Source organism: Gopherus flavomarginatus, chromosome 10 (assembly GCF_025201925.1).
Source record: "Gopherus flavomarginatus isolate rGopFla2 chromosome 10, rGopFla2.mat.asm, whole genome shotgun sequence".
Classification (NCBI taxonomy): domain Eukaryota; kingdom Metazoa; phylum Chordata; order Testudines; family Testudinidae; genus Gopherus; species Gopherus flavomarginatus.
This window is the reverse complement of record NC_066626.1, coordinates 80713766-80784054: the sequence shown is the minus strand read 5'-3', so window position 1 is coordinate 80784054 and position 70289 is coordinate 80713766. Positions and strand designations below refer to the sequence as shown.

The 70289-nt window shown below is 56.9% G+C and overlaps 1 protein-coding gene across 1 annotated transcript; it reads right to left on the bottom strand.

The window, feature by feature from the left end:
• Positions 1-32662: 32662 nt before the first annotated feature.
• WNT6 (Wnt family member 6) lies at positions 32663-61306 on the bottom strand. Its single transcript, XM_050917137.1, has 4 exons — positions 61230-61306; positions 39651-39871; positions 34597-34898; positions 32663-33124 (listed from the first exon to the last, which is right to left on the bottom strand). The coding sequence occupies exons 1-4, from the start codon at positions 61304-61306 to the stop codon at positions 32663-32665; spliced, it is 1062 nt and encodes a 353-aa protein (XP_050773094.1).
• Between the last annotated feature and the right edge of the window lie 8983 nt (positions 61307-70289).

Genomic DNA, 70289 nt, shown 5'->3' with positions numbered 1-70289 from the left:
CTCCACTAGGGGATAACAGCTTACTACTGCTGCTGGCTACGGGAGTTACTCCTTCAGCTCAAGTGGGAGAGGTCTGCTCTGCAGCACTGAAGGCACAGGCAACCCAGGCTGGGAAGGAGTCTCATCTGGCTGTTCAATCCCCACTGCTGGATTTGCATCCTGGCGCATTGCTCATGTGTGTGGTGAGTTCTGGGGGGGTTGCATTTACCGCTGGCTCCCTCACTGAATGGTGCATGTGCAAATTAGATCTGGGGTGTGAATGTGCAATGGTGAATCAAGCTGGCTCCTGCTCGGACCCCTTTCGGAGCGCACTGTGTCACCTGGGCTGCCAGGTCCGGGAAGGGAGCAATTCCCAGCATGGGGGGCGCATGGGAAAGGACACAGACCCTTGCCCTGTGGGCAACGTGCTGACTTCAGGTGAGTGCAAGTGATGCCGGGCCACTCCAAAGGCTCCACGCCACAGCCCCCTGCTCCCAAGCTGTTCCCTGCCACGAAAGCCACTCCGAAAGCCATGGGCGTAAATTGCAGCAAGAACAGTTTAGGTTGGACATTAGGAAACACTTCCTGTCAGGGTGGTTAAGCACTGGAATAAATTGCCCAGGGAGGCTGTGGAATCTCCATCACTGAGGATTGTTAAGAGCAGGTTGGACACACACCTGTCAGGGCTGGTCTAGATAACTCATAGATTCTAGGGTCAGAAGGGACCAATGTGATCATCTAGTCCGACCCCCTGCACAAAGCAGGCCACAGAACCCTATCCATCCACTTCTATAACAAACCCCTAACCTATGCCTGAGTTATTGAAGTCTTCAAATTGTGGTTTGAAGACCTCAAGCTGCAGAGAATCCACCAGCAAGTGACCCATGCCTCACGCTGCAGAGGAAGGCGAAAAACCTCCAGGGCCTCTACCAATCTGCCCCGGAGGAAAATTCCTTCCCGACCCCAAATATGGCGATCAGCTAAACCCTGAGCATGTGGGCAAGACTCACCAGCCAGAACTCAGGAAAGAATTCTCTGCAGTAACTCAGATCCCATCCCATCCAACATCCCATCATCGACCACTGGGTATACTTATCTGCTGATAATCAAAGATCGATTGCCAAAATTAGGCTATCCCATCATACCATCCCTTCCATAAACTTATCAAGCTTAATCTTAAAGCCAGATATGTCTTTTGCCCCCACTACTCCCCTTGGAAGGCTGTTCCAGAACTTCACTCCTCTAATGGTTAGAAACCTTGTCTAATTTCAAGTCTAAACTTCCTAGTGTCCAGTTTATACCCATTTGTTCTTGTGTCTACATTGGTACTCAGTTTAAATAATTCCTCTCCCTCCCTAATATTAATCCCTCTGATATATTTATAAAGAGCAAGCATATCCCCCCTCAGCCTTCTTTTGGCTAGACTAAACAAGCCAAGCTCTTTGAGTCTCCTTTCATAAGACAGGTTTTCCATTCCTCGGATCATCCTAGTAGCCCGTCTCTGAACCTGTTCCAGTTTGAATTCATCCTTCTTAAACATGGGAGACCAGAACTGCACACAGTATTCCAGGTGGGGTCTCACCAGTGCCCCATACAACGGTACTAACACCTCCCTATCCCCGCCAGAAACACCTCGCCCGACGCACCCCAAAACCGCACCAGCCCCTTCAACGGCCATACCACATTGGCGGCCCACTGCCCTGAGTGCAGGGGACTGGACTAGGGACCTCGCGAGGTCCCTTCCAGTCCTGTGATTCTGTGATTACAACAGCATAACTAAGACACTACAAACCAGGGAGGGACACTGAACTCCCCGAGCGCCAGGGCAATAACCAGTACCCGGTAACCCATGGCTGATCATTGTTGGGGGACAGCTGGCAATTAACTTGTGCCAACAGTTAACTGAGAACTACTTTTCTTTCCTTCAACCCCGTCACTCTCCCGCCCCGACCAAATTAAGCCACCCAAGGCCGCGGCTCACGCCGGGTTGTTTATTAAGAGCCGTCTGATGGTTGGTGAATGAGGCTGGAGAGCAGGCAATGATTCCCGGCAGGGAGGGATCTCCCATGCTGCAGAACAGCCTCTGCCACAAGGGGTAAACCATTCGCATCTTAGATCCTCAGCAATGGCCGACTGCAGGGACGGGTGTGCCAGACACATGCAAGGTTGGTCATTCATAGATGCCGTCATGGAGTCCCCAGGGGATGCTCTGGAAGTGCTCCCCACAAAGCCAGGCAGGACTTTGGGGAGCCTCCTCTCCCTTGGAGCAGACTTGTTCAGGGCAAGAAGCTCACAAGGCTTCACCTCCTGGGTCTCTCCTTGGAGCATTCAGCATCCTCTGCCCCTCCGTGCGCTTCCCACAGTGAGCCCGCCCCAGCGGGTTCCTGGGGAAGCCACAGGGTCCTGCACCCCCACTTTGCAGTCAGACATGACTCTCAGCCAGCCAGTAACACAGAGGTTTATTCGATGACAGGAACATGGTCTCAAACAGAGCTTGTAGGTACAGAGAACAGGACTCCTCAGCCAGGTCCATTTTGGGGGGAAGTGAGCCAGACATCTACGTCTGCACTCACTCCATGTCCCCAGCCAGCTCCCAAACAGACTCACTCCAGCCCCTCCTCTCTGGCCTTTGTCTCCTTCCCCGGCCAGGAGGTCACCTGATCTCTTTGTTCTCCAACACCTTCAGTTGGCATCTTTGCAGAGGGGCCCAGGCCTTTAGTTGCCAGGAGACAGAGTGCCAGCCCTTCTCTGTGCAGAGAGTATCACAGGGGCCTTCTTGGGCTCTGCAACAATCATATACTCTGATCCCCCCACCTAGATACTCAACAAATGCATAGGGGAAACCGAGGCACCCACACAGTATTGAGAGAGACCCTCAAGAACTTTCCCACTTCGTCATAGACGCCAAGGCCAGAAGGGACCATTGGGATCCTCTAGTCTGACCTCCTGTCAGAGGCGCTCATGCGAGATGCCTGCACCCAGCCCATATCTTGTGGTTGAGCTAGAGCAGATCTTTCTGAGGGGTTCCAGTCGTGACTGAAAGACTCCAAAGGATGGGTTGCAAGGAAGGCAATGGGTGGACACTCCATCGCTTGGGACGTGTGCAACTGGACAAGGCCAAGCATAGCATGGAGAGTCTAGTTGGGTGCTGTGGGAGCCACAGGGTGATGAAAAGAAGCTCCCACATGAACGGGCCCCTTCCTAACCCCCATGGTCCCCTAGGGAGGAGTTTTTCAGATTCTCAGCCTGCTCCGTCCCCTCTGGGGAGGCCAATGGCTCCCGCGCCCCACAGACCCCTGCTCCCATGGCTCCAAGGGAAAGAGCTGTCCGACTCATCCCTACTGGGTGGGGCTGCTCCCTCAGGGAGGGCGTGGGGTGGCCTGGCCTTTAACTGGGACATTAGTCATCGCAAAGGGATGTCCTAGCCCAGCAGTGCTTGGTCATCTCACTGCGTCACAGCCCCCCGGTGACTCAGGCAAACTCATCACCTCCTATGACTCGGCCCACTTTTGCTCCCTATCCCTTCCTGATCGGCTGGAGCCAGGGGCAACCCGCTCCCTTCACCCTCAGCCTGGCTCCCTCCAGGACGTCGCCAGCCCGTGCTCATGGCATCCTGAGGCTCCGGCGCTTTCAGAACCCCCCAAAGGCACCTTTAACCACGAGCACAGACCACAGCGCTCACACACACCCCTCCCAGCCCTGCAACTCCTGCCATAGGCAATGGCTGTTGATCAGCTGTCTGGCAGATACAGTCCATAATGACACAGGGTCCCCCCAGGAAGCTCTAATTGGCTCGGATGATCACCCCACGCAACATTTCATTGGTAATTTAAAGGGAAACTGGCCAGTTTGAGTTCAGGTGTTACTGTTAGAGGCAGGTGAGCACAGGACTCCTGGGTTCTTTTCCGTGCTCTACCATTCTCCTCCTGGCATCCACAAACAACAAGAAGAGGGGGGAACTGAACTCAGGATCTACAGCTTGAGCTAAAGGAGTATCTCCTTTAGCTGGCAGCAGTAGTAGACTCCTGTTCTCATAAGGTGACCAACCATTAAAGGGGGACAAAGACCTATGCTCCCCAATGTAGGTGACATGAATATCCGATCCAGAAGGGAGAGGAATTTAGTTAGGGGGCACACGCTGGGTTAATCAGGAAAGCAGAATTGTATCTGGGAAACTTTCAGGCAGGAAGATGTGTGGGACCAGGGAATCATACCCAGGGAGAGGCTGGGGGCCCATTGTTCTCTGACAGCGGGATGGATTCAGCTGGGAACTCATCCTGCAGGGAAAGGCCGGAAGCCACATCTCTCAGAACATTTAAAACTAGACTGCACAGAGCCCTAGACGATGTGCAGTGGAGCGTAACCCTGCCCTGGTCCCTGGGGATGGACTGCAGGACCTAACAGGTCTGTGTCTTCTCTAGCTTCTGTGCTGCCGATCCCCTGCTGACTCACCTACGTCGGACTTGTCAGCAGCCGGGATTCTCCCTGAAGGCTGCTCGCCCAGCCTGGCTTGAGAGCTCCGGTGGCCACATAGCGAGCGAGCGTCTCCTCCAGTTCTCCCGCCCCGCCGCTCTCCATCGCACCCACATTCCTTGGGAGGTTTCTCACCGCTTCTCGGCGGCACTCCCTCCTCGGTTTTCCTGCATGGGGGACTGGCTGCTAATGACGGCCTTCGGCCCGCACTTCAAATGCTTTGGCTGGGTTTGGGCAAGCTCCTGGAGCTGGCTGGGCCAGAGTGAAGGGCTCAGAGCCGAACAGCATCTGTCAGGAGAAGCATCGCCCCGGAGCAGCTTGGCCCTGCAGAGAGAGCAGGAAGGAGAGGACGCCGCCCCGAACCTCCAGGAGGACTCTGGTAGGTTCTCATTCCCCGGCACTGGCTCACCTCCTACTCACCCACTGGGACCTTCTCCTAGCAGGACCAGCGCTGGCCCAGAGTTTCAGAAGTGGCTAGAAAAGCCAAGGCACACTTCCCAGCCCCCTCCTCTGCAGGGTCATTACAGATATTAGCCAGCAACTGGACCAGTCTTCCTTGGGAGTGACACCAGACACTGGGGCTAACAGCTGGGGGGAGATGCTCTCTGCTAGAAGCCTCCATGCTCCGGGACCCATGGCTGGGTCACAGGCTGTGGGGCGGCCTGGGATGGCTGGGGATCATGGGGCTGGCCAGGAGAGAAGTTGGCCTTTTTGAGGCCTCTTCTTCATCCTGCTCCTTCATCACTAGGACACATCGTGAGATGCCTCTGTCCCCTGGGCCACCCAGTGACACAACCCTATGTCTCTCTGACAGGACTACAGGCCTAGTGGCAGGGGGGAGCATGGATGGGATGTGTCTTGTTGCCAGTAAGGCCTTTGGCACAGTTCCATGTGACAGTTTTGAAAACAAGCTGGGGAAATGGGGTGTAGATGGGGGTTCTCAATCTTTCCCTCTCCCTCCCCCACATGCAGTAAAAACTCCACGGCCCATCAGTGCCACAACAAAACCAGGGCCGGCATTAGGGGGTAGCAAGCAGGGCATTTGCCTGGGGCTCCATGCCACAGGGGTCCCCACAGAGCTGCATTGCTCAGGCTTTGGCTTCAGCCCCAGGTGGTGGGGCTCAGGGCCCTGGGCTTCAGCCCCAGGCAGGGGGGCTTTGGCTTTCTGCCCTGGGCCCCAGCAAGTCTAATGCTGGCCCTGGCCCCCCTGAAACCTGCTCGCAGCCCCCAGGTTGAGAGCCACTGATCAAGATAAACTCACTAGATGGTGGGTGCACAACTGGCCGAAAGACCATACTCAGGTAATATGCAGCGGGGTGGTCAGCCCGCTCCAGCCCTGATAGGGTTAAAGCAGCCCTGGGGAGGGCTGCAGAGGAAAGCTGGGCTGACGGGGAAGCAGCCACAGCTGCGGCCAGCTCAATCAGGGTGGGGGTGGGGGGGGCAGCTGGCCTTTATAAGAGGGCAATGAGCCAGGAGTTAGGGCAGACACAGTCTCTCTCTAGCTTCTGAGAGGGAAGGACCTGGTTGCCGAGCAGGGGATGTGGAGTGGGGCAGGGCTGGGGAAGGGCAGAGGGAGCTTCAGCCTAGCAAAGCCCCAGGCTGCAGGCCGAGTTAAAGGCCCACAAAAGGGTCCTAGGGCAGCCCAGATATAGGCAGAGGCAGCAGGTCCTAACCCCCTTGGCAGCGATGAGTAGTTCACAGGCTGCAGTTGGTCCCAGGAAGCGGGGGAGAGATGGTGACTGTCAGTAGCCACTGAGGCAAGGTGGGGCTAGAGGGTTGGGGGACCCCTGGGAGGGGAGACCCAGACAGAGGGGGCAGAACCCTGATGTAGAGGGGCACCGGGGTCTGGGAGGGACATGGACTAGTGGCAGGCGAGACTCTGGCCAGCAGAGGGTGGTCCAGGCTGGAAGAGCTAATTCCCAGGACAACCAGCAGGGGGCGCTGTGCCAGTGAGTCGTCACCCCGCCCCATAGTAGTTATCCATGGTTCATCGTCGAACTGGGAGTGTGTATCTGGTGAGCTCCTGCAGGGGTCAGTCCTGGGTCTGCCACTGGTCAATATTTTCAGTCATGATGTGGATAATGGAGCAGAGATGCTGCTTATGAAATGTGCTGGCGACCCCAAACTGGGAGAGGTCACAAGCACTTTGGAGGCAGGATTAGAATCCAAAACCACCTTGACTAATTGGAGGACTGGCCTGAAATCGACAAGGTGAAATTCAAGGTAAGTGTGCAGTACAGCCCACAGGGAGGAAAACTCGAATGCGCAGCTACCAATGGGAACAGCTGGCTGGTGGCGGCACTGCTGAAAGGGATCTGGGGGGACTAGTGGATCATGGGTTGAATACGAGTTGTCAACATGAGGCAGCTGCAAAAAGGCTAATCTCGTTCTGGGTGGATTAATAGGAGTGTTGTATGTAAGACCCGGGAGGTCACTGGCCCGCTCTGCTTGGCACTGGTGAGGCCTGTGTCCAGTTCTGGGCGCTGCACTTCAGGGATGAAGTGGACAAATCGGAGAGAGTCTGGAGGAGAGCAACAAACCTGATCAAAGGTTTAGAAAACCTGAGCTGTGAGGAAAGGCTGAAAAAGCAGTAATGGGCTTAACCTGCACCAGGCCTGCACAACTCGTAAAGCAGCGAGGGCCATATTACTTCAAAGAAAACAGCTGAGGGCCGAACCCCTCCTGGCCCCGCTGAACCCCACCCCCAAGCCACCTAGCCCCCCTGAAACACATCCCCCCCAGTGCCGCCCGGCCCGTGGAAACAACGCCCCCCCCCCCCCAGCGCCGCCCGCTCCACAGAACCAAATCCTCCTTCCCCAGTGCTGCCCCACCGAAACAGCGGTATTGAATCTTGGTAATATGTTATAGTGGGCCCCTAAGGTAGTAAAATTAAGGTAAAAGAAAAATGTCTTTTTGCTAGAAGTAGAATAAGATCGTCCCCCCACTTGGTAATCGGTTTCCCTGTTGAATGAATGAGGTGGGACTGAGGAAGGCGTGGAAGGCAGCACCTCCGGACAGCTGCAACCCTTGGCGAGGGGCTGGGAGCCAGACCAGATCAGTAGAACAGGTCAGCCACTGACTCCTTGCTCTCCGGCTTACCTGCCTCCCCTGCCCCCACCCCGCCGGCTCACCTGGCCCCCCCCTCACTGCTCACCTCCTCCGCCCTCCTCCCTCACCCGCTGCTTCCCTGCTCACCCCCCGTGGGCCGCATGTTGTGCAGGCCTGACCTACGCCAAGGGAGACTTAAATTAGATATTAGGTAAAACTTTCTAATTCTCAGGGCCATTCAGCTCTGGGACCTGGCTTCCCAGGGAGGTTGTGGGATCCCCGTCACTGGAGGTTTTTCAGCCCAGGCTGGACAAACTCCAGCCAGGGCTGGTCTAGGCTCCCGTGGCCTTGTCTCAGTTCAGGGGCTGTGATGACCTCTCCAGGTCCCTTCCAGCCCCACCTGGACCCAGCTAAGCCCTGTGATGCTTCCAAGCACTGGCTAATCCCAGTAGGGGGCATCTGTCCTCAGGGCATCAAGCCCATAGGCAGCTCTGGGGGGTCGTGGACTTGTTGGCTGGGAGTGGGTGCAGCCCTGCCTCAGCCATAGGGCTGGCCCTAGCAACGCTTGCATTCGTCGCCTGATGTCACTTTTGCCCAGCAGCCAGCCCGGCGGTGGGCAGCTGCAGGGCACCCGTTAAGCAATGCGGGCCAAGCCAGGCCACGTGGCCCTGAGGCATCTCTCCCTCACCCCGACGGGATTGAATCCGAGACCCTTGTCCCCAGCTGAACCCAGCCTGGGCCCCGTCAAGGACCCGCTCTCTCTGTGGGGATGATGATAGGTAAGGCTGAATGCGTCCCCCATGTGGGCAAGCTCTGGGAGACGGGACACAGCCTTCTTGGCAGCAGCAGCTCCACTGTCACGGCGCTGCCTGGACGTGTAGCCCCTCCTGCTGCTGGGCATAATGCAGAGCTAATGGGAGTGGGGCATTGTTATCTTCATTAAACAGAGGGGGGCGGGGAATTAGGCACCAGGACAGGAAGGGACTTGAGTAAGGTCACACAGGGAATCAGTAGCAGAGTCAAAAATAGACCCCCAGCACCCTGACTCCCCAACTCCCTTGCTTTAAACACTAGACCTCACTCCCTTCACAAAGCTGGTATTGACCTGAACGTATGGGCTCATTGTGACAAAGTGGGACTGTTCTTAATGTTTTCTCTGAATACTGTGTGGGTGTTTCCTCTATGCAGTTCTTAAGTATCTAGATGGTGGGAGAAGTGGGCGTGATTGTTGCAGAGCCCTAGAGAGCAGATGTGATGCTGTCTGGACAGAAAATAACAGTGTTTAAAAGAGAACTGGATAAATTCATGGAGGTTAAATCCCTAAATAATCCATAAATGGCTATTAGCCACGATGAGTAAGGAATGGTGTCCCTAGCCTCTGTGTGTCAGAGGATGGAGATAGATGGCAGGAGAAAGATCACTTGATCATTGCCAGTTAGGTGCACTCCCTCTGGGCACCTGGCATTGGCCATTGTCGGTAGACAGATACTGGGCTAGATGGACCTTTGGTCTGACCCGATATGGCCGTTCTTATGTTCTTATGTTAAATGGCTGACACTCTGTTTCCTGGCAACTAATGGCCTGGGCCCCTCCTCTACAGAGGTGCCAGTTGAAGGTGTTGGAGAACAAAGAGATTAGGTGACCTCCTGGCCTGGGAAAGGGACAAAGGCAGAGGAGCGCTTGGAGAGTTTCAGTTTTGAGTTGGCTGGGGACATGGAGGGGAGCCCAGGCAGGGCTCTGGTCTCCCTGGGGCCCCTCAAGATGGATCTAACTGAGGGGGTCCTGTTGTATGTACCTGCAAGACCTGTCTTGGACTGTGTTCCTGTCATCTAAATAAACCTTCTGTGTTACTGGCTGGCTGAGGGTCATGGTGCATTGCAGGAAGCCGGGGTGCAGGGCCTTGTCTCCCTCACACTCCATGACACTCGTTTATTACGACTCGCCACGGATCTGATCAGAAGATATTTTAGGTTCTTGTCCCAATTCAGGCTACAGGGATGGAGAACACAGTTCAGTATCGCGAGAGGACTCTCAGGGTGCATGGCAAGAACTCTGATACTGAAGACAATACCAGCTTGTTAAGATCTTTATTAAAATAAATGGAAGCAGCATAAATGCTACAAAACAGAGTCACAACGAAGTAGTTCAATTCTATGACCACTGGTAGTAACATCTCTATTAAGCTAGAACACTCACACCCTTCCCTGAAGACCTGGTAATAAGAGACCGAGGACCAGCCTCATCTCTGGCATGACTGAGGAACTGACGGTCCAGGCTTCCCAAGTTGGTAGGCATTAGGGCTGGTTGTTGAGGAGCTCGGCTGTATGGGGAAGATAGGAAAACACAACCATCTTGCATGTCTTTTTTGCCCTCTTATAGGGTCCCGGTACTACTCACTGCTGGAATCTAGGACCAACCTACCATGCCTGTGACGGAGTGGGGAGGGGGGTTCTTGGCTTTGGGGGGGGGACTTGTTTTTTCCCATTGTTTGCATGCAGAGGGGGTGGGACTCAGTTTCCCTGGGTGTTACTGGTTTAACCAGTAATGGTTAAATGGTGATGGGAGAAGGAGTTTATTACAGAGGACCTGCAACCCCCAGCCAATGGCCTGGAGGATGGAGACCTCAGCAATTGGTGACCTGGTGACCAGGAGGCTCAGCTTGGGAGTCACAGCCAGTTCTGGCCAGCGGGAGGACAATGGGCTGCAGAGAGAGGATCCCGGTGACCTGACCAGCCGGTTCCAGCCAGAGGGGTATCGAGGACGGCTGAGAGGAGAGGTGGCCCAGGCTTCCCTATTTACCTAGATAGAAGACAATGCACAGAGATGGGACTTTAAACTCTCCTAGTTTACGCTGGCTGAGAGTCACTCCAATCTAGAGAATGGGCTGCGAGGGGGAATTATTCCCTCTGGGAGTGGAGGCCCTGGGTCTCCAGAGCACATGGACTCCCTGAGGGGGCCCACGGCAGAGACAGACATGCTGAGGCTCAGAGAGGTGCGGCTCCAGGAGCTGGAGGGGCTTAATCTCTGGGAGAGAGTGGACCCCCGAGAAGGGCTGTCACACTGAAGGGGGTTCCCCCCCAGGGACTATATGGGCCAAGAGTGGGCACAACCTGTGAGTCTGTGACAATGCTCAGTTCTTGTTTCCTCACCCACATAAATCTTTGGGTGCAGTTATGTGACGAAGTGGGGATGTTCTGGCTGTGTTATGTGAATGCTGAGTGGGGAGAATTGACCTGGGAAGGTTGCAGGGGAGTTGGGACAGCCGGCATTGGGGAAGGGAGGATACCTGAGAACTCAGGAGGGGGGTTGGAGCCAGGTAACACCTCTGCCCCGGACACTGGACAAAGGACTCAAAGGCTGGGGAAGAGCCAGGTGGAGGCTGAGAGAGACAGGGAGTTTCAGTTTGGAGCTGGCAGGGAAATGGAGAGGAGCCCCGACGGGGCTTGGGCTTCCCGATGGGGCTGTGGCCTCCCTGGGGCCCCCAGATGGACCTAACTAAAGGGGGTCCTGTTGTCTGTACTGGCAAGCCCTGCTTGGGACTGTGTTCTTGTCGTCTAAATAAACCTTCTGTGTTGCTGGCTGGCTGAGTCCTAGTGAACTGCAGGAAGCCGGGGGTGCAGGGCCTGATCTCCCCCACACTCCATGACAACTTACTCAATAGGTTAACATATTATGACATAGACTCATACGTACTAATATTGAGTATCTCATTCCCAAAACGTTACCCTTCACTTAAGTCACAACTTCCATGTTCTGCAGGGTGCCCTTTGGTTACCGGTCTGCTCCAGACTCACGGTAAAGAGATTCAGTTCTTTGTTCGGTTCCCCATTCAGTTCCCCAAGGTTAAGGGGGTCGACCAGTAGGCCATTTATCTATGCCAAAGGTTACAAACCCTTATACTAACTTGCTCTAGCTGATCATACAGGATACAGCCTGTGGGTTACTTGCATTACAGCCAACTATTCCGAATAACAATGAATAACTCTTACGAATACCATAAACTGGTATTTCTCATAAACAAACCCTCAGAAAATATGATGATTCATTAATAATATGATAAAATAATATGAATCAAACCAAAAGAAAACCTATTATGCAATATAGCAAGCTAGCAAATTCCCCTTATGGGCTACAAATCCCCCCTTTGAGGGGTGCTTGCATAAAACCCCCCTCATCTAGAAGAGGGGGTGGATAGTGGATGTGTGGAAACAAGTTCCATTTTAGTTTCCACCTCTCGGGGTGGAGGCAGGATATCGTCATAGACTCATAGACTCTAGGACTGGAAGGGATCTCGAGAGGTCATCGAGTCCAGTCCCCTGCCCTCATGGCAGGACCAAATACTGTCTAGACCATCCCTAATAGACATTTATCTAACCTACTCTTAAATATCTCCAGAGATGGAGATTCCACAACTTCCCTAGGCAATCTATTCCAGTGTTTAACTACCCTGACAGTTAGGAACTTTTTCCTAATGTCCAACCTAAATCTCCCTTGCTGCAGTTTAAGCCCATTGCTTCTTGTTCTATCACTGGAGGCTAAGGTGAACAAGTTTTATCCCTCCTCCTGATGACACCCTTTTAGATACCTGAAAACTGCTATCATGTCCCCTCTCAGTCTTCTCTTTTCCAAACTAAACAAACCCAATTCCTTCAGCCTTCCTTCATAGGTCATGTTCTCAAGACCTTTAATCATTCTTGTTGCTCTTCTCTGGACCCTCTCCAATTTCTCCACATCTTTCTTGAAATGCAGTGCCCAGAACTGGACACAATACTCCAGTTGAGGCCTAACCAGCGCAGAGTAAAGCGGAAGAATGACTTCTCGTGTCTTGTTTACAACACACCTGTTAATGCATCCCAGAATCACGTTTGCTTTTTTTGCAACAGTATCACACTGTTGACTCATATTAAGCTTGTGGTCCACTATGACCCCTAGATCTCTTTCTGCCATACTCCTTCCTAGACAGTCTCTTCCCATTCTGTATGTGTGAAACTGATTGTTCCTTCCTAAGTGGAGCACTTTGAGTTTATCTTTATTGAACTTCATCTTGTTTACCTCAGACCATTTCTCCAGTTTGTCCAGATCGTTTTGAATTTTGATCCTGTCCTCCAAAGCAGTTGCAATCCCTCCCAGTTTGGTATCGTCTGCAAACTTAATAAGCGTACTTTCTATGCCAACATCTAAATTGTTGATGAAGATATTGAACAGAGCTGGTCCCAAAACAGACCCCTGTGGAACCCCACTGGTTATACCTTTCCAGCAGGATTGGGAGCCCTTAATAACTACTCTCTGAGTACGGTTATCCAGCCAGTTATGCACCCACCTTATAGTAGCCCCATCTAAATTGTACTTTCCTAGTTTATCTATAAGAATATCATGCGAGACTGTATCAAATGCCTTACTAAAGTCTAGGTATATCACATCCACTGCTTCTCCCTTATCCACAAGGCTCGTTATCCTATCAAAGAACGCTATCAGATTAGTTTGACACGATTTGTTCTTTACAAATCCATGCTGGCTATTCCCTATCACCTTACCACCTTCCAAGTGTTTGCAGATGATTTCTTTAATTACTTGCTCCATTATCTTCCCTGGCACAGCAGTTAAACTAACTGGTCTGTAGTTTCCTGGGTTGTTTTTATTTCCCTTTTTATAGATGGGCACTATATTTGCCCTCTTCCAGTCTTCTGGAATCTTCCCGTCTCCCATGATTTCCCAAACATAATAGCTAGAGGCTCAGATACCTCCTCTATTAACTCCTTGAGTATTCTAGGATGCATTTCATCAGGCCCTGGTGACTTGCAGGCATCTAACTTTTCTAAGTGATTTTTTACTTGCTCTTTTTTTATTTTATCTTCTAAACCTACCCTCTTCCCGTAAGCATTCACTATACTAGACATTCCTTCAGACTTCTCAGTGAAGACCGAAACAAAGAAGTCATTAAGCATCTCTGCCATTTCCAAGTCTCTCGTTACTGTTTCCCCCTCCTCACTGAGCAATGGACCTACCCTGTCCTTGGTGTTCCTCTTGCTTCTAATGTATTGATAAAAAGTCTTCTTGTTTCCCTTTATTCCCATAGCTAGTTTGAGCTCATTTTGTGCCTTTGCCTTTCTAATCTTGCCTCTGCATTCCTGTGTTATATGCCTATATTCTTCCTTTGTAATCTGACCTAGTTTCCATTTTTTATATGACGCCTTTTTATTTTGTAGGTCACGCAAGATCTCGTGGTTAAGCCATGGTGGTCTTTTGCCACATTTTCTATCTTTCCTAACCATCGGAATAGCTTGCTTTTGGGCCCTTAATAGCGTCCCTTTGAAAAACTGCCAACTCTCCTCAGTTGTTTTTCCCCTCAGTCTTGATTCCCATGGGACCTTACCTATCGGCTCCCTGAGCTTACCAAAATCCGCCTTCCTGAAATCCATTGTCTCTATTTTGCTGTACTCCCTTCAACCCTTCCTTAGAATTGCAAACTCTATGATTTCATGATCACTTTCACCCAAGCTTCCTTCTACTTTCAAATTCTCAATGAGTTCCTCCCTATTTGTTAAAATCAAGTCTAGAACAGCTTCCCCCCAGTAGCTTTTTCAACTTTCTGAAATAAAAAGTTGTCTGCAATGCAGTCCAGGAACTTATTAGATAGTCTGTGCCCCGCGGTGTTATTTTCCCAACATATATCTGGATAGTTGAAGTCCCCCATCACCACCAAATCTTGGGCTTTGGATGATTTTGTTAGTTGTTTGAAAAAAGCCTCATCCACCTCTTCCACCTGATTAGGTGGCCTGTAGTAGACTCCCAGCACGACATCACCCGTGTTTTTTACCCCTTTTAGCCTAACCCAGAGACTCTCAACACTTCCATCACCTATGTCCATCTCCACCTCAGTCCAAGTGTGTACATTTTTAATATATAAGGCAACACCTCCTCCCTTTTTCCCCTGTCTATCCTTCCTGAGCAAACTATACCCATCCACACCAACATTCCCGTCGTATGTATTATCCCACCAAGTTTCAGTAATGCCAACAATGTCATAGTTGTATTTATTTATTAGCACTTCCAATTCTTCCTGCTTATTACCCATACTTCTTGCATTTGTATATAGGCATCTAAGATACTGGTTTGATCCTGCCTCCCAGCTTTGCCCTGACCCTCCTTTCTCTCTGCCATTATAGCCCACGCTCCCTCCTGTTTCCGACCCATCTCCCAGGTCTTGTTCCCCACTTACCTGTGGGGTTTGCTCACCTGTCCCCGTCGAACCTAGTTTAAAGCCCTCCTTACTAGGTTAGCCAGTCTGTGCGCAAATAAGGCCTTTTCCCTCCTCGAAAGGTGAACGCCATCTGTGCCTAGCAGTCCTTCCTCGAATAGCATCCCGTGGTCGAGGAAGCCAAAGCCCTCCTGGCGACACCATCTTCGCAGCCAGGCATTCACCTCCACGATGCATCTGTCTCTGCCCGGGCCCCTACCTTCAACAGGAAGAATCGAAGAGAATACCACCTGCGCTCCAAACTCCTTAACCCGTACTCCCAGAGCCCTGTAGTCACTCTTAATCTGCTCAGTGTCACACCTCACAGTATCACTTGTGCCCACATGGATGAGTAGCATGGGGTAGTAGTCAGAAGGCCGGATAATCCTCGACAATGCCTCTGTAACATCTCGGATATGGGCCCCTGGCAGGCAGCATACCTCCCGGGATGAACGGTCAGGGCGACAGATGGGTGTCTCCATCCCCCTCAGCAGAGAGTCTCCAACCACCACTACCCTACGTTTCTTATTATCAGTGGTGGCAGCAGAATTCCCAGCCTTAGGGTTACGAGGCTTCCCCTCCTTAACTGTTGGGGGTGATTCCTGCTCTCCTGTATCAAGAAGAGCATAACGGTTATCTATTACCACAGCAGGAGGGTTCGCAGCAGGGGCGGAGCACTGCCTGCTGCCAGAAGTAACCAGCTGCCAGTGTCCACCCTGAGCCATCTCCTCCTCCACTGGTGTGTCAGTAGTTCTGTGAACTGGGACAGCTACGTCAGCTGTCTCCACATGGATACTGTCCAGGAATTGCTCATGGATACGGATGTTCCTCAGCCTAGCCACGTCCTCCTGTAGCTCTTCCACCTGTTGCCTGATCTACCTCCTGATGGAGCTCTACCATAGGCATCATGGAGACATATTCACCATCGATATCTGTCAGCTGTATGGGCAATTGCTCTTTTTCCTTTAACACGTTGATCTTCCACTGCATGTATCCTAGAGTGGTGAAAATAATCCCTGCTGCAATGCTGCAGACAATAATCCATCCATTTAACCCAATTTCTTCCCAGGGAGCGTCTATTGCCTGATCTCCCCCATCTAATCATTGGAATAGCTTGTTTCGCCTTAACCATGTCACTTGTCATTTGAATGAGGTGGGTTTCCTTTCAAAGTAACAATTGTTTTAGCTGTAATCTCAGAGCGGGAATATGGACTGAAAACTTTAGAGTGTTTTGAATAGTCAAGTCCTAATAAAAGGGATCGGATAAAATCAGGTGGTGTTTTCAAAGACAGGACTAGGGGAAATCACTTGGCTTCCAATTGAAGGAAACTGCTTTGGAGTAAAACAGAAATTCAGATCAGTGACCGGACACTCCAAGGAACCATATAGGAGCCTTTCCTGGTTAGTCACTATGCAAAATTGGCCTTATTTCTCCAATCCCTGTACAGGATTCGGTGTGTGAGGGGCATGGAATTGGTAGACGAGGAGATAGAGGTCTTACATCCTCCCTGCTTCGAATCTTCATCCAAGAGCTTAATCCTTTTCCAGCCACTTGATGGCAGAGGTGATATCAGCCCTGCCAACTGGTATTGAAAGGTCACCTCTTCCCCTCTAACTCCCTTAACAGATTGGATTGGATGGTGGATGAACTCAAGATTAGGACCTAAATTCACAATTTCTAAGAGATTGTCTGTGTTCTGTGGTTGAACAATTAACCTAATATGTTTCCACCAGATACAATTATCAGGGAATTGAAGGGAGGCTGTACAGACCCCTGCGCTATACCTGCCAGGCATATGTGGGGGTACATCACGTACTCTCAACGTTGTTTCATTAGTCCAGGCGGGTAATTTGATCCGATGTTTTAACGTTACCAATTTTCCCTGTCTCGGTGTATATCACCAACTCATAGTTACCTCAACCCTTCTAACCTTGGATCAAGTGCGGGAGAGGGGTTGGCTTTTGATTCTCCTTTCCAGCCCCAACAATATTCACCAAACACTTATGGTATTTGCAAGATACGAAAATGAGTCCACAGAACCATTTGCCAATGAGTTGGCATATCGTTCTAAAGTACGTTCACTGCCTAGATTGGTGGTGGTGATTCGCTCTGCTCCCTTTGGAGGCCCATTGCGTTTTAAAAGTTCGAACACCTGCGTGTGTAAGTGCAGCTGAGCATCATGGTCCTGTGCAGATTGGTGTATCCTTTGCAAAGTTCAAGTCCCAAACTCTTGATTTTTGGCTCAGTCCTACCCTCAGGGCAAAAAAGAGGGACTAGATCAGCAATCTCAATGGCCATTTCACAGTTGTGATTTGCCGGACTCCACCGGTAGCGATTCCCCAGAGGGCGGTTCACCTAGCGTCTGGGAAGCAAGCTGCTTCTGGGCCCTAGATGATTGATGCAGCTTTAACTGATTAGCAGGGTAGATTTTCTCTCTGTTACACTTGCCTCCTGTGTCTCTAATCTTGTACACTGCCAAACTGAGTTTATCGATGATTCGGAAGGGTCCGATCCATCGATTACATAACCCCTGCTCTGGTGCTTTGTAAGACAACATCTCTTGATCGCCAGCCTTCCAAGTATTCTCTCTTTGGGTTTTGTCAAAGAACGCCGTAGCCTTATGCCGGAATTCCCCCAATTTAGCGGCTACCTGCAGCTGGACCTGATTTAAATGTTCTTGCAGATTTTGCAGGTAAGTGTCCATTTTGATTCCCTCCAATTGCATGCCACTAGCGTGCCAGGTCAAGTGTTTCTGCCTGTCCTAACCTCAGCAGGAGTTGCCCTTACTAGCAGGAGTTGCCCTTAATGCCATAAAGATCAGAGGCCTGAGGGAATCCCAGTTGCATCCATCAGCATCAGCCAGTTTCCACCACATCACCTTTATGGTCCTATTGGATCGTTCCACCATCCCAGATGATTGGTCTATATGGGATCTGTAGTCTCTGCTGGACTCCCATCAATTTAAGACAGTCTTTGAAGAACTGTCCTGTAAAATGTGATCCCTGGTATGATTCCACTTTCTCAGGGATCCCCCAATGAGAGAAGACTTGTTCTACCAGGACCTTGGCTGTGGCTTTTGAAGTACTGGCCTTCCGGGGAAAGGCCTCCACAACAACCACCAAGAGGTATTGGTTGCCTCTTTGGGTCCTTGGTAGAAGGCCTATGAAATCAATCTGCAAAGCCATCCATGGTCCTTCATACACCTGAGATTGCAATGGTGCCTTCCTTTTGCATGGAGTTGGTGTTACCCGCACAAAATTCTCTATCATTCACACACTCTAGTGGCACCCACCTTTACCCTGTTCCTAGGGCTCAGATGTAACTCATTGTCATGGACTCACAGATCGTGCCCACTCATGGCCCCGTGCGGTCCATGGTGGGGGTGCCCCTCTCAGTGTGACAGCCCTTCTCAGGAGTCCACTCCCAGGGTCAGGCCCCTCCACCTCCTGGAGCTGCACCTCTCTGAGCTTTAGCACATCTGTCTGTGCTGTGGGCCCCCTCAGGGGGTCCCCTCGCTCTGGGGCCTCCACCCCCCAAAGGGGATGATGCCCCCTGTTCTCTAGCCCTGAGTGACTCTCAGCCAGCGTAAAACAGAAGGGTTTATTGAGCTTTGACCCAGCACAGGAAACTCTCAGGGCCTTGGGCCTATCCTCCCTCAGCACAGCTCTGCCTGCTCCCCCTCTCCAACCTTGAGCCCCCCTGCTTCCCAGTTGGGCATCTGAGATCCCTGGCCCCAAGCCTCCTCTGTCCATTATCTTCTCTCCAGGGACACAGGGTCGTAAACCAGGTCACCTGGGGCTCCTCTCCCCTCTCCTGTCCTGGCTGGAACTGGCTGGTCAGGCCACCGAGGTCCTCTCTTTGCAACCCATTGTCCTCCCACTGACCAGAACCGGCTGCGACTTCTGAGCTGGGCCTCTGGGTCACCAGGTCACCAGTCGCTGGGGTCTCCATTCTCCAGGCCATTGGGTGGGGTCCCAAGTTCCCTTTCCAGTCCCCTGTACCAACAAACTCCCTCTGCCTTCACCTCGTTAAACCAATAACCCCCAGGGACACTGAGTCCCACTTCCTCTGCATGCAAACCACTGGAAAAACAAGAAAATCCCCCACTTTGTCACACCCTGTCAATTTAAATACCCCCCTATGCCCCATTCCTAGGGCTCAGGGTGTAATTTTCAGCAGGTTTGCAGGACTTTTACCAGTGAAAGAGCCTTACACAGTAATATCCTGATGCTCTCTTTATTAACAATCACCAAGCAGAACACACACGCTAAGCATACAAGCTGTGCTCAGCAATCCTGGTGGCCAGGCAAGGTCCGTCTCGGCTGGATTCTGGTTGCTGCAGAGGATTCTTAGTGGCTCTGATCTTAGGCTGAGTCTTGGGGATGAGTTCTTCCTCTTCTGTTCCTTCGCTGCTGGTCTCCTTCTTGGGCCCCCATTTATATAGTGAAATTTGAGTCCTGCTTAGCTCGACCGTAACCAATCATTTTAGGAAAATTTTACCTAACAATCCTAACAATTCCCTAACCAATCCTACCCCACCCCCTTAGTTAATTGACACCCAGCACAATTAATTATGTAACAGACAGAAACAATCAAAGAACCAGACAGAAGAAACAATAGGGAAGTGGGGACCATAATGACAAAACAAGAAAGAAATGAGGATTTCACACCCACAGCTACTGATAAGTGGTTTCTTGCCAGAGTTTTCTTTAACTAGCTTAAGATCTGTGTCTTTATCAGGTGATCTAGTGGGGGCCATTAGGACGGGGTGTCCTACTTAACAGCCTGATGTGACATTGTTTGAATGTCATGTAGATGGAATGTGAGGCTGTGACTTCCTGCTTCTCAGCTCATGGCTGCTGCTCAGCTGCTTTTTTAAGCTGGCTGCAGATGAAGGCCTGATCCTTACATGGTGTTGGCTTGGGCACAAGCCACACAATCGTGACAGTTCTGCTGTACATCCAGTCTAAGGAGCAGCCACCATCCCACAGTTAAGAGACGTTGGACCATTTTGTCCACCCCGTAATGTCCCCCTGTTGGAGTGTCATGGACCATGGTTATCATTTCCCTTCTCCAGAGAGTTGGGACCCCACACTCAGGAGAAGGACTCTCCTGTGTACATGAGGATTCTGCCCACCACCTGTAGAGATGACCTATATCTCCCCTATAAATGGTTTAACAACGGGTGGCCATTCTCCTTCTGCTTTAGAAAGTTCTTGGGTTATTTCCACTCTGTCTTTGTCTCATGTTTGCATCTCCTTTACGTCAGGAACAGGGCCGGCTCCAGGCCCCAGCACGCCAAGTGTGTGCTTGGGGTGGCATGCCGCGGGGGGCACTCTGCTGGTTGTCAGGAGGGCAGCAGGTGGCTCTGGTGGATCTCCTGTAGGCGTGCCTGCGGATGCTCCACCGGAGCCGCGGGACCAGCGGACCCTCTGCAACCATGTCTGCGGGAGATGCACCGGAGCCGCGGGACTGGCGAGCGGCAGAGCGCCACCCACGGCATGCCACCATGCTTGGGGCGGCAAAATGGCTAGAGCCGGCCCTGGTCAGGAATGTCAGTTCTTACCACTCTGGTAGCAGAAACAGGGCACTTAGGACCAAGGGTTAGGATGACATGCTCTAGGACCTTCTCCCTCCAGAACTGCCCCAATCGGGCTCCCTCTCGGGCTAATCTATCAGCCTTTCCATTTCAACAGCACTGAGGGCTGATTTTGAGTGGGCCTTGACCTTTTTCATTGAAACTGGCCATCCTGGGAGAGTGATTTTTAACACCAGGTCATGGATGTATCTCAACAGTGACGCACAGGTGATCAGTGACCCATCAGAGGACATAAACCCATTGATTTCCCAACAGGGTAGGAACTCTGTGCACACCCATGCTGAGTCTGAAAACAGACCAGTGGTTTGGTACGAGGTCTTGATGGAGGCCTGGACACTGCTCCAATACACAAGCCACTGCTGCTAATTCAGTATATTGGGCTGAATGTGGGGTGCATGAATATGCCTTCTCCCACGTGTGACAAAGTTTCTCCTCTACCTTGGTGGGCAGGGCCGGCTTTAGGAAGTGCGGGGCCCAATTCAAACATTTTCGGCAGGGCCCTGGCAGGGATGACTAAAAAAAAAGAGTGTGTAAAAAAAAGCCTTTCATTTCTTTCATGTATTATTTACTTTCCATAACTATATAAATAATAAAATTATAAATTATGTACATTGCATCATATATGCTGTTGATTGGTTATTAATGACTGCCATTTCACATGTGTGGGTCCCAGCTGCTCCCTGCCCACCTCACTGAAGCAGGTGTGCAGGGTTACTGTCTTGGAACTGCAGGGCAGCAGTGGACATGGGACTGGCTGGAGGCAGGGCAAGGGATGCGGGGTTGGTTGGAGATAGGGGGTGTGGGGGGCGGGCTGGCTTCAGGCAGGGCCGCGGGGGGATGCAGCAGGGGTTGGCAGGGCTGGAGACAGAGGCAGAGACTGGCTGGCTTCAGGCAGGGGGGTGCAGCAGGGGTTGGCTGGAGACAGGGCAGAGTGTGCAGGGCTGGTGCGGGCAGCAGTGTGTGGGGGCTGGCTGGCTTTGGGTAGGGCACAGGGGTGTGTGGCAGGAGTTGACTGGAGACACGGCAGGGGGTTTGACAGGGACTGGCTGTGGGCACGGGGTGCAGAGCTGGCTGCAGGCAGGGGGAGCGGAGCTGGTGTGGGCAGGACAGGTGGTGCAGCAGAGGCAGCTGGAGCCCCAGCCCTTTAAATAGCCCCCAAGCTCCCTGCTATCCCAGGGCTTTGGGGGCTATTTAAAGGGCCCGGGGCTCCCCAGCTTCTGCCCTGCCCTAGACCTTTTAAATAGTCGCGGGAGCCCTGGGGAATGCATGGGGGTGGCGGAGCTTTGGCGGCTGTTTAAAGGACCGGGGTGGCAGAGGCAGGCAGCCGGAGCCCTGACCCTTTAAATAGTACCCAGAGGCCCTCACTACCCCAGGGCTCTGGAGGCTATTTAAAGGCCTGGAGCTCCAGCCGGGAGACCAGGGCCTCGGGGCTTGCTGCGCTCTGGCCGGGGCTCCAGCCGAGAGAGTGGGGCTTGCTGCGCTCCGGCCGGGGCTCCAGCCGGGACCGCGGGGCTTGCCGGGACTCCAGCCGGGAGAGCGGGGCCGCGGGGCTTGCCGGGGCTCCAGCCGGGACTCCAGCCGGGAGAGCGGGGCCGCGGGGCTTGCCGGGGCTCCAGCTGGGACTCCAGCCGGGACAGCGGGGCCGCGGGGCTTGCCGGGGCTCCAGCTGGGACTCCAGCCGGGACAGCGGGGCCGCGGGGCTTGCCGGGGCTCCAGCTGGGACTCCAGCCGGGACCGCGGGGCTTGCCGGGACTCCAGCTGGGACTCCAGCGGGGCCGCGGGGCTTGCCGGGACTCCAGCCGGGAGAGCGGGGCCGCGGGGCTTGCCGGGGCTCCAGCTGGGACTCCAGCCGGGACAGCGGGGCCACGGGGCTTGCCGGGACTCCAGCTGGGACTCCAGCGGGGCCGCGGGGCTTGCCGGGACTCCAGCCGGGAGAGCGGGGCCGCGGGGCTTGCCGGGGCTCCAGCCGGGACTCCGGCCGCGGGGCTTGCCGGGGCTCCAGCCGGGACTCCAGCCGGGACAGCGGGGCCGTGGGGCTTGCCGCGGCTCCAGCCGGGAGAGCGGGGCTTGCCGCGCTCCTGCCTGCGCTTCGCTCAAGGGAGCGGGACCACGGAAGACCCCTGAGCAGATCGCAGCCAGGGACCCGGGGTAAGTTTAAAAAAAATATATCTAAGGCGCTGAGCCCTCTTAGGCGCAGGGCCCGATTCCTGGGAATCGGGTGAATTGGCCTAAAGCCGGCCCTGTTGGTGGGTCTTGCACTTATTGGTGGCTTTGCTCACCTCAGAGATTCACCCTGTGGGTCGGGAAACATCCCAGAGACCTTCCCCTCTGGTAGAAGGCACAGTCCAGGTCAATTCCTCCTGTGTCTGATCAGGAGTTGGGAGCTTTGGGGGGAACCCGGGCCCACTCTCTACTCCAGGTTCCAGCCCAGGGCCCTGTGGATTGCAGCTGTCTATAGTGCCTCCTATAACAGCAGCATGACAGCTACAACTCCCTGGGCTACTTCCCCATGGCCTCCTCCAAACACCTTCTTTGTCCTCACCACAGGCCCTTCCTCCTGGTGTCTGATAATGCTTGTACTTCTCAGTCTTTCAGCAGGATGCCTACTCACTCTCAGCTTCTTGCACGCCTCTTGCTCCCAGTTCCTCCCTCGCACGCACTTCCTCTCCTCTGGCTCCCTTTGGCCTAACTGGAGTGAGCCCTTTTATAGCGTCAGAGGGGCCTTAATTAGAGTCAGGTGCTTAACAGCCTCACCTGACTCATAGCAGGTTAATTGGAGTGAGGTGTTCTCCCTGGAGCAGCCCCTGCTCTGGTCACTCAGGGAACAGAAAACTGTTAATCCAGTGGCCAGTATATCTCCCTTGTACTACTCTGCTATTCCCAACTGGCCTGGGTCTATCACACAAGGTATTCCTCCTTCCTTCGGGAGGAATGACATCGATTCTGAATCCTGTGCATGGTTTCCCTTGATCATAATAACTCGACTCATCCACACGGAAGTGGTATCCTTTGAAGGAATCTTTCTCCTGGAACAAAGGTAGGAAAAACTTTCTCTCTACCACCCCCCTTGGACTCTGTTCGTCCGTGTCTGGACAAACATGGGGGTCCCCTTGTTACAATAGGGCAGTTGGTAGCAGAGACGGTGTCCTGACAGGTGTCACTGCAATATCCTTCCCTTGTGGAAACAAAGCAAAAGCAAAATGTTGTACGGCCCAACTAGTGGCCAATAAGAACTCATGGTTGTGGTATTTGAGCTCCCCTGGAGACATTCAATGTGAGGCACAGGCCACGAGTCTGATCTTCCCATGCATCTCTTGGGAGGCAACAGCCGCTAACACATTGACACTCACCGCCACCTCCAGGTGATCTCATGATTTGGACCGATCAACACCGGAGCCTTGACGGTGGCCTGTTTCAGCTGGGCCACTGGGTCCGCGTGCTGCTCAGTCCATTCCCATTTAACACTCTTCTTGAGCAGTCGATACAAAGGACCTGCTGTGGAAGCAAAATGGGGAATGAAATCCTGGTGGAACCCAGTCAAACCCAAAAAGAATCTTCACGCAGCTGGGTCCTCCGGTAATTGCAACTTTGGGACTGCCTCCACCTTTGCTGTGATGGAGTTCGACCCAATTTTGTCAAGGTGAGACCCGAGAAAGAGACCCGGGGGTGCACGAACCGCACCGTGACAGGATTACACTTTAAACCTGCTGCTTTCAGAATTTGCAGGAGCTCATCCAGCTTCTCCGAATGCTCTTCCTTGGGGCAAGTTGCTAGACAAAGGTCACCTATGTCCTGGAACAAAACAGAGGGTTCAGAAAATTGTGCCAGTACCTGCCGCATCTGGGCGTGGACCAATGTGGGACTGGTTTTGTAGCTCTGGGGCAATCGAGTCCAGGAGTGTTGGGCCCCCTGGAAACGAAATGCAAATCCGTATTGTGAATCCCAGGCCATGGGCAGGGTCCAAACGCTGTTACTGATGTCTAGAACTGTGAACCATGCAGACTTCATGAGGTCTGGTGTCCTGGCCACCATAGGGGCACAAGAAGGTGTGACCTGATTTAGGCGTCTGTAATCAATTGTGAGACACCAAGAGCCATCTGGCTTCTTAACAAGCCAGAGCGGGGAATTGGCTGGGGAAGTACATTAATGTAGGACTCCCTGTGCCAGGAAAGACTTAATAGTCTTGGCTATGTGGGGTGAGGCTGATCGGGATAAGAGCACTGTTTCTGGGCTGGCACATCTCCTCCTTCCACAACAACAGTCACCACAATACACCCACAGTCAGCTTTCTGTTTGGCAAAGGCACCAGCATGTTTGTGGCTTGGGACTTGTAACTCTGAACAATGTGTATGTTCTGCTAGCAATGTGTCCAGGTTGTGTTAATCTGGTTCTGGCCCTTCCGGGACGGAGACCATCCCGCAGTCAGGCATGATCAGCAGCGGGGAATCTATTTCCTGCCCTGCAGTAAACCACACCAAGTGATTTGCCATATCAATAACACATCCCTGCCTGCACAAGGAATCAGATCCCAAGAAGTTATTCTTTGGGTCTGACCATTTCAGTAATGCGAAAGTAGGGGTCTTTTGCAGGAGACTGATTTGTACTTTAATGGGTTTAGAAAGCATGGCCATAACTCCTGGACAGAGCCCAGGGGTGGTGGCTCCCAGCGCCCCCCCTGCTCTAACCACTGGACCACACTGCCCTCCCAGAGCCAGGGCAGAGAACCCAGGAATCCTGGTGCCCAGTCCCCTGCTCTAACCGCTAGACCCCACTCCTTCCTAGAGCTGGGGATAGAACCAGGAGGCTGGGCTCCTAGCCCCCCACTGCTTTAACCACTAGAACCCACTCCCCTCCCAGAGCTGGGAGAAAAGCCCAGGAGACCTGACTCATGTTCTGATGTGGGTCGTATTCAGAACCTGGGGCAGAAGGGCCAGTTCCCAGGGAAATCTCTGGGTCGCACTCACTGGCAACCTGAACAGTGGGGTGAGACCCACACCTGGGGTTGGAAAGCTGGTGTGATGGACAAAGTGGTGCAAACAGCTGACGTTCCAACAGAGTGTAACAGAGATGCCAAGGGGATAAAGGGGTCACAGAGCATGAACTAACAGAGGGTCTGGGATAGAATGGGGGGCTGATTCCCCTTACCCCCAGTTTTCCTGCTGTACCCCCTTCTCCAGGTGTGTGAGTTACATTCACTTTGCACCCCCTGTTCAGTGCCAGATTGGTGCAAGGTACCCAACCACCCCTGCCCCTCCACCCCCGTTCAGGGCCCCGCTGATCTCAGGGTCTGATCTCAGGTACCCCAGGTAAATCCGGAGCAATCCCAGAGACTTCAAGGCAGCTGCTCTGAATTGATGCCTGGGGAGCCAAAATCAGCATCTGCCACCTTACATCGCCACTTTCCCCAGGGATGCTCAGCTAAGCCCCATCATCTGTGTTTTGGGGCACTCCTGCTTTGGGCTGTGGTGATCAGACCCCCGGGGGCTTTAGCCTGGCTCCCTGGCCCTCTGCGCTGGCCACCAGCCCACACAGCCTCCCTAAGTCATTCGCAAGGGGAAAGGCTCAGCAGCCCTGCGGTCATAGCTGGCGAGGCCAGGCCAGGCACCTGGCATCAGTTCCCAGTTCCAGATCTGGCCGGCGGGGAGCAGAACCGTGTCTGGAGTGAGCCCTGCTGGCTGGCTGAGGAAGTGTCTGGAGCTTCCCCCGGGGAACCCCACCCCCTCTAGCACATGCTTCTCCGAGAAGGAAAAATAACCTGGCGTTTTAAAAAAGGACTACGGTGGCTCCTCCCAGGCCGTTACTCAGCCCAGCCCGAGGGCCAGCGTGGGGGCACAGGGCCCAGCTGGCCCGGTCGAAGGATGGGGAACCAGGAGAGAACGAGAAGGGCAGCCCAGGGGACGAGACAGACGGCAGGCAGGCCCTGGGCTGCAGATGGCACGCGGGTACCAAGCAGGGCGCATTGCTGTGTTAATTCAGTGAAGGGCTGGGGATGTCCTGCCCCCCCCCAGGCCCTAGACTCCAACATCCAGCTGTATGTGGGCTGCACAGGGCAGGGACGGAGCCTCTTTCCGCAGGTCTGCAGCAGAAGTAACCCAGCCGCCCGGCTTTTGTACTGATAATCAATCATGTGACCTTGCCACCAGCCAATCACCGTGCCTGGTTCTCTGGCCTTCCTCGGGCTGAGGATGTCAGGAGGCCAGGCCAGGAGTCCTGATTGGCCAACACGAACCTCCGTTTCCATAGCGCCTTGCACGCCAAGCGCTACAAACTGTAGCTCGCGCCACCTAGCATGGAAATGCAGCCCCCTCTGGGGCGGGACACGGCAGCTGATTGACAGTCACACAGTTAGTGCATGGCCCGGTTACTACACACCAGGGCTCTTCTCGTTCCGTCCGACAGGCTTGTGGGGCTGAGCTGGGAGCGACACAGCACTTGTGCACTCAACGGGGTCAGGCCTGGTCACTGGGGAGTACTCAGAAAACTCTGGATGCTGCGTCAGGTGGTCTCCTAGGCAGCCATGAACTGCCCTGAGGGGCTGCCCCGTGGCCCCGGCTGGGCCATTTGCCCAGGGGGTTTTAACCCTGAGGTCCTGGCCAAATCTCGGCTGAACCTTGCCCTTGAGGTTTCTGTTCCTGCCCTGAACAGTTAGAACCGTTGCCGTGTGGCTGTCAAACAGCTGCTGCTCTGCCCTAGAGACGGCTGCATCTCAGCGCTGTGGGCATGTCGGCCGTCCGGCTCGAACACCCTCTGAGGTCCTTAGGAAAGACGCCATAGACCCAGCACATGATTATTCCCATACAGGGCCTGAAAGCTTCGCCTGGGGGCTTCTCCGGCAAACTCCCAATCCTGAGGGAGCAGCCAGATTTTACTGGGGGGATTGGGAGGGCTATTGCAATGACTCAACCTCTCTGCTCTGACCCTGGCCATAGTGACTAAGTGGGGACTGGGGCCAGGCCGGTCCCACAGTCTGATGCATTCCAAGGAGACACTTTCCCAGCTAGCAGGAGCTCTCCCCTGCGGCCGAGCTGGAAGACAACGAGGATCTGAGCCAGGCTTGGCTTCTGGGAGCTTAGCTGCGGTCCTGGTGTCCAGCTGCAGCGCTGCTGGGGGCTGGGCTGCCGGGAGACGTCTCCTTGTGCTAGGGAAATAGCTTTGCTGTTAATCGAAGCCATGCAGAGTGAGCCAGACACAGCGCTGCTGGCTGCCTTGCCGTAGGAACCAGCCACCTCACCAGTGCCGGCAGCAGCTGAGGTTTATCCCAGGGACCTTTAACCCCTCAGGCCGCAGAGGGACCGGACATGGGTTCCAAGCAGAGAATCCCAGGGATTGGAGATGGAAACCACCTCCATCTCTCCCCAGACCAGACCGTCAGAAGAACTCAGCACATTGAAAACCTGCCCCCCGAGGGTAAGATCAGCCCCCATTTCTAGCACCTCGCCCAGTCTAGTATCAGGTCCCAGGGGATGGGACACAGGGCGCAGCCTCGTGCATTTCATTCTCCAGCCCTTGCCCTGAGGCTCGGCCTCCAGGTTCCCTTTGCCAATCTCCTGCCACGTGTTGCTCCTAGCTAGGCCTCTGCACAGCGTCCGGCTTGCTGGTAACGCCCCCCAAACATCTGCTCTCTGGGCCAGCTCCCCCCAGCGCCAGCGCTCAGCCAACTCAGGCAGATTTTGCTCTTTTAGGGCCCAATTCAGCAAGGTACTTGAGCACGTGCCTAATCCTTTGCTGAGTCAGGGTTAAACCTGCCCTCCTAATACCATCTCCAGCCCCCTGATCATTTCTGAGGCTCTTCTCTGACCCCCTCTCCACTTTGTTCATTTCTTTGTTTGAGCCGGAAAGGCAGCGATTCCCCTTTAAGCGAATCGTCTATTGTACCCTTTCTGAGGGGGCTCTGCCAGCAGCTTCAGTTCCTGTCTCCTCGGAGGACAGATTAGGATCTCTATTTTTCAGACGCCTTTCCCGGCATCGGCCCCCTTTTTCATTTACTCCAAACTTTCTTAAAATGTCTCCTTTGTCTTCTTCTCAAATATCCCATCTCTGGTCTCAGGCCAAAGGGGAATTTTTTCCCTGAAAGTTTGATTAAAATAATCTGTCCAGTGGTTTTAGAGGCTGGGCAATTGAAAGGCGAGTGAAGATCCTCACGTTATAGATTTAAAAAAAAAATCATAATGCGAGTAGCTTCTCTGTTGTCCCCGGGGCTGATGCTGGAGGTTTCACAATGTGATCTGAGCCACGGAGCATTCCGCTAAAGAGCAACAACGACGCAAGCACACACACGCTCACAGACACACACAGATGCGGACGCACACACACGCACACACATGGCACGTGCGCACACACACACACACATACATGGACGCACATTCACACACACACAGATGCGGATGCGCGCACGCACACACACACAGATGTGCACACACACAGATGCACGCACACTCACACACACACACACGGACGCACGCACACACACACTCACACACACACAGTGACCGGGGGGAGCTATTTCACTGCCTGCAGGAGGGCACATACAACTTAACCGCAGGAAATGAGCTTCATTCGGAAGTAAGGATTTCGAAGCGTTGCTCACCTGCCCACGTAGCATCCGCTGTGTCAGATTCGTGGGGCCAGACTCTGATCTCAGTTACGCTGGTGTAAACCTGAAGTAAGGCCAGCTTTGGGCTAGCGTGAGATCACAACCTGGCCCACCACAGATCGTCAGCAGGGGCCGCATGCCCGACCCTCTGGACCAAAGCACTGGCCTTTCCCCCACGAGTGAACGGAGGAACTCTAATAGCCAGCAGCTCTAGGGAAGCTCCTGCCCGGAGGCGACTCAGCTGGTGGCACGAGCGAGCCCCCGACCCTGGGTGTTTGCTCTGGGCACCCGTCCCTCTGCCAGGCAGCACCACGGCACCATGCAGGCAGCTGGAGCGGGAGCAGTGGCACTTGGGTGCAACCCGCTCAGAGGCGGGTTCGCGGAGGGGCTGTGCGTCGAGGGGCCAGCCCTGGACAGGGAGCTCGGGCAGGGGCTGCAGCCGGTGGACACACCACGCTGGGGTGAATTACCCCACTTGGGGGGGAGAAGGAGGGAAAGTCCCTAGGGTGCCCCCCTCCCCTGCCTGCTGGCCTATTTCATCGGCCCAGGGCTCCCTCTGCTGGCCAGAAAGGGACGTGCATGGGCAGCTGGCTGAGCATCCCCCACCCCCACCACCCCAAAGCAGCTGGAATCGGGGGGGGGGGGGGGTTTACTATGGAGACCCCCAGGATGCTGCAGGGAGGACAAAAGAATGTGCAGCCACCCTGGGGACGCTCTGGCAGGTCGAGGGCACCCCGGCTTTGCTCTGGTGCCACGCTGGGCTCCAGCTCCCCCCGCCCCACCCTGAAGCTGGGCTCTGTCGGACTCCCCAAAGCAGCCACTATCTGGTGCTAGCTGGCCAGAGAGCGGACGGGCCACGGAGACTGAACCCCCAGGTGTAGCTGCCGCACCTCCAGAGGTGGCTGCATTTTAGCAGGGCCATGGCACAAGCCAAATATAGGGCAGGGCCCAGCCCCTCACTCCCTCCATCAGCCCCAGCTGGTGACCCTCAATCCTGACCCACAGGTCCTTTTGCTAGCCCAGCTCTGGGCTCCTCTTGAACACAGACAGGCCCGCTGGCTGAAGGACTTGTGGGTTAGTGAGTCAGTCAAACAGCCACTAGCAACAGGAGCCGGAGACCCGTCAAACCCATTCCACCCGTGCTCTGCAGTCAGCTTGCTCCCCTTGCCCTAGGGGACAGGGCAGCACACACAGGAATTCACAGTAATACACACACACACACACGGTTGCGCGAGCGCGCACACACACACACACACACGGTTGCGCGCGCGCGCACACACACACACGCATGCACATGCAGGAATATACAGGCGTGCACACACACATACAGAGACACACATAATTGTGTACACATGCAGGAATACACGTGTGTGCACACACATACAGAGGCACTTACACACGTGCACACACATGCAGGAATACACACGTGTGTGCACATGCATACAGAGCTACACATGTGCACATGCATGCAGGAATACATGTGTGTGCACACATACAGAGGCACTCACACACGTGCACACACATGCAGGAATACAAATGTGTGCACACACATACAGAGGCACATACACACATGTGCACACACATACAGAGGCACTCACACGTGCACACACATGTAGGAATACACACATGTGCACACACATACAGAGGCACTCACACATGTGCAAGCACATGCAGGAATACACGTGTGTGCGCACACATACAGAGGCACACACATGTACACACGCAGGAATACACACGTGTGTGCACACACACATACAGAGGCACTCACACACATGCAGGAACACACACATGTGCACACACACACAATACCAGGTGTTCACTCCAGTCGTCCATGGCTCTTCCTTTCCCACCTCGTTCCAAGCAGCGGCTCTGGGCAGACAGAGGCAGGCGCTGTCCGTTCTTCCCCGACAAGCTGTAGGGCCAGAGCTGGCACAGCTTGTGGCTCCCACGCCAGCCCTCTCCCGGCAGTGTTAACCATTCACCTGGGTGCTCCCCTCATGGGCAGGGGGCGAGTGTGACACGAAGAGCCTAGCAGAGCTGTGCGTTGCTGGCGGGAGGCAGCTCCAGTGCCCCTGCAGTGCCCCCCAAGAGACTACACCCTGACTAGCCGCCCCTGCTGGAAGGAAGCCCCTTTCTGCAGGGGTTTAATTAGCCTGCGGAACTCAGTGCCTCAGCCAGCTGGCCCATCTCTGCTCCACTGCCCAGTCCCTGCTGCCCCTCGAGCCCAGATCACTCCCCGTCAGGTGGGGCAGGAGCGTGACCCTCCCACGCGCGAGCCCGGAGCACATGGGACAGTACCAGCCACTGCCAGCTGGGTCCTGATGCCCAGGCAGAGCCAGGCGAATGGCTGAGTGGGGCAGGTGGGGGCAGGGCCAGCAAAAATCGTGACAAACCAGCGTTGGTTCACATCAAACCAAATCTGAAATTGGCCAGAATTTGGGGAAGGGTCAGAAAATCCCCCACGAGGGGGGAGGGTCCCGGAGCCTGGACATCTGTGCTGCAGCTTTACTGCCCTAAGGCCGAGCCCTGCCAGCCTGAGTCAGCTGGCACCGTCCAGTCATGGGCATCTCATTGTAACGTGGATGTACCCGGAGTGCCCTAGCGGCGGGGCTGGCAGTTATCAAGGGGGCGGGGGGAGGGGTGTGCCACTTCCGCTGGCTGTTTTTAGACAGTCTCGGATGACCAGAAAGAGCATTTTCTCCTTGAACGATCGATGGGTCTGAAAAATCTCACCCGGGTCCAGGCCTGGCTCCTCTCCTGGCTGTCGCAAACTCTCCGGGCTGCCTTCGAGCAAGTTGCTTTGCCTGGATTCCCACCTCAGTGCAGCAGAGCTCAAGGGAGCTCCTTGGCTGGAGGGGTACCGGCGATCACCCCCCATCGGAAATTAGCCAGGCCCCGGAGTGAGCAGCTTGGCACCTGGGAGCTGTGGCGTGGGCTCGTTAAAGAGAAAGGGCCTGAATTGTTTGCTGCGAGCGACAGATGCACCTTGAGCGGCGTGTCGGGTCCATGCCGCATCAGAGCAGAGAGCGCCCCCTACTGACTGTTCAGCGCTACTTCCTGCAGCATGGTACCCCCGCATGCCCCCCTGTGGCTTGGGGCTCAGCAAGGCCGCGGGGGGGGGGCAGAGCCCCCGGGACTAATCAGCTCGAGTGAGATGCAGGGGGGCAGCCATGCCCAGGAGCCTGGGCAGAAGTGGGCTGGATCAAGTGTATGTGGAGTTCATGAACCGGCGAGGCCCTGAACAAATCTCCTCTGTGGAGTGTGGTGATGTCTGGGTGCCCCCAGACAAGGTCCCCGTGTGGGCACGGCCGTGGCTGGCTGCTCCCCCGTCAGCATCCCCTTCTGGGGTGTGGCAAAAGCCCTGCTCCAGGAAAGGGGGCAGGACTGTGTTTAAATAGCTTTATTAATGTCACCCCCATGCCCACAGAGCCCCTGGCCCAGTGGCCGCGGGGGCTTGAGGAGGCAACGGGGCAGGGGCAGCCCGGGTGCCATCCTGGCCTGATTCAGGTTCACTAGTGAGGGAGTCCGGCCTCATCCCCACTGAGTCTGTGAGCATCACCCCATGGCCCAGCCTGGCCCCCAGGCCTCGGTGCCCCTGGCCGGCAGGGCAGGGCACAGCAAAGCTTCTCCCCAGGGGCTCTCCCCAGAGACCCTCCCCCAGCGCCTGCGTCCAGGAGAGAGGGAGCTGCCGGGCAGCCCGGGGCCGGGGCCGGGGGTGGCTCCCCGGCGGGCTCAGAGGCAGAGGCTGAGCTCCTGGTGCACGCGGCACTTCCGGCACTGCACCACGCAGCACCAGTGGAAGCGGCACAGGCAGTTCTCCTCCAGCACCACGGTCTCAGCCCGGTGCCCACGCCCACAGCACAGCAGGTCGCAGCCGCTCACGTCTGGGGCGGTGCTGTTGCACACCCGGCCCCGTGTGCCCGGCGAGCCCGTCTTGCGGTTGGCCATGCAGAAGTCGGGCGAGTCGGCCGAGTAGACGAGATCCTGACGGTCGGGGGGCTTGATGCTGCGGCCCACGGGGAGAAGCGTCTTCCCGTCATTGGCCCCCATCACCTTGAAGGCCCCGTTGAACCGCTCCAGCAGGCGGTCGCCCACCTCGCGGAAGTGGGGCATCTTCTTCCAGCAGGTGTGCAGAGTGCAGGAGCCCGACAGGCCGTGGCACTTGCACTCCGTCCGCATGTAGCCTCGCACCGCCTGGGGGAGACAGGGCTGCTCAGCGGGGCCAGGCCGCAGCCCCCCGCCCCACACTGGGGTCCTCTGCCCAGAGCCTCTTCTCCAACCCCACCGGATCCCAGCCCCCCGGAAGGAGACAGGAGTACACCGGATGCTGTCAGTGGGGGGGTTCAGGAGTGTCTGCGGGGGGCAGCCCCCCGTAAGGGGACTTGACCTCACCAGCCTCCGCCCAGCAGAGACTGGACCACTGCCCACCAAAGCTGGGCCGCGGCGTGGCTGGGAATAGGAAGCAGGCCAGGGAGAGCTCAGGAGTGGACAGTGCCCGGGCAGGAGCATGGGGCTTGGTGAGCTGGGCTCTGCAACAAGGGCCAGAGCAGATCTGGGGAGGTCAGAACTGGGGCGGGTGGCACGTTTTCCAGGCCGGAGCAGGAACCCTGCCGGGGGGCAAGGTGATGGGGGAGGGAATTGTCAGGGAAGGGGGTGAAGGTGGGTGTGTGCTGGCGAGTGTCAAGCAAAGGAGCACCTAGGTGTGGTATGTGACGAATGAGGAATGTTCTTAATGTTTGCTCTGAATACTGTGTTGGTGCCTCAGTGTCCCCATGGCAGTTCTTAAGTATCTGGCAGAGCAAAGGGCCAGTGCACCTAAATGCCTGGCACTCTGTCTCCTAGCAACTGATGGTCTGGGCCCCCCCTGCAAAGGTGCCAGCTGAAGGTGTTGGAGACAAAGAGATCAGGTGACCTCCTGGCCCGGGAAAGGAAGTAAGCAGAGAGGAGGGGCTGGAGGGGGTTGTTAGTCTGGAGCTGGCTGGGGTCGAGGAGTGAAGTGCAGACGTGGGGGGTCTGGTTCACTGCCCCCTAGAATGGACCCGGCCGAGGGGTCTGGTTCGCTGTATCTACAAGCTCTGTTTTAGACCCTGTTCCTGTCATTGAATAAACCTCTGTGTTACTGGCTGGCTGAGAGTCACGTCTGACTGCGAAGTGGGGGGGCAGGACCCTGTGGCCCCCCCAGGACCCCGCTGGGGCGGGCTCACTGTGGGAAGCGCACGGAGGGGCAGAGGATGCTGAATGCTCCAAGGAGAGACCAGGGAGGTGAAGCCGTGTGAGCTTCTTGCCCTGGAGACAGTCTGCTCCGAGGGAGAGGAGGCTCCCCAGAGTCCTGCCTGGCTTGGTGGGGAGCAGTTCCAGAGCAGCGCCCGGGGACTCCATGACATGATACATGGTGCAGGCTTGGCGGGCAGCATGTGGCTGTGCCTGAGGGGCAGCACTGGAGGACAGGGTGGGGAGGACGGGGGAGGGGGGCTGGGCCGGCCCAGAGGTGGCAGGGCAAGGGGGAGTGTGGTTGGCAGGTGCCCTGCCTGTCGGGTGGGGGTGGGGAGGATGGGGGATGGGGGCTGGGATGGCCCAGAGGTGGCAGGGCGGGGGGGAGTGTGGTTGGCAGGTGTCCTGCCCATTGGGTGGGGAGGACGGGGGTGGGGGGCTGGGATGGGCATTACCAGGCGCCCGGCCTCATTGTTGTGCAGGTCGATGAGGGTGCGGATGTCGCTCTTGCCCTTCTTCCGCTTGGCGTCCATGAACTGCCGGGACTTCTCGTAGCCGAAGTCCACATCATCCCCGCAGCCGCCCCACTCCCAGGAGGAGCCCTCGGCGCCTGGGCCAGCCGTGGGCAGCGGGGGCGCCCGGCTCCGCGTCACCTCACAGCTGCACTGCAGCAGCTCGCCCATGCTGCAGGCCTGGGTGACGGCGTGGCTCACGCCAGCTGCGGTGATGGCGTAGACGAAAGCCGTCTCCCGGATATCTGCAGGGGGGGAAGCAGCATCATCCAGTGACCCCCAGGGCTGTGGGGGCAACCTGCCGGCCAGCAACACTAGGGATTGCTGTGCTGCAGGGGGCACTGGCTGGGGGAGGACCACTGTGGGGGGATTTTCCCAGGGGCTGGGGTGTGACCACACCTCCCGTCTTGGGCAATGCCACTCTAACCCTCCCACCCCTGTCCTGGCATCTCCCCTTCCTGACCCAGGCTCCACGGGCTGTTCATCGGGTACCCTGTCCCACCCCAGAGGTGGCTGTTTGTCTCCTGTCACCGGGGGCGGGTCCCTGTGCCTGGGATGCAGAAGGTTCTGCTGGGAGAAAGGGGCTTGGAGAATTTAACACTCCCGCCATGTTCTGCACGGGGGCTCACTGGTCACACTCAGACCTCCGGGGGCGGGGGCCATGGGGCAGGCTGGGAGAGTGACTAAGGGCTGGGGCTGCAAGGCGGGTTGCACTAAGACAGGCTGGCAGCAGGGAGGACACTGCAGCTTGTCCAGCCTGGCCAGGTTCCCTTCAATCTCCCAGCACAGCCCCCCCCCCAAGTCCCTCCGAGGAGGGTTCACCTCATCCCCCACCCCAGGGGCACCTTCTGGAATCAACGAGAGGGGGCAGAGATCAGAGTCGCCAGAGGCCGTCCCCTTGCGCAGCACCTCAACCACAGGAATCGACGCATCTCTTGCTCTCCTGCCCCAACTCCCTGAGCCCCCGAAAGCATGGGCCCCCACCTGGAGCTAAAGGCGACTCCCCATGAGTTACGAGCAGTAAAGGGCCTTTGACCCACAGCTGAGCTGCTCTGACTGCAGCCAGTAGAGGGCAGAGGCAAGTAGCTCACCATGGTAACCTGTCTCCCTGTCAGCACCATGTCAGCGGCGCCTCTGAGCCCTCAGGGGGCGCCAGGAGATCCCCCCTGCCCCAGAGCTGCTAAGTCTGAGAGTCCAAGTGGGGGCTGGCTGGGAGGTGACGGAGCTGGGGAGGCCCCACTGGGGCCCATCTCCCCATCCTGAGGCACGTGCTAGGCTGCCCTGCCCAGTGCGTCCCCGTGGGGTGACGCTGGGGTGTTCACACCCCCCACCACGCTCCCGGCACCAGCCTCTGCCCTGCGAGATTCTTTATTATGAGTGTGTTCTCCCCGTCTCTGCTCCGGGACACGAATTCCAAGCATCCTTCCCCTGCCCGGACCTGCTGCAGCAGCCCCAGCGAGCGATTCGAGCAGCGTCAGCCCATCGGCCGCGGCTCCAGCGCTGCAGCACTTACCACAGGGTCTGGGGCCCATCCAGTGCTCAGGAGGGCCCCCAGCCCTCCCCCTGCCCCAGGGCTCCCTTGCAGTCCATGCTGGAACCCAACGCCTGGCCCCAGCGGGGCTGTGGGGCCTGGCAGAAGGGGGCACTGCAGGGGAGTCTGGGTCCTCGCTCAGGATAGCTGCCCCCGGCAGGCTGGGCGCTGCCCAGATGCCCAGGGAGAGACCAGCCCTGGGCTAAAGGTGATGTGCTCAGAGACAAGAGAGCGGGCAAGGAGGGTCACTGCTCTGGCGGGTGCAGGCTGGCGGTATGGGGTGGTGGGAGCCAGGGGAGAGGATGTGGCGATGGAGTTGACCTGCCTAGCGGATGCATTTGCAGTGGGCCTGTCACCGTGGCATCTGGGCACAGAGCACACAGCAGCAGTCGCCCAAGAAGATCAGACCCCCCAGACTCTGCTGTTCTCAAAGCAGGAGATTTCCCCTCACTGGTTTCCAGACACCAAGCTGCCTATGCTTGCGGCTTCATCTCTGCTGTGCCGTCTCATACGGCCAAAGCTCCGGGCCTGCGCCTGCTAATGCAGAACCTAGCTCCGGCGTGGGGCGGACCCCTCAGTGCAGCGACTCTGCACAGGACCAGGCGTCCTGGTGAGCTCCCCTCGGCGCGCTCTGCATCCAGAAGGGCAAGCATGAGCTTCGGCCATGCACGTAGGGAAGGCATCTCAGAGCCAGCATCACCTCCATGTGCGACCTCAGCCAGCCCAGGACCCACCTTGAGGCCCCACATCCAGGACGGCACCGCATGGGAAAGGGCTCGGAAAAGGGCACCCAGGAGGCCCGAGAGCGAGAGCTGCGCCGGCTCCACCTGGCGAGGTACCCAGGAGAAGGCTGAGCGGTGACTGATCAGCGTTCAGAAGGACTTGCCCGATCTCTGACAGCTGATGGTGCTTTGATCTAGCAGATGACGGGCTAAGGAGACCCAGTAGCTGATGCTAGAGTGACTCAGAGTAGACGTAAGGTACAAATGTTTAACGGGGACAGAAGTTACCCATTGGACCTCCTGGCCCCGGCCTGGGCTGGGTTCTCCATCGCTTGACGGCGTGCCATCAACACTGGCTGTGTCTCTAATGCTAGGCACTAGCTCCACCAGCCGCCCGGGACTGGATGAAGGAGTTGTGGGGAGCTCAGCCAAGCTGGTCCCACAGGGCCCCATCCAGGAGTCCTGAGCTGGCATTTCTCATCCTTCTGAGCTGGGACATTCCCCGTCCTCCAGGGTAGAGCCCTGGCATCACCACAGCCCCCAGAGCTGCAGATCCATGGTCCTACCAACAGGAGAACCCCATTCCAGGTGGGAAAGCTGGTGTGTGGGACTCGGCTCCCACCTCTCCCCTTGGGAGACCATGGCAGGGCAGGAGAGCAGGGCAGGTTCCTCCTTCTGTTCCCTGTCCTAAGGCAGATCCACGGCCCCCGCAGGGCTGGCGTGAGGGTCACAGCACAAGCTGCTGCCCCTCACTGCTTCCTAAAAGAGCCCATGGGAGGGGAGGGCTGCTGGCTTGGGGCTGTGGCCAGGTGAGGCCGTGTGGTGCAGACAGTGGCTGTCCAAGCCAAGCATTCATCACGTCAAGTCAGAACCAGAGCCGGCCTGGCCTTACAAAGTGGGGTCATTGGCACGTTTAGCGCCCTGACGCCTGTGGGCCGGGTCTTTCCTGTACCCTGGGACAGCGCACGCCTCCCTTGGAGAACGTACTGGCCGCAGGGCGGGTGGGAATGGGCATCACCTGAGAACCCTGGGCGCTGACCTTGCTCGGATAAGCGTCTCCAGGGCAGGGAGCCGCTCCAAACACATGCAGGATGCCCCAGCCCCTTTGCAGCAGCCAGAGCCCAAAAGGAAGGCAGGCGTCTCATTGGGCACACCAGGCTGTAGGGACAGGCTGGTTGTTTGCTAGGTGGGGTAGCCCAGACGTGCTGCTGCGGCTTATGAAGGTGACAGCTCCCAGCATGCAATGCTCCATGTTGATCCAGGCAGACCAGCTGCACTGTGTTCTGGGACATGGCGTCTCCATTGCGGCCCAGGGTGTCACTGTGGTGCCCCTAAGACCCTCGGGACATTCTCAGAGACAGCAGGGAACACCGCCCTGCCTGGGCCAGCACCCAGTCAAGTTAAAAAGAGTCTGTCCCTAAAACCCAGGTGACCCAAACTACTGCAACTAAAGGAGCATCCCCATTAGCTTGTAGCACTACAGGGCTTATGACACACAATGGAAGCACTGAGTCCCACCAGTAGAGGGCAGTGGCTGGACATGAACCTGCACATTCGCTAGTTCCTGGCAGTATGGCCAGTGTGGGTGACTGCTGAGCTGCAGCCAGGGGGCACTAAATCCCCTTGTGGCCCCCCCAGCTGGGCACAGGTTGGGGGTTCTGGTGTCACCTAGGATGGCATGGGGGGGAGTCCCACATGTGCTTGGACAAGCCTGACACACACCAGAAGGCCAACCAGGCCCTACTGGGCCAGGTCAGCACAGCATGGCAGGGGGCAAGCAACCCCCAGGTCCTGCCATCCGGTGCCTTCTGGGGATCACGGCCCATGTTGCGACCTACATGACACCAGGACTATGGGGGCGAAAGGCTGGTGGGACAGACTTGGCTACAGCTGGGCCAGGCACCAGCCAATGGCAGGAGTGAAACTATGTCCCTAACCCCCACTGCCCATCCCAGTCTCCCCTCCCCAGGGCAGATTCCCCCCGGCCCCCTGCCAGCCCCCTCTACCCCCGTGCCCCTCTCCCGTAGGCTGCGTGCCAGCTATTTGCAAGCCTCCCCCGCCCCCGGTGCCCTAGGCGCAGGCGCATGCAGGGAGTGGCGTCGGGGGGGGACACGTCTCCTCGGGGCGCAGTAAATCACTGCCAGACGCGGAGGCATTCTTGAGCTTTATTAAGCCCACGGTGGCTGGGAGCATGGGTAATTGGTTCATTACAACACGGGAAGACATGTCCCGGCAGTAAACCTTCGGCCCTGCTGCGCCCCCGGGGGCCTGTGCCGCGGCCTGGCTCTCACCCAGGGGAGCGGGCGCAGGGAGGTCGGTTAATCTCCCTCGGCCGGCCGAGAGGGGCAGTGCTGCGGGGATGGGCTTCGGCAGCTTCTTCCCGGCTCTGGCAGGGCTTTGAGCAGAAGGCAGGGGCCTCGCTGTCCTCCTGGGGGGCAGCAGCCTTAGCACCCGCCCACTGGAGGGGGTAGAAACACGGCAGCAACTGCTTGCACTCATCTCACCCACCAAGGAAAGGCAACCACCTCTGGGGTGGATTCCGGCAGCTGATCAGCTGTGCAGAGACACTCTGCCTGGCTGAGCAGGGACTGCCCTGACCCCGGGAGAGGAGGTGGACGGGAGCAGCCTAGGAGGCCAGGCTAGGGTCCTTATTGCTCCAAACCAGCCAGCCTCCCCCGCTTCGGGGAGCTCAGGGTTCCGGGGTGGAGCCTGGCCCCAGGGATTGCTTGGCCCCCCGGCCTTACCCTGCTGCAGGATCTTGCCGAAGGACTTGCTGTGGCTGGTGCAGTTCCAGCGGCGGAAGCGGAACTGGTACTGGCACTCCCGCACGCCCAGCCTGGCGCCCTTGGCCACCTCCTGGACGATGTCGGGTTCCGTCTGGCACAGCTCCGCCTGCTTCCCCGCCAGGCGCTTGGTTTTCCGGCAGATGCTGTTGGGGTCCATGACCAGGGGGCTGCCCACTGCCCTGGAGGAAGAAGAGAGTGGAGGAAGCCAGCGCTGGGGCGCTGGGGCACTGGGGCCCGCTGGGAACCCTGACCGCAGGTGGAGCACTGGGGACTGGCTCCCAGCTGGCTGGCGCAGGCCCTGTGCCCTGTGCCTGATGCCCTTGTGTGGGGCACGCCCTCCCCCCCAGCCTGCCCTCCCCTCCGAGAGCCTGCCCAGGGTGCCCGCTCGTGGCTTGTACCATGTCACCCGCCGGCCCAGCCGCCCCATCTACGTCGTCTCTGTGCCTCTTGCCGTGGGGCTGTCTGTGCTGGGTCCCCCCTCCCTGAGCCACCCCCTGAGCCCTCTTCTCCCACAGCACACGGCCAGGGCCTCATGGGACAGCGAGGAGAGCCACCTCCTCCCCCAGCGACGGCGGGCGCTACTGGTGCCATTTGGGTACCCGCGGGCAGCCAAGAGCCCAGAGGGACCCTGAGCCCCCTAGACTGAGGCGGGGAGGGGGTGGCGATGGCAAGGGAGGGCATGTCAGCCAGCTCCCGTCTTTCCCTTGGGGCAGCCTGGGCTGGTCGCAGTCGCTGCTCCCCTCCAGGCGCTGGGCTCACTGGAGAGAAGGGGAGGCGGAGCTGAGGGTCCGCCCGGTCTCTCCAGGGATCCTGGCACCCAGGTGCCCAAGATGGGATGGAGCCTCCAGGGCCCTGCCGGGGCAACTCTCGATGCACTGGGGGAGCTGCAGGACAGGGTGTGGGAGCCCGGCCCTGCAAGGTCCCTCAGCAGCCCCTCCCAGCCTGCTGTGCCAAAGGCAGGACTGGCCAAGCGCCCAGCCCCTGGCCCCTGAGCCCAGCTCAGCTCCGGAACGGGCCCCGAGAGACACAAGGGGCAAAGGAGGGCCCTGCCTCTGTGCAGCTTACTCCAGTGCCAGAACTAGGGGCGGGAGGCAGCTCCAGAGAGTGCAGGGCGTGAGGCAGTAGGAGGCACTTTCCTCTCTGGCTCATGCTGACGCCAGGGCCCCAGCATAGCACTAGGGGGCACCGGGCTGAGGGCAGAGCCCTGGGGTAAGCGAGATAAAAATCACTCACTGATTTCTAATCTGCCCCTGTCCTGCAGGGTCAGCTGGCCGCTGAATTCCTCTGCCACTCCTGCCCTATGCTCCTGTGTAGTGTCTCTGCACGCTGACCAGCTGCCGGACTCCACTCCAGAGGTGGTTGCCTTTCTTTGGTGGGTGAGGTGAGTGGAGGCAGATGCTGCTGTGTTTCTGCCTGTTAGTGGGTCGAGTAGATGTGGGGAGGAGTGACAGATACACTAGAAATATCAGCGACTATTGCATGGCCATTGTAACCCCGGGAGATAGGGCTCCCCCCTCTGATACTGCTCAGTTTGGGGGGGAAGAGGCATGGGAGGGCTGAGGAGGGGAGAGGGACTGTTGTGTGGCTGGTGTATTTTGTACACGTGAAAATACTTCCCAGCTCCGCCTTATCAGGACACCCTTGTGGTTTTGGGCTCTCCTGGCCCACCAGACATGGGCTCAGATGTTCCTGGATGCGATAGCTGATGGATTCCTTCACCAAGTAGTTGCTGAACCAACAAGAGGGGATGCCATTTTAGATTTGGTTTTGGTGAGTAGTGAGGACCTCATAGAAGAAAGGGTTGTAGGGGACACCTTGGTTCGGGCGATCATGAGCTAATTCAGTTCAAACTAGATGGAAGGATAAACAAAAACAGATCTGGGACTAGGGTTTTTGACTTCTCAAGGGCTAACTTTAAAGAATTAAGGAAATTAGTTAGGGAAGTGGATTGGACTGAAGAACTTGTGGATCTAAAGGTGGAGGAGGCCTGGAATTACTTCAAGTCAAAGTTGCAGAAACTATCAGAAGCCTGCATCCCAAAAAAGGGGGAAAAAATCATAGGCAGGAGTTGTAGACCAAGATGGATGAGCAAGCATCTCAGAGAGGTGATTAAGAAAAAGTAGAAAGCCTACAAGGAGTGGAAGATGGGAGGGATTAGGAAGGAAAGCTACCTTAGTGAGGTCAGAACATGTAGGGATAAAGTGAGAAAGGCCAAAAGCCGTGTAGAGTTGGACCTTGCAAAGGAATTAAAACCAATTGTAAAAGGTTCTATAGCCATATAAATAAGAAGAAAACAAAGAAAGAAGAAGTGGGACCGCTAAACACTGAGGATGGAAAGGAGGTTAAGGATAACCTAGGCATGGCCCAATATCTAAATAAATACTTTGCCTCAGTCTTTAATAAGGCTAATGGGGAGCTTAGGGGTAATGGAAGGATGACAAATGGGAATGAGGATATGGAGGTGGATATTACCACATCTGAGACAGAAGTCAAACTTGAACAGCTTAATGGGACAAAATCAGAGGGCCCAGATAATCTTCATCCAAGAATATTAAAGGAACTGGCACATGAAATTACAAGCCCATTAGCAAGAATTTTTAATGAATCCGTAAACTCCGGGGTTGTACCGTACGACTGGAGAATTGCTAACATAGTTCCTATCTTTAAGAAAGGGGAAGAAGGTGATCCAAGTAACCATAGGCCTGTTAGTTTGACATCTGTAGTATGTAAGGTCTTGGGAAAAATTTTGAAGGAGAAAGTAGTCAAGGACATTGAGGTCAATGGTAATTGGGACAAAATACAACATGGTTTTACAAAAGGTAGATCGTGCCAAACCAACCTGATCTCCTTCTTTGAGAAGGTGACAGACTATTTAGACAAAGGAAATGCAGTGGATCTAATTTACCTCGATTTCAGTAAGGCATTTGACACGGTCCCACATGGGGAATTATTAGTTAAATTGGAAAAGATGGGGATCAATATGAAAATTGAAAGGTGGACAAGGAACTGGTTAAAGGGAAGATGACAACGGGTCGTACTGAAACGTGAACTGTCAGGCTGGAAGGAGGTTACTAGTGAAGTTCCTCAGGGATCGGTTTTGGGACCAATCTTATTTAATCTTTTTATTACTGACCTTGGCACAAAAAGCAGGAATGTGCTAATAAAGTCTGCAGATGACACAAAGCTGGGAGGTATTGCTAACACAGAGAAGGACTGGGCTATCCTACAGGAAGATCTGGATGACCTTGTAAACTGGAGTAATAGTAATAGGATGAAATTTAATAGTGGAAAGGGCAAGGTCATGCATTTAGGGATTAATAACAAGAATTTTGGTTATAAATTGGGGACGCATCAGTTGGAAGTAACAGAGGAGGAGAAGGACCTCGGAGTATTGGTTGATCATAGAATGACTTTAAGCCGCCAATGTGATATGGCCGTGAAAAAAGCTAATGTGGTCTTGGGATGCATCAGGCGAGGTATTTCCAGTAGAGATAAGGAGGTGTTAGTACCATTATACAAGGCGCTGGTGAGACCTCATCTGGAATACTGTGTGCAGTTCTGGTCTTCCCATGTTTAAGAAGGATGAATTCAAACTGGAACAGGTTCAGAGACGGGCTACTAGGATGATCTGAGGAATGGAAAACCTGTCTTATGAAAGGAGACTCAAAGAGCTTGGCTTGTTTAGTCTAGCCAAAAGAAGGCTGAGGGGAGATATGATTGCTCTTTATAAATATATCAGAGGGATAAATACCAGGGAGGGAGAGGAATTATTTAAGCTTAGTACCAATGTGGACACAAAACCAAATGGGTATAAACTGACCATCAGGAAGTTTAGACTTGAAATTAGATGAAGGTTTCTAACCATTAGAGGAGTGAAGTTCTGGAACAGCCTTCCAAGGGGAGTAGTGGGGGCAAAAGACATATCTGGCTTCAAGACTAAGCTTGGTAAGTTTATGGAGGGGATGGTAGGATGGGACAGCCTAATTCTGGCGATTAATTCATCTTTGATTATCAGCAGGTAAATAAGCCCAATGATCTGTAATGGGATGTTAGATGGGATGGGATCTGAGCTACTACAGAGAATTCTTTCCTGAGTGCTGGCTGGTGAGTCTTGCCCACATGCTCAGGGTTTAGCTGATCGCCATATTTGGGGTCGGGAAAGAATTTTCCTCCAGGGCAGATTGGCAGAGGCCCTGGAAGTTTTTGACCTGCCTCTGCAGTATGGGGCACGGGTTACTTGCTGGAGGATTCTCTGCACCTTGAGGTCTTTAAACCACGATTTGAGGACTTCAGTGGCTCAGACACAGGTTAGGGGTTTGTTCCAGGAGTGGGTGGGTGAGATTCTGCGGCCTGCGTTGTGCAGCAGGTCAGACTGAGATGATCATAATGCTCCCTTCTGACCTTAAAGTCTATGAGTCTATGATTCAGTCCTCCCAGGTCACACCACTTTACACCAGGAATGACTCTGCCTCAGCTTCCCCCACGATCTCAAGAGGAAAGCAGCCTGCGAGGGCCTGATCCTGTTCTCACTGTGACACTCCAGAGTCACTGCAGTGCAGTTCTCCTTGTTCTGGGTCCAAACAGCACCTGGCACGCTGGTCTGTGACTGGATCACGGATCAAGACTCGCTCATAGCAGTGCCCTGGATTTACCCCAGCATTGCTGAGATCCACATCTGGCCCCGCCTCTCTTGGCAGAGCTGTGCCAGGCCACGTGCTCAGACACGCTGCCTGCCAGGCCCTTTGCCAGGGCAAAGCAGCAAGCAGGGCATGCTACATGGCAGCCTGGCTCAATGGCTACTGTACCAGGCTGAGTATCAGCAAAAGTCCCCGCTCTGCCTGTGGCAAGTCCTAGCCCCACTCTGTGCCTCAGTTTCCCCTCCCACTCTCTGCCTGTCTGGTTTTTTTTAGCTCATGAGCTCTTCGGGGCAGGGGCTGTGTCTCACCGGGTGTGCACGGGCACCAAGGTGCTAATACAATGTGCCAGGGGCGGGCACTTCTACCTCCCAGCAGAGCAGGCCCAGCTCTTGATTCCACGGCGTCTCAGCCCCAGCCCAGGGTGGCAGTGCCCGGGGCGGGCTGCAGCGTGCCGCACATTCTTGGAATGTCTCCTCCCTGGGGGAGGGAGGTGCTTTTGCAGCAGGGGCTGTTCTCTGTTTACCTTGTGGGAGAAGAGCTGAACGACCTTGCCCGACGATAAAGCCCCCCCCGGGAAGCCCTCTGGCTGCTCTCCAAGTTCCTCCCCACTCCCAGGCTAGCCTTCCTATACCCCAGCATCGCCTCCAGCGACAAGGTCAAGGGATGCTGCAGCCCGGGTGTGTGTGAGCGGGAGGGATCAGCCCGGCCTTCCGGCTCCTGGTACCAGGGCTGCCCAAGGGGGAGGGCTCAGGGACCATTTATTATTGATTCGCCTCCTCTGAGGGTCAGGACAGGAGGCTCTTCGGGATGGGGGTGGGTGGAGTAAGCCAGGTGTGGCAGCTTGGAATCATGGTGCCTGTTCCACACCAAGCAGCAGCCCGGGGTCCAACATGGAAACGGGCATGGGGGGACCCCCGACTGCCTGCCCCAGCCCTCTGCTCTCCGCTCCTTCCCAGGCCCTGAGCGCGGCCCCGCAAACCAGTCCAGGCCTTCCTGCTCTGTGTCCAGAGTGCAGAGCGGGAGACTCTGCCAACAGTATAACCGGGTTGGGAAGGATTCGATTTTTAGGGGTGAATGTCGATTAACGTCAATTTCACATGACCTGTCGGTAGCACTTGAAATTCACCAGAACAAGGCTTCACCATCTACTGCCATTAACTAATTCTGGTCTCCCCCACCCCCGCACCTCCGGCCGTGTCTGACCCTCCGTAACGTCCTGCAGCTGTGCCAGTTTGAATCAATTAAAAACAAAAATCGATATCACCCATTGAAATTACAGAAATAAAAACCAAGCTCTGCCCAGCCTGTATCTATCCCAGGAGAGCCGGGGGTCAGTGGGGAGGGGAGGGGTAACCCTCATTCATACCCCCACCCCATGGCTGGTCTGTGTTCCTGCTCTCGCTATCCTTTCAGTGCAGGCACTAGAAACTCCTGCTCTTAGCTGGAGAGGTCCCAGGTTCAATCCTCACTCATGACCCAGCCAGGTGAGAGGCTGCAGGGTGGAGAAGACTAGGACGCCTGGCTATAGACGACCCAGGATTCCACCTCCCATCTCTCTGCCTCCTCCAGGACTCTGTGCCCGCCTGTGGCCAAGCCAATGCCCCATAAGCATCACACTGTGGTCCGGTGGGCTCTGGCTTCACAGCCCCCACAGTTGCCCCCTTCTCTTCCCTCAGCAGGCTGGGCTTGGAGTCCTGAGCCGTCTCAGCCCCCGCCCTGCCGGCAGAGACCAGTGCAGGGAATGATCCCTCGGCCTGGGAGAGAGAAAAGGCCAGTGGGGGTCCCCAGAGCCAGGGCTGGGCTGGCCCTCCCCAGGGCTATGGCCAGTCCTAAGCTGACGGCTCCTGCCCCATCCCTGGGGAAGACAATGGCACAGGTTCGGACTCTCGCATTCTCAGGCTGCATTTGTCCCTGCATCTGCTCCTGCCCCTTAGCCCTCCCGCCGCCCCTCTACTGTCAGTTCGACCCCTCCAGCCAGGTCTATAGGTAGAGGCGGCTCTAGGTATTTTGCTGCCCCAAGCATGGCAGGCAGGCTGCCTTCAGCGGCTTGCCTGCGGGAGGTCCCCGGTCCCGCGGATTCGGCGGCACGCCTGCGGGAGGTCCACCAAAGCCGCAGGACTAGCGGACCCGTCGCAGGCATGCCGCCGAAGGCAACCTTCCTGCCGCCCTCGCGGCGACCAGCAGAGCGCCCCTCGTGGCTTGCTGCCCCTGGCACGCGCTTGGCATGCTGGTGCCTGGAGCCGCCCCGGTCTACAGGGCCCCTTTAAGGGAGCCCAGAGGCCAGGTCCCAGCAGGGCCTAGAACAAGGGCATTCTGGGGGATGTAGTCTGCAGGGACTGATGGGCGACAGGGTCCAGGGGAGCAGGTGACTGCAGAGCTCCCTAATGCAACTTCCTTGGTCTGCCCAGGCAAGAGCAGGCCCAAGCTGAGACTGGGAGTATGGCCTGGCCCAGGGCCAGCTTGGGTGGGTCAGGGAGCCCTGGAGCACCCCTGGGGCAGGGGGCAGGTTTAGACCTGCACTGGTGGGTAGCACTGGCTGTGGGGCAGCTGTGGCCGTGACATGGTGGGCGAGGGCTGGTGCAGAGGGAGGCCCCGGGCTCCTATACAAGTGCTGGGGATGGGGGCCAGGAGGGGATGTCTGCTTGATGCCTGCCTCAGTGAGGTGAATGCTGTGGGTGGGGACAGTCAAAGAGGGCTTGTGGCTGGGTCTCTCCTTGCCCTGGAAGGGGAGCAGTGGCCCTCTGGCTGGAGGACTCAGGCACAAACTTGCCCAACTCCGAGACTGCAGACCAGGGGCCCAGCAGGGAAACTGAGACATGGCCCCACCCAGCACCGGAGACGTAAGAACCTGCTGAGTCCCCCGGGGGGTCTGGCCAATGTATATACATCTCTAGCTCCTTTAACTCCCAAAGGCAGGGCTGCTCTTCCCTCGCTAGGGATCCAAAGACCCCCAACATGCTTCACAAACTAACCATCACTCCTGTGCTCAGTAAAATGCAGCCACCTCTGAGGTGGAGTGTGGCCGCTGCCTCTCACCAGTGCTGTACAGGCCTGTGGGAGGGCAACGTGGTTGACCCCGACTCCTCCACGGGATGCCCGGGCAGGAAGAGGGCTAGTGTCTTGTATGAGCATCTCTCCTGCATTAGCGACTCCCCGTGTGCAGGGCCCATGATCCGCGGCGGCGCCATTCTGATTCCAACCAGCAGAGGGCAGCAGTGTGCGGACAGACCCGCTTGTGGTACCCTGCCCTCTCCCAGCCTCTCTCACAGTGACCCACCTCCCCAATACGGAGCAAGGGTATCACAGCCCAGGGCTTCCAGATGGGGAAACTGAGGCACGCAGAGGGGGAGTGAGGCCCTCAAGCCTGCCCTATCGTGTACCACCCTCAGTCTGTGGCTTCTGAGCCCGGACTAGGACCCCGTCCCCTGACTCTGCACTAGACCCACAAGCTGCTCCTTCCCGTTCCTCTCTGGGCCGTGGTCTCTCTGGGCTTCACATCCCCAGAGCTGCACCGCTCCAGAGAGTACCAGGGGACGAGGTACTCTGGCAATTGGCAGGGTCTCTCTGAGGCGTGGCTGGCGGAGCCGGTGGGGCCCGGACTTTCATTAAGCGAGGACTCTTTGTACTCAGCGAAAAATGATGAACAAGCCTGAGGGCCGTTGGATCAAATGCCGAACTGCAGCTCACCCCGGCCTGCTGGGCCGGAGGGGCAGGAAACGCACAGCCCAGCAAGCACTGGGGGCTTCGGGCCCCTGGCGTGCCTATCCCCCAGCCCTTAGTGCAGAGCCCAGGACTGTCCCCCTTCTGCTCAGCTGCCCCACTGCCTGCCTTCTCCCCTCTCCTTAGGCCGTGCCCTCCCTCCCGCTGCCCAGACGGCCCCAGCATAAGCTGTGCTGCAGTATTCATTTCCGCTGGGCTCCTGCCTCTCGCAAGGGGACCTCGCTGGGCTCCAGTGAGTTGTTTTCCTTTTAAGGGGGGGGGGGCGTGCGGGAGGGCGAGAAAAATGCTGCCAAACTGCTACTGCTTTGGCGAGGGCTCCTCCGCTGCAGCCTGGTCTGCCTGAGCTTGCTCCCCTCCGAACCCGGGGGGGATCTGTAATTACCGCGTCCTGCCCCCGCCTCTCGGCCACTCCTCCCCCTGCCCCGGTGAGGGAACCCGCTCAGGAATGAGCAGGGTTGGGATGATGCCCCGGGAGCAGGGAAACAGCCCCACCAGGCCCTGCCGAGCCCCGCCGCTGCAGCTCCTGTTCTTGGCTTGGGCCCTGCCCGGCTGCTTCACTCACCAGAACCGCCAGCATTAGCTCGTATCGCTGTACACAGGCTGCCGAGCGATCTCTCGGTCCTGGGCGTTTACCGAGCACTGATCACCACTGGAGCCCCTCCGCTCACTGCGGAGATGCAGCTACCTCTGGGGCAGAAGGCAGCAGCTGCGTCACAGCTCACAGCAACGCAAACACAGGCTGGGACGTGAAAGTGGATCTCGTGCCCTGCAGGGGGCATTGAGGGGAACAAAATCCGGCAACTCTGCTGCTTTTTGCCTGGGGTTTTGGCTCCGCCAGGAAGCAGCTGGGGATGTTGGTGTTGCACCGCACATGGTCATCGGCCCGTTTTTCCCTTTTAAGGACTGACCCCACTGCCTGCCGTTCCTGGGCCCCGTCACTGGTTCAGCACAGAGCCCTAGATTCCCAGGCCAGAGGGACCCTGGTGATCATCTAGACTGACCAGCTGTACGACACCAGCCACAGAACTGCCCCAAAGTCATTCCTGGAGCAGATCCCTTGGACACGCATCCGGTCGGGGTTATAAAGGGTCAGAGAATCCCCCAGGCCTCCTGGTAACTTGTGCCAATGACCCAAGGCACTGAAAGCATCGTCATCCCTAGAACAGAGGGGGAAACTGAGGCACAGCTGTCTGCTCACCCAAGCAGCCTCCTGGTTCTTATCCTGCTGCTGAGGCAGCCCAGCGAGGGGCCCGCTGAAGCCAATGGGAAGCGTTCGGGCACTTGGGGAGTTCTGATGGGGTCGCCACTCCAGGCTGACCTGCAAAACACAGACTAATCCTTCCTGCTCCTAGGCCCCTGCTGTGCTCAGCACATGGGGATCTCGGCCATCAAGGGCTAAGGGGCTGCCGGAGGTTAGGGGGCTAGCTCTGCGGCTTGGGGGCTAGCCCCGTGACTCAGGAACTAGCCCTGCGGCTCGGATGCAGGCTTCCCACCGTGACTTTAGTCACAATTGGCGCCAGAGAGTCCCAGCCTCATCCCCAGCAGAAATCGCCCACCACCCAGGCACTATTTCCTCATATCTGCTCAGGGACTCCCGAGTGTTGGATGCTATTGCTGCTACAGGTCAGGAAGTTGGTACATTGTCAGGTGTGGGGAGGAGGGGGCTGGGCTAGCAGGGGCTGCAGGTCGGGATTGAGGGGCATTGGCAGAGCTGTGTGGGGAGCGGTACGGCTCTCGTGAATGCTAAATTCCCCCAATCCAGCAAGATCTCTGGGGGGCGGGGCAGACTCCTGACAAGCACACACAGAAATATTTATTCATTGCCCAGCAGCGCCGTAGGCGGCCTGGGAAGACACGGTCCCTGCCCCAGCCAGCTCACGAACCAGCAGAGAGAGTAGGAGAGGGGCCTGCAATCTGCTTAGCCAGGTTCACCGTACTGCACAACACAACCGACAGGAGAAGAATGGTGTCGAGGCTGCAAAGCCCAAAGCTAGGGCAGGGCAGGGCAGAGCAAAGGCTGCTGGTGCGTCTGAGGGAGGAGACAGGCCATGAGCTGGGAATTCTAGGCGACCGGCCCCAGGAACCTGCCTCAGCCAATGCCCCTGCCAGCTCAGCCCCATCACGCCCAGTTTCTCCCCAGTCCAGGCTACCTGGCCCAATCAACCCTATACCCCAGTCCCAGTCCCAGTCCCTGCTGCGTTTGAGTGGGGCTGCCTCCTTCTCCAGCATAGACTCATAGACTAGCAGGGTGGGAAAGGGACCGCAGGAGGTATCTAGTCCAACCCCCTGCTCAAAGCAGGATCAATCCCCAGACAGATTTTTGCTCCAGATCCCTAAATGGCCCCTCTCAGGGATTGAACTTATAACCCTAGGTTTAGCAGGCCAATGCTCGACCCTCTGAGCTATCTCTCCCCCATACCCCTGGGCCCCACCCAGCACCACACTGCAGCCTGTCTCTGCCCCTCACCGCTCTGCACAGCTGGCACCGCCTCTGAGACCCAGCGCCGAGAGGAGCAATTGCAGGGAAAGTCTTGCTCAGCCCTACAGCCTGGGCTGGAGCGTTCTCAGGCGCGCTGTGGGGAGGTTGCCTGGGCTCTCTGGTCTGGTGTAGGAGCCGTGGGGCTGGAGCATGCTCAGTGCAGACGGATGCTTCGGAGAATTTAGCTGTCAAATGCTAACAAGTCTCTACTGAGCATATGCAAACAGGTTTCTTTCCAAAGTCTGGACCAAATTTTAGTGGATTTTCACTACGATAACAAAAGGCAGATCTCTGACACCAAGGCACATTCTCTCCTCCCCCAACACCAAATTGCAAGCCCCTGCTCCAAAGCATGGAGGTGTTAGCGCATCTCCAACCAAACAGCTCCAAGAATTGTCTGTGAAACGGGGCAATCTTAGTCTAACCCTCTGATCTTGTGCTTGGCACCGGCTGAGTCATTTCTTGCTAAAACGTTCCCCAGAATTTCAGCCGGAAGCAGATGCCCAGCATGGAGAACTTCCAGCCAGACTTGGTAAAATCTGGCAGAGTGATAAGCAACTGATGGCAGGGTCTGAAAATGCTGCCAGGTCTGCGGACAATCGACCATGGCAAGAGCAGCTGGCTAACGGCTGGTGGACACGTGGCAGACGTGAGTCTAGGCGAGGTGAGAGGTGCCACGTTCAGGCAGGGCGTCTGGCGAGAGAGGCCACCGGGGACAAGGCCTGGGGTGGTGGTGGAGAAGCGGATGAATATCGGAGCGAGGCGGGGGGGTGGGAATACGTGACTGTGAGATGAGGGAGCTGGGGTAGGGGTTTGAAGGGGAAGGCTATGTGGCTGCAGTGCTGGGGGAGGGAGACGATCCGTGCCCCTACCAGGTGCAGTTCCTAGGGAGCCAAGGGAGACCCAAAGACGGCTGGGGCTGGAGTGCACAGTCTCATCTTGTGGAGAAGCAGCAGCGAGGCCTAGTCAGGCTGGGATGTGCCAAAGACAGGTCCCTGGAGTTCCAGGCCAGAGTGATGGGGACGCTGGTGGAGCTGGGCCCACACGGGACAGTCGGGTCCCCTCCCATCACATAGGGGGTTCTGATGGCTTCCGCTTTGCCCTCCTCCCTTGAAGGTGGCTCCTCTGCTCCTGCCGCCCCAGCTCCCTGGAGAACCCTCCATCCCTGCAGCGCCGAGACTCCAGCCAGCGCCCGGCATCACAGACCCCTGCTGGGTCTCCTAGCCCCCTCTGGTCATAGCGCCGGATGAGGCGGGAGAGGGACATGTGGCCGACGTGTCTAATTGCATGAGATGTGGGAGGAGCCTGGGGAGCCCAACGCACCCTCGACACTGTTGCCCGAACTGGCATCACAGCAGGCTGGGTTGGCTTGATCGTCCCCTGGGCTGCGTCCGGCGGTTCAGAAGCCCCGTCGGCCTGCAAGGAGCCCTCTGGAATGACTGGCTCGCTCCCATGTGCTCCTTAACCTAGGGACCGCTCTGCCAGCTGCATTTCTTTACACGCAAGGCAGTTGTGGGGAAGGAGCTAACTGGAATATGTCTCACTGCAGGTCACGTGAGTGCACTTACACAACTGGCTGAAAAGTCACGTGGCTGGTGACTCATCCTACTGGCAAATCATCACTTGGACTAAAATCCAGCAGCTCCTGCCAATAGCGCCTTCCATCTGAGATGCTTGAAGCTCTTCACAAATAGTCATCACTTAAGCCCTGTGGCTTGAGTATTATTGCCCCCATTTTATGGAGGGGGAAACTGAGGCATGGGGCAATTTTAGTGATTTAAATAAAATCATGCAGCAAATCAGGGGCTCCTAATCCTATGGATTAAGCACCCTGGGAAGAATACCTTCACCCTAAGCAAGGGGTACAACTCAGAGTCCTGGATCACAGGCTCACCCGCTCAAACCCACTAGAACATGCATCTTCTAGAAGCTAGAAAAGGTAGATCAGGGGTGGCTATTCACTCTCTCTCCTGAGAGAACAAGGGAACATGCAATGAATGCAAGAGGCACCAAATTCAAAGTGGATAAAAGGGTTGATATTCTCACACTGGTGCTTACCTAGTGGCAGTGAGTTCCACAGGTTATCATGGAAGCCAAGGGCTTAGCAGGATTCAAGAGCAGATCCAAACGCGGATAAGATAAGACCGATGACCAGTGGGACAGTCCCTCCAGCGTCAGTCGTGAGTCTCCCATTTTATGGGCTTAGGAGGAACCTGCCCCCCCAGGCAATTTGTCCCAGAAAGGGGCAGTAGAGGGCCTGTTGCTCTGAAGAGGCTGGGGCTGGGCACTAAGCTGGATGGACCCTTCTCTGATCCCGTCTGTTTTCCTTCTCTCCGCCGCGTTCTGAGTGCCGAGTCACACTCACAAAACGCCACCGTGAAAGCATGGTGCACGTGGACCCTGGCTGCTCGTGCAAACCAGGAGGACACGTGCAAGTGAGTAACAGGACATAGAGATGCCTGCCTCCTGCCCAGCTGGCCAACAGGGATTCCAAAGCCCATGGTGACGGTGACAGTCCATCCTCCCAAGGCTCGTCCCCAAACCATGTGCCAATAATCACAATCTTCCTCTCCTCCTAGATGAATGGGGTTGTGGGGCTCCACTTTCCCCAAGAGTTGGGGTCCTTAGCTGGCCCCAGATTGGCCAGGTTCCCATCTGCCCCGTCCTTTCAGGTGGATACAGGAGGGTGCAGAGCCGCTCTGTACAGGGCTCTGCGGGGTCTCTGGCTGGCGCCCAATCCTCCCCACTCAGCACTCCGTCACCCCAGAGCTCCTTAGGGCTTGGAGAGGCTGCCTCCGGAGGAGATGTGAAAGGAGCTGAGTCCAGGGAGCTCGGCTGCACGATGGCCAGGGGGCTGGTCCCTTTCTGAGCAATTCCACTGGGTATTTATTCAGCACCTCCCCGTGTGCTGGGCACACTACAGCCCAGGTGCCAGGCCAGCAGCCCCGCCCTGACGAGCGTGTGTGGGAACAGGAGAGACAATGCCAGGCGGAGGGTAAGAGACTAAGAAGGAGCAGAGGGTGAGGAAGCGGAGGCCAGGAGTCACCCGGTGACTCAGGTTGGCCAACACACATCTCGCGCCTCCGATGGGCCGTGTCCAGAGGAGAGGGCCAAGGTGATGGTTATGCTCCGTATGCAGAAGCTTGGCACAAGCTGGTAGCGGTGTTAGTCCAGGGGGCACAGGGCACGGGGTTTGTCATGGGCTGGACCCAAGAAAAGGGACAACACGCCCTCCTGCCCCCTGGGCATCACTCTGCGTCTGTCCCTGTTCGAATCCTCCTCCTTCCGGCGCTGATCCGCCCTCTCCCGCTCTGCCACCCTGCATGCTAACCTGCGAGCTCAGCAGCCCGCAGCAGGATGGACACTCGGGGCTGGGTGCCTCTAGGGTCCAGGTGCTGCCAGCAGGACTGTATATGGAGAACGGCTGGACACCAGGACCCGGTGACAACCATCTCAACCCTTAGCTAGTGCGGCCAAGGTGGAGTTCACCAACTGGGACTGCCAGCCTGGGATCGCCTCCTCCACTGTGCCCTGCCTCGGGAAAGGGTGTGTAGCCAGGTGGCCTGTCTCCATCTAGGAGTTGTATTAAGTTGCCCCTCACCGTGGTATCGGGTCTGTGGGTTTGATGATGGCGGCGTTCTTAACTGGACCTGCTGGAGCAAGTGAGAGTCTGTATCTACCAGCCCCCCATCCCCCATGATACTAGCACACCTCCAGTGGGGATGGGGGGTGTCTGTGCAGGAGGTCAGGCGAGCGGCTCCGCACGGACCCTTCCCGCGCCGTGTGAGAGGTGCCCGGCTGTGCCACTCACAGGGAGGCCCATGTACAATGGTGCCGACATCTGCAAAGGTTAGCGGGGCTCTTTTGTCTGTGCCCCTCCGTTGTACAGGCAGGAGAGAGGACGGCTCGGCTCACAGCTTAGGCAGTGAACTGGCACGCCAGTCCTCATTCTGCCCGTGGCCCTGCAGATGTCATGGACCCTGCTCCTTGGTTCCCAACCTGTGAAATGGGGAGAAGTCCTTCCTTTCTCCCCACGCCCTTTGCCTGTCTCGCCTGGCCACTCTCTGGGCCCAGGTACGTGCAGCACCCAGCACAATGGCAGCGTGGCCTGGGTTGGGGGCTCCAGGTTCTACTGGAATGCAGATAATCAATATGCTGCCTTAGCTGCCCTGAGTCCAGCTGTGCAGGGCTTCACAGAGCCATCAGTGCCTCTAGAAGGGGCCAGTAGTCACTTTTCTAGACTGCTGGGCCTTCTTGCTTGGGACTTGCAGGGCTAGAAACAAGCACACTGCATCCCACTGCAAAGCCAGGAACGTCCTTCTCCCAGTGGTCTGAAGCCCAGCGGGATCACCAAGTAGTGAGGGCGAGATCCTCCACTGCACAGAGCTCTGGTGTGTTGAAACCCAGCTGAGACAGATGAGGGGCAAAGTGTTGGTGAGTCCCAGGGCATGACACACTGGGAAAGGATGTAGTAAACCCTGTCACATGGCCCTGTTGGTTCTCATAGCTATGTCATGGCCACAGGTAGGCAGCACGCACCGACGCTATGCTGGGACAACATCAAGTAGCATGGAAGATAAGAAATGCTGACCTTGCTGAGTATAACCTTAACTCTGCCCTCTTTTGGAGCAGCAAAAGCACTGTTTGCCTAGTTCTCAACACACGTTTGTACATCACAACCCAAGTGAACCACAATACTCCAAAGCTTTTCCCAGGACTAATTTCAGCCCCAGCCAACCTGCTGTGAGCCCCGGCTGTTATTCCGGGGTGGTGCAGCACCCAGCACAGTGAAGGCCCAAACACAATACTCCGAAGAGCTGAGCTGTTTAAAAACAGATCACCAGGATTTTTGGATCCAATGGGAAGTGTGTTTCTTTCACAGAATCAACATTTCCCCAAAACTTCACCCCCAGGGTAAGAGCAGGCCTGGAAAATCTCAGCCTGAGGTTGAAAGTGCTGTAAAGTTACGCGTGACTCTAAACTGGGTGCAGATGGTGCTGCATTGCTCTAGATCCAGATCAGAATTCACTCCAGTGGACCTGCTCCTGATTTGTCCTCATTTAAACGAGAGCCGAATTTGGACCAAGCACACTTGGGGCAGCTTTAACTTGAGGGTTGCAGCTCTTATGTGTACACCTGTGTTTGTCTGTCTGCAGGGGTCAGAAATGGAGAATCTGTGTGTGAGAGAGAGAAGAAAGATGGGAGCTGGGGGAACGTGTGCAGGTGAAACAGATGGAGCGATGCTTATCTGAGACAGGTGACTGTTGGCGTGTAGAAGGCGTGTACATGAACACAGGTATTTGACATGTACATTACAGGCCAGGCAAAGGGGCTTGGATAAAATAAGAACTGATCTGAATCTTGCCCTAAGCCCAAATTGAACCTTTTCTGAGCTACTGAAAAACCAAGTTTGTGTGTCCGTGTCTTGTGACTTTCCCCATGGCCCCCACCCTGCCCTTCCTAGTCATCTCCAGACCCCAGTACAGCCGCACACGCGTGCGATGGTCCAGGTGACCCAGCGATGGAGTCGGGATGTTCCAGGGGGGTCACCGATCTGCAGCTCCCGCGCTGATTGAAGTTGCTTGCACCTTTGGGTTTACACCTGGGGGGGAATCCAGTCCAGTGTGAGGTGCAGCAAGTAAAGGAGCAGGCCGAAGAGAACTGAGGGGGTGGGATGAGAGATGAAAGGGCTGGTTTTCAGGAGAGGGTTCAGCCAGGAGAGGGGGACACCCAGCCCCCAGCACAATGAGAGGGGGACACCCAGCACCCAGCACACCCAGTACATGAGATCATTCGGAGCAGTCCGAGTCCAGCACTACCTTTCTCCCGCACCTGGGAGCACCTATAATTAACCCCATCATGACTGACCTCTCTGTGACCTGCAGAGTTCAGGGAGCTGGAGAGCGGGACCAGAAGAACTCGCCATTGAAGGGAAGGAGGGGGAAGTAAGCCGGAGAACAAGGGGAACTTTTTCCCCTCACCGAGGAACCTGTTCTAGTTAGTCTGAGTTACTCAGAGTGATTTGCTTCATTTTGTCAGGAGAAACCTGCCCCGACCGCTTGTCTCCTGCACAGCCCTGGGATGGCCCCACAGCCTCCCCGCGAACAAGCCCCAGAGCGGGATGGGTACTGGAGGTAAAACCCCCCTTTCAAAGAAGGTGGGACCAGTTTCTGCTGTCGCTCAGCGTGCAATTCCATGCCTGCTCGCTGGCCCTGGTAAAATCCCGCTGCAAATCAGGGCTGCTGGCTCACTTTGTACAGTGGGGGTGCTGAGAGCTGCCAAAGCAAACCACAAACCGCTTCAATCCAGGGGGTGCGCTGCACCCAGGGATTGTGACAGTGGAAGGCAGCGAGACAGACAGCACCTGTCTGACAACTGGCTCAGCCCATGTTGATTTCATTGGGTGGCCTCTCCCACTGTCTTGAAAGCAAACTGCATGTTGGGGGGGGCAGGGGCGGGACACTTTTTAAAAAAACATGCTCCCATTTCCCCCTGTGTTTCATCAGCCAACGGAATCAGCCAGGGGGAAGTGGGGCAGGCCACCTGGCAGTGGGAGAAAAGCCCGGGGGCCTTCATTTTCTGGCCTAGCTAAACCATTGTCCACAGTCACAGTAGCCAGCCAAGATCAGTGCCCCTGTGCTAGGGGCTGGACAGACAGTCACCGCCCTGAAGGGATTCTAGTGTAAATACCCCAGGCAGAGAAATGATGGGAGGAGAAACAGAGACCCAGAGTGGGGTGGGGGCTCACGCAGGTCTGGGACAGAAGCAGAAATAGGCCACAGGCTAGTCCAGTGCTCCACCCACTGGACCACGCTGCCTTCCCACAAAGCGCTGTCAATCCATCCAGAGGATAAAACTCAGCCCCGGGAACACCACCGTGGCCACGCACCTGGCACATGTGCTGTCAAAGCCTGAACCTGCCCCTCGGGGCACTAATCACCTGACTGCCGGGGCGAGGGGGATCACTCCTGCGGGGAACATCCCAGCACAGACCTGGCCCTTTGAAACTCAACAGCCATTTGAGGAGGAGAACCCAGGTGTTCCTCTGAGCGTCCAGGCTGAGATCCACAGCAGGAACCGTGACCGTCTCCCAGTTGGCGGGGGGAGTAAGGACTTTTTAGCTGGGACGCCGCAGCAGTGGTCTTGGGCCCCGGGGGCTGAGACGGTGATCGTGGTGGGACAAGTCGCAGGAAAAGCTCCCCTCAGCCTGAGCTTCATCTAAGCATGGGCAGAGTGTCGATGGGGGGCCAGGTTCTTCCCTGGAGGGCCAGACTGACGTACGCTCGCTGAGGATTGTCATCCGGTCTCACACACAGCTGCTGTTCGCTGCAGACTAAATTCCCCTTGCAGTGCTGAGTGAGTACCCAGGATGGGCTGTGTATCGGTCTCAATTCGATTTGTGGCTCTATGCTGAGGGTTTTGTTTGGGCACATTGTTTGCCATTAGATTATTTTTTTAAATTAAAATCTTTTTTCTTTTTTAAAGCAGTGAAAAAACAACATTGGCTGACCCTTCGCCCTGATCTACAATCTCCCCTAATCTCCCCGCGCCGGCACTGCCAACACACACAACATGACCCCTTGCAATGATACGAGCCATCTTTTAGATGAGACACAAAATCCACAGCCTGCTACCATCCGAGCCCTTGTAGAGTGGGTGCTAAGTCTGATCTCCTGGCCAAATTCCAACTGGAGTCATCTTCTGGGTAAACGCCCACTGATTTAAATGGGGCCACTGGTTCACCCTCTGTCTACTTTATCCCTCATGCCGTTTCGATGGCATGAAGGATTTCTTATCACTTGCCATCCGAAATACTCTGCCTGGGAATACTGTTCCACGCTGCTGCGCTCCTCCCCAGAGCTGGCTGCACCAGCGTGCTTTGCGTTTGCCATTGCTAGCTCAAGGGGCTCTGCTGAAGCCTAGCATTGCTAGGCTTAGGATGATAAGGGTAAGCCGAGATCAAGCGATAGAGTGATGCGTTAAGCAACAGACTGCGAAATAGCCAGGAGGAAAAAAGGTAAATCTGTCAGTCACCATGAGGCTGCCTCCAGGAAAATGAATGTTTGCCATTACATACCTGGGATCTGTGTGCACCCTGCCCTTGTAAATGGTCACCGGTACCTATATGCCCCATACACCATCTCCTGCAGCAAAATTCCAATATGTCCCTTGAGCACCTCCTTCCCCGGTAGATAAATACAGTAGGTCCTACTGAAATGCTACAGAGTAAAGGGCCAGATCCTTCAGTGCTGCTCTGCTGCTTTAAACCAGGATCTGTTTCTCCCAAACTTTCCTGCCACTGTCTGGGCTGCACCCTGCCCTTTCCTGGCGAAGGGGACCGAGCGGTGGGCCAGGAGGGCAAGGGCAGGGAGATGGGGAGGCAAACTTTATGTTCGGGGTCAGGGGAGTGTGACAATGTGGAGATGAATCGCCTCCGAGCATGAATTATGGCCCGGGCTGCACGGTGGGGGCTGGAATCCAAGCACTTGAAAGTGGATAAAGACGGGCTCGGCAAAATTCTTCCTGGATTGAACTAGTTCATGTTTCGACAGATCCCCGGGCTTTCCAAGGCTGGGTCCCGGCTGCAGCTCCTGTCACGAATCCCCCACCCCCGCCAGGATCCTGCCTCGCAGGCTGCGCCTTTGATGCAGGCACCATTACAAATGGAGGGGTGTCCCTGCTGCTTCGGCCCAGGGCAGTCTCGGGGGGGGGGGGGGGCGGTCGCCTCATGCTAGTCCCCGCCTTTTAATTAAAGTGGACTTATTGGAGGGAAGACAGGAGCAGCAGGGAGGGGAGGGGACTTCGTGACGGCCCCAGGCTTGCAAAGGCACCGATCCAGGGGGGCAAACCCTGAAATCCTTGCACAGTTGTTACTCACATCCTGCTCAGGCCATTGCCTCCAACTGCCCGTGGACTGACCCCAGCTCCACCGGTATAAACCCTGAGGAGGTCCCCCACCAGCTGAGTGAACCTTGAGCAACCCCCTCAATGCCCAAGTAACTCCAGCAACACCCGAGTAACTGCCCCAACACCAGAGTAACTCCCTCAATGCCTGAGTAACAGCCCCAGCACCAGAGTAACTCCCTCAATGCCTGAGTAACTGCCCCAACACCAGAGTAACTCCCTCAATGCCCGAGTAACAGCCCCAGCACCAGAGTAACTCCCTCAATGCCCGAGTAACTGCCCCAACACCAGAGTAACTCCCTCAATGCCCGAGTAACAGCCCCAGCACCAGAGTAACTCCCTCAATGCCCGAGTAACAGCCCCAACACCAGAGTAACTCCCTCAACACCTGAGTAACTGCCCCAGCACCAAAGTAACTGCCTCAAGGCCCGGGTAACTGCCCCAACACCAGAGTAACTCCCTCAATGCCCGAGTAACTGCCCCAGCACCAGAGTAACTGCCTCAAGGCCTGGGTAACTGCCCCAGCACCAGAGTAACTCCCTCAATGCATGAGTAACTCCCTCAACACTAGAGTAACTCCCCCACCAGCTGTGTGAACCCTGAGCAACCCCCCCAACACCCGAGTAACTCCTCTAACACCCGAGTAACTCCCTCAATGCCCGAGTAACTCCCCTAATGCCCGAGTAACTCCTTCAACACCAGAATAACTCCAATAACTGAGTAACCTCCCCAACACCAGAGTAACTGCCTCAATGCCCGAGTAACTCCCCCACCAGCTGTGTGAACCCTGAGTAACACCACTAACACTCAAATAACTCCCCTAACATCTGAGTAACTCCCCTAATGCCCGAGTAACTCCCCCACAAGCTGTGCGAACTCTGAGCAACCCCCCCGACACCCAACCAACTCCCTCAATGCCTGAGTAACTCCCCCACCAGCTGTGTGAACCCCGAGTAACTGCCCCAACACCAGAGTAACTCCCTCAATGCCTGAGTAACTCCCCCACCAGCTGAGTGAACCCTGAACACCCTCCCAATGCCCGAGTAACTCCCTCAATGCCCAAGTAACCGCCCCAGCACCAAAGTAACTGCCTCAAGGCCCGGGTAACTGCCCCAACACCAGAGTAACTCCCTCAATGCCCCAGTAACTGCCCCAACACCAGAGTAACTCCCTCAATGCCCTAGTAACTCCCCCACCAGCTGAGTGAACCCTGAGCAACGCCCCCATGCCAGAGTAACTCCCCTAATGCCCGAGTAACTCCCCTACCAGCTGTGTGAACCCTGAGCAACTCCCCCAACACCCGAGTACCTGCCCGAGACCCATGAATAATTCTCCCAGCCGCTGGATAAACCCTGAGAAACTCCACCCATATCCCTGTAGCGCCCCAGCACTCCAGTAATTCCCCAGCCGCTGTGCCTGCGGGGGCTCTGGGGCAAGAGAGGCAATCCCCCCTCCCCGTCTTTTCACAGATTTATATGCTCCACTCCCTCCGCTTCCGATGTTGCAGGATACAGTTTAATCCGCTGTAAAGCTGGATGTGCTGACACCACTTTCCCCTCCCCTCCCGCAGAATGTCCCTGACCCGACGCCCCCGTGTGTAACCTCCGCCGACCCGTCGCGGGGTGAGCCTTGCCTAGCTCCCCGGGTCCCGGCGCGCGGGTCTGACTCCGGATTGACCCCGGCGCGGTCCCGGGCTGGGAGTCTCCGCTCCCCGCGCCCTGGAGGTGATTGCTCCTTGGCCGCGGGGCTGGGGCGAGGGGGCCCGCGCTGCCGCCCCCCCGGAGCCCGGCTACTCACCACCAGAGCCCGATGATGTTGGCGGGGCAGAGCAGGATGAAGAACAGCCCCAGCTGGGTGCGGGACGGGGGCAGCATCCTGGGCCGGCGGGGCGCAGGTAGAGCGCAGCGAGGTGCCACCCGCGGTCCCCGCTGCCTGGTCCGGGGCTGGGGCGGGCGGGCGGCGCGGAGCCAGGGGCTGGGGCAGGCTCGCAGGCGGCTCCGGAGGGGGAGGGACCGGGCTGCGAAAGCATCTGCCTCCGCCAAGGAAACCGGAGCCCGAGGGGACGGGGCTGGGGGGGCGGGATGGCGAGCGCCAATTCCGGGTGCGCAGAGATTGGGATCGGCCGCCGACAGCCAGAGCCCCGGGGCACAGAGCCGCGCCGGGCGGAGGGCGCAGCCCGGCCCCGGGAGCGCCCAGCCCGGCAGAGGGTGCCCGGCCCCAGGAGCACCCAGCCTGGCAAAGCGGTGCCTGGCCCCCCGGACCCAGCCTGGCAGAGGGTGCCCAGCCCTGGGAGAGTCCATCCTGGCAGAGCAATGCCCGGCCTCATGGGCCCAGCCCAGCAGAGGGTGCCCAGCTCCCGGACCCAGCCTGGCAGAGAGTGCCCAGACCCTGGACCCAGCCCGGCAGAGGGTGCCCGGCCCTGGGAGCACCCAGCCTGGCAGAGCGGTGCCTGGCCCCCCCAGACCCAGCCCGGCAGAGGGTGCCCAGCTCCAGGAGAGCCCAGTCTAGCAGAGCAGTGCCCGGCCTCATGGACCCAGCCTGGCAGAGGGTGCCCGGCACAAGGAGCACTCAGCCCAGCAGAGCGGTGCCCGGACCCAGGGACCCAGCCCAGCAGAGCAGTGCCTGGCCCCTGGACCCAGCCTGGCAGAGCGGTGCCTGGCCTCATGGACCCAGCCCAGCAGAGCGTGCCCAGCCCCGGGATCCAGCCCGGCAGAGCGGTGCCCAGACCCAGTCTGGCAGAGTAGTGCCCAGATCCAGCCCGGCAGAGTGGTACCCAGCCCCCTGGACCCAGCCCGGCAGAGAGTGCCCAGCCCTGGGAATGCCCAGACTGGCAGAGCGGTGCCCGGCCCCCCAGCCCCAGTCCAACAGAGTGGTGCCCGGCACCGGGAGCACCCAACCTGGCAGAGCGGTTCCCAGCCCCAGGGACCCAGCCCGGCAGAGCGGTTCCCAGCCCCAGGGACCCAGCCCAGCAGAGTGGTGCCCGGCACTGGGAGCGCCCAGCCTGGCAGAGTGGTGCCCGGCCCCAGGGACCCAGCCCAGCAGAGCTGTGCCCAGTCCCCAAAACCCAGCCCAGCAGAGCAGTGCCCAGCCCCAGGGACCCAGCCCAGCAGAATGGTGCCCAGCCCCAGGGACCCAGCCCAGGGAGTGATGCCCAGCCTGGCAGAGTGGTGCCCAGCCCCAGAGACCCAGCCCAGCAGAGCAGTGCCCAGCCCCAGGGACCCAGCCCAGGGAGGGGTGCCCAGTTCCAGGGACCCGGCCTGGCAGAGGGTGCCCGGCCCCCAGCCCCAGGCCGGCAGAGGGTGCCCAGCCCCTGGACCCAGCCTGGCAGAGCGGTGCCCGGACCTCCAGACCCAGCCCAGCAGAGGGTGCCCGGCACCGGGAGCACCCAGCCCAACAGAGCAGTGCCAGGCCCCAGGGACCCAGCCCAGCAGAGCCAAGTCTGCCCAAACCATTGAGAACATGGCCAGGTGAAGGCTTCAGGGCCAAACCCGCCCTTGTGTCCTGAGCTGCTGGCCAGCCCCCAGGGTGCTTCAGAGATGATCTCCCCCCTAGGTGCCCCCATCCTCCAAGACACTGACAAGAGATTTTCCTGGCTCCCAGCGTCCCTGCTCCCCCTCCCAACGGGATATCCCTGGAGCCCCCCCACACACACACACACAGCTGCTTTGGTGGGAGGGGTAGAACGGGAAAGGAGAGAAAAGAGAGGGAGGTGGGGAAAAGCGAGAGCACGAGGAAGAAAGGCAAAGGGACTGGAGTAGAGGACGGGCAGGGGGTGAACGGGGAGGGGGCAGGATCCTTGTTGGGAAAGCCCAGGGAACTCCCAGGTATGAGCCGATCCCATCTCAGGTGTGGAGGGGACCCAGCGAGGAGACAGCTCAGTCCAGGATGATGCCCCAGATCTCCCTCACAGAGTTGGGCCCATTTAATGTGGGCATGATTTTAAAAGGATACAGCGCAGTGCACCAGGCTGTGTGGACGCTCAGACTTCAGTTTAGTTTCAGACCAGGTTTAAACTGAACCAGGGTTTTCAACCTTTTTTCATTTGCGGGTCCCTCAAAAATTTCAAATGGGGGTGCAGCCCCGTCGTCGGAGGGCCCCGGGTTGCAAACCCACTGAGCTGAAGTGAAGTGAAGTGAAGTGAAGTGAGCTGCTTGTCCGAGTCCTGGCCGGAGCTCACCCTGGGAACCGCCGGAGTGGTGCAGAGCCCGAGCTGTATCTCTGCTCCAGGGAGTGTAGACTTTTTTGCTGCCAGAACAAGGTCAAGGTCTTGGTCCTTATCTTCAAGCACTCAGTGGCCAGGACTCCCAGGATCAAACCCAGCCACTGTTGAAAGCTCCACTCTCCCAGCACCATGGAGCACTCGGGAGGTGGGCACCCCGGGGGCTGGGGAACCGGGGCACAGGGGGTGGGCTCCTAGCTGGGGAAGGGGCAGGGTGCACACTATGTGGAGGATGGAGAGGTTGAGCATTATACCTTGTGGGGCTGGGCACCTGGCATCAGATGTGGACAATGGACGACAGCTTTGCGCCTCGTCCCGTGGGACATTCTGCCATCTGGGCAGAAGACCGAGGGCCCTTGGGGGCCAGTCCCAGACTGCGGAACGAGCTGCCCATGGAACCAAGGACCATTCCAGCCCCACTCCACATGTCAGGTGGTCCATTCTCCCCCTGGCCTCCTCAGCCAGAAATGCCGCACGACATGAGCATTAAAACAACCAAATCCTGCCAGAACAAACCAGTCCCTTGCACGCCCGACTCTCCCCGCAGGGACTGGATGAACCACACCTTGACAGATGTCAGTCACGCCACGCACTGTGCCACTGGAAGGTGCCCAGATGGGTGGGGTGAGAACACGTCAGTACCAGCCCCTGCCTAGCTCTCCGCTCTCCCTGCCAGCGAAGAGCAGGGCTTTCCCTGTGCTTTCCCAGGCAAATCCCACGTTGTTCGTTCCGGCTCAGCTTTCTAACCTCGCTGGGGCCCTGTACAGCTCTGTCCTCCCCATTTACTGCCGTCTGCACATTTGGGGACCATTCTGGCTCCCCGTCCATGAGAAGCCCCTGCAGGCCCCTCTCTTGTCTCACTACCTCCTCCTTCACTGCTGCCCTTTCTTCCCCCTCTCTTGGCCAGGTGTTGGCACCCAGCTGCCCAATCGGAATCTGTCTGGAGAACAGGATCCCACATGTCACCCTAAACTCCACTGTGTCCCGTCGATGATTCCCTTTGGCGATCCTGCCCCCGGCCAAGCAGGCGAGTTGGTCTGGGGGGCCTAACTTTTCCCTGTGCCCCGTACCGGGTTTACAAAGCAGCCAATGGTCCCATGGTGCTGGGCCCATGCTCAGAAGGGATCCCGGCCGCCCCATACTCCTTATTTCTTCTCCCTCCCTCCCCCCGGGGCCTGATCCAGCAATGTAAAGATTCATGTTGACTCCAGTGCATCTGGGGTCACTGCTCCCCTCCCCCCAGCACTCAGACTGAAATGGGTGGGGCTGTGGGGCAGTGGTGTGGCTAGAAGTGGAAATTTGGGTGAGCCCCAACTTGTGGGTAGCCAGGCAATGACAGACGGGGCTAGCACAACTTCTCCCCCGACGCCACGCCCTCTCTCAAGCCCTGGTGCCCCCAGACACAGGGCACGTGCGTGGGGCGGCTTTGACAATGGCCGGGCAGTGCTGCTGGAGCGTAGCTTTCTGAAGGGAGAATGCAGGGCTCTGTCCTGGATTTCAGGGTCCCCAGGGACACTCCAGGCTGCTGGGGGCAACACTGCACCCTGGCTCAGAGCTGGGTGAGCCTGGATGCTAGGGGAGTGGTTTGTGGTCCGTATAGGGTCACCAGATGTCCCGATTTTATAGGGAGAGACTTGATTTTTGAGTCTTTTTCTTACATAGCCTCCTATTACCCCCCACTCCATCCCAATTTTTCACACTTGCTCTCTGGTCACCCGAGGTCTGCAAGGCAGGCAGATGAGTCTGTCGGCCTACAGCGTGTCATGGGAGCACTGGCCCTTTAAGAAGAGTTGGGTTTAGCCTCACCTCCTGTGGCTGGTTAGCTGTCTGCCAGGTGATGGGTGAGAGGCCAGAGATCAGCTGCTTGCTGCACTGACTCGACCTGAGAACTAAACCCAGTCCTGAAGCCAGGGCCTGCGACTCAGGCTGCTGCGTCTGATGCCTGCCCAGCTGGCCCCACCAGCTCGTGTGAGGTTTGCTCCCCTGATCCTTGCCCTGTTGTCTGATCGGCGTTAAACGTTAGACTGCCACAGAAGCCATTGCCGGGGTCTCTTTCCTGCCCCTTGTTTTGACCCCTGCTTTTCTCCGGGCTCCCACGGCCGCTCCCAACCCAGAGCGTGGCCTAGGGCGCCCAGAGAGCAAGGGTGGCAAATCAGGACACTTCTCTTTTCAGGGAGGGGGTATCGTTGCATGAGGCAAAGCCCCTGATAGATTGACAGCTGGTCCCCCTGCTGCATGGGGCTTTGCTAACTCCTCTCCGCCCGTGACAGCCCCGTCCTCGCCAGAGGCTCTCGCCGCTTCCCCACATGCCTTTACCTGCTCATTGTCTGCACCTTCTTCCCCAGGGGAATGGGGCTGTCGCTGCACTTTTAAAACGCGCCCCCACCTCACAGCCAAACCGCAAAGGCCCCAGACGCCCTGGAGTCTTTGCTGGGATGTCTGGGCGGTTTTCTCTGTCGCCACGTTTCTGGGGCTGGGTATCCAGACTCAGAGCAGCAGAAGAATGACTGGGGGGCTGAGGAGGTGGGGGTGAGCAAGAGACAGAGGTAGATCTGCAACCTCCCCCAGAGTGGTTCAGTTAACCCCACCAGAAGGCATCTAGCATGGGACGGGGGCTCGCAGGGCTGTGGCATGGTAGCGCTCATCCCATGGGGGCTTTGCTCTCAGGTTTCCCGGACAGAGGGGGTGGCCCAGGAGGGCTGAAATATGAGCCACATCTCATGCTGAAAAGCTCCCCCCAGCACTTGGCATTCTGAGCCATTTTAGTATCTGCCATAAAGGGACCACGAGGCAGGTGAAAACCGTTTATCTGATGTACTAATGGCAGAAAAATCCCTTTGATTCCTTCTGCGGGGGGGAGTTCAAAGGGGAAAAGAGCCAAAGCCTGTTCTGCAGAGCAGCAGGTGCGTCCAATTGCAAAAACGCAATCCATCATGTCTGCATGAATGGGGGGATCAGCACAGGCCCCCGTGCCCCCCTCCCTGCAGCACCCAGGCCTGGGCAGCCCCCCAGATATCCCCGGGGAATGGTATCAAGTGACTGGAGCGTATCTTGGGATTCCAGTTTGGTGTGAAACAGCAGGGAACTATCAACCTCCGCTCTGGGATTAAAGGGGGGAGCGGGATTGCTACTGAAAGACAGATATGCACTGGGGGACGCCAGCACGTCGCAGGAGGGGGAGGGAGGGGTATCAGCCAAGTGGAGATGGGTGAATGGGATAACCAGGGGGTTATATTTATTTATTTGTGAGTGTTTCTGTGTCTCTCCTGCACATCAGACCTGAGGCCCTCCTGGATGTGAATGAATGTAGCCTGTGAGGCAAGGCGGGGTCATTATCCCTATTCTGCAGATGAGGAAACTGAGGCATAGAGAATCAGGGACTCCTCCACAGTCTGGAGCAGAGCCCAGATCTCCTGGGTCCCAGCCCTGTGCACTTAAGGCCAACCTTTCTAAAACAGAACAAACTGATATCAAAAGGGCCAGATCTTTATCTGCCATCGGTCACCACCCCTCCGTCCCTGCAGCTCCACTCACTGCTTCCAGCGGAGGACCTGGCCATAGACTGGGGGGGGCAAAGGGGTGTGGAGAGAGACCAGTCTTTTGCCATCCACCCACAGCACCGACCGAGCAGATCCGGTCCTTTGTCTTTGGCTGGTTCCTGTCTCTCCCCTCCCAGCCCTCTTCCCCCCGTCTTTTGTGTTATTGCAAATTATAAAACAATTTTGTCCTGCCGTCCTGCATTCTTTTGCCTCCTGCAAGAATTTTAATGTATTTATTTTTGCTGTCGGGAGAGCGCCGTGTTCCTAAGTCGCCCCTGCAAAGCGAGGACTGGCCCCGCCCGCTGAGGGAAATTAATGACCAAGCAGTTTTTTTCTGCTCGCAGGCCCCGCTTACCTACAAGGCTTGAAGACCCCTGGGGCAGGGGACTTCCAGATTCGTCTCTGCCTTGGTAAAGCGTTTTCCCCAAGGGAGAAGCTTAATCTGCATAATACTTTGGCCACAGAGCTCCGAGGCAGAGGAGCTGCTGGGCTCTTACCGAGTTATCAGCTATTAATTGAGTTATGGTTTGCACCAAGCACAGTGAAGTGTTGTAAAAGTGTCTGGTGTTATTAGTCATTGTCATGCTGATGAGCGAAGAAAGCTGGGAGGGAGCACAACCCCTAAATGCAGCCACTTCTTGGGTGGGATGTGGCAGCTGGTTAACACAGTTTGGGACAGGAAGTGACGATGAATCCCCCGTGGAAAATTCAGGGAGCATTTAGGAATGTAAATTTCCTCATCTTGCAAAACAAGACCCAAAGAGGTTGGGGCCTTGGCTTTAAATCTCCTCAGAAGTACAGCCCTGCTCATCCACCCGCCTCGGGACTGGGTTTAGTGCACACTTTACGGAGATAGCACCGGTGTGCTGAGAGCCATTGAGCCAAACTGTAACCCCTGGATATCAGGAGTTTTCAGACTGTGGGTTGTGACCCAGCACTGGGTTGCGGAATGGAGCACACTGGATCGCGGTGGCTCTGGTCAGCGTCGCCGACCAGCTGTTAGAAGTCCCATAGGCGGCACTGCCCAGCTAAGGCAGGCCAGTCCCTACTTGTCCTGACACCGCGCTGCGCCCCGGAAGTGGCCAGCAACAGGTCCAGCTCCTAGACAGGGGGGCCATGGGACTCCGCGCGCTGCTGCCACCCCGAGCATTGGCTCCACACTTCCATTGGCAGGGAACAGGCCAATGGGAGCGGCGGGCGCGGGCGGTGCCTGTGGGCAAGAACCATGTGGAGCCACTTGCGCCCCTCCGCTTAGGAGCTGGAGCTGCTGCTCGCTGCTTCTGGGCTGCAGTGTGGTCCATGGTGCCAGGACAGGCAGGAAGCCTGCCTCTGCACCCCGGCTGCGCTAGTGATCGGGAGCTGCCCAAGGTAAGCCCACCCCCCAATCCACTGCCCCAGCCCTGAGCTCCCCTCAAACCCGAAGCCCCTTTCTGCACCTCAAACCTCTCATCCCTGACCCCACCCCAGAGCCTGCACCTCCAGCCCAGAGCCCTGACCCCCTCCTGCATCCCAACCCCCTGCCACAGCCCTGAGCCCCCCCAAACAGAGCCCCCTTCTGCACCCCAAGCCCATCATCCTTGGCCTCACCCCAGAGCCGGCACTCCCAGCCCAGAGCCCTGACCCCCTTCTGCACCCCAGCCCTGAGCTTCCCCCAAACTCAAAGCCCCCTCCTTCATTCCAAACCCCTCATCTCTGGCCCCACCCCGCAGCCCTGACCCCTACACTCCAACCCTCTGCCCCAGCCCTGAGCCCCCACCCCACCCCAAACCGCTCATCCCCAGCTCCATTGGGTCGCAGGCATCCACAATTTTCTTTAGCTGAGTTGCCAGAAAAAATGTTTGAAAACCACTGCTGAATCTGATGGAAACCACTTCAAGCCAGGGGGCGTGGCAGCACCCCCAGCTACCCCTAGCTCCAGCACCCCCATGGACTTAGCCCGGGGTCACCCCCACTGCTCCCAGCAGCACAGAGCCCCCTAGCACCACTCTGGGGTCTGCATGGACCCCGAGGGGACAGCGTCTCCTAAAGTATCCCCAGTGCCCTGCCCCATGTTGGCCAGCAGTGTCCCATGCACATTTTCCCACCCCCACCCAGCTTAGCCTGCGAGAGCCGCCAGGGCCATAGCCCAAGGTGGTCTGGCTGTTTGCAGGGAATCGCCCGCCTCACAACGGCTCGGCAGCCAGAGAGAGGAAGGGAAACGGGCCATCCCCGCTGGGGGAAAGCGCGGCCAGATCCAACCCAAACAGCGGCCACTCCACAGGCACATACTTTCCCATCATTCATCTCTCCTTTATTACCACGGCCGCTGGTGATTAAACCCAGGGAGGCCCCGCCGCCTGCCCCTACAGTGAGGTCATAGAGCCGTGTTTGTGACATCCCCGCCGTCTCCATGGCAGCGCACTGTGATGTCATCAGCATGGGGTTGCGGCCCTCCCGGCAGGAGGAGAATGATCTTATTAAAACAACAGGATCCCGATGCCGGCAGCGCAGAGAAGCAGCAGCCGGGGCATTCCAAGGCAAAACGCTGCCTCAGCCTACGAGGGAGAGTCTGGGAGGCAGACACGCGCCCCAGTTCGCCGAGGGGCTGCCCACGGAATGCCAGGCCCTGCTGTCTCGCTCCTAGGAAGAGGCAGTTTTTTCTCATCCCTTGTCCCTGGAAAGTCTGGGCCACTCCCACCATTTGGGCTGTACCTTTCTCTCTCTCCGGCCTGCCTTGGACGCTGGAGCAGGATGAATCTCTCCTCCCCCCACCCCCAGCTGCCAGCCGGGCCGGTGGTTCTGAGTCCAGATTCTGCTTCCTGCCACTTCCAGAGCTAGTTGCAGACCCAGACTGTTCTGGGGAAGAGCCTCCCTGTGGGGAGGTCACCTACCAGTGCTAGCTCTGGGGCCTGACCATCTCCGGATCTGGGGTGTTTCTTAAAGCCCCAGTTCCCAGCAGGGAGACACTCTGCTCTCGGTTTAAAGGAAAACTCAATGTTTGCAGCCTCACTGGCTGCAGAGCAAAGCTGGAAAATAAGCCCCCTACGAGCTCAAAAACCAGACGGCAAAGAAGATCCCATGTTTATTTTCTAAAAAATCTTGTGATGTTTTAAAGCCAAT

Coding starts and splice junctions, on each gene's coding strand:
- WNT6 (XM_050917137.1), bottom strand. CDS start 61,306: ATGCTGCCCCCGTCCCGCACCCAGCTGGGGCTGTTCTTCATCCTGCTC. Junction 39,872..61,229: donor AACATCATCGGGCTCTGGTG/GTGAGTAGCCGG, acceptor TTCTTCCTCCAG/GGCAGTGGGCAGCCCCCTGG. Junction 33,125..34,596: donor ACAATGAGGCCGGGCGCCTG/GTAATGCCCATC, acceptor TGTCTCCCCCAG/GCGGTGCGAGGCTACATGCG.